Genomic DNA, 72,089 nt, shown 5'->3' with positions numbered 1-72,089 from the left:
AATTGTTCCAATACCTGGAAGTGCCAGCTGATTTGTTAGTGTATATCTGAATGGCAGATAGATAAGGAACATAGTATTGCATAACACTTTCACCGCCATTCAACAGTACTGGGGTGCCAGCACCATATGCACTCCATTCATCATAGCAGTCCCAGAGATCTCCTAATGTGAAATATTCAATTCTCTCTTTGCCAGGTGGTTGCCAGAGGCTATTTAGATCATTAAAGCAGCTCTGGAAAAAATATGACAAGACATAAAAATCAGTGAATACAATAACAACCAAGCCTTAGTTTCAAAATTTTGGGGTAGACTATAGATCCTCAACAGACTAATGATAGTTGATCACAGGTATTAGGAGATGCCCCATCATATATTTGCAATCGATTCATTCATAACTAAATTTTATTCTGGCAATCCTCTTCGTTTTACTGGGCTTAAGAAAATTTTATTCTGGCAATCCTCTTCGTTTTACTGGGCTTAAGAACGGCTATGAACAAAATACATAATAACACTAAACACAGAAACAATCAAGGAATACATTCAATATTCTTAAAATCATAAAATGGAATTGTATGGTAAATAAAAGTAAAATGTATAAACAGATCCATTCTTTTTTTTTTTTTGAAACTAGATCAATTCTTTACTAATACTAATTATAATCTTCAAATTGAATTCAAAAGCTATTAGCGGTTACTGTCTTTATTGTTTTTTGCACTAGGTAAGTAGGGGAAGGGAGGCTGGTCAGGTTTGAACTCCAGTGCCCACACCACAAGAGGTGTTGGAACCATCCCTCGATCCCCTGTTAGAGGTAGTTTACTCTTATGATGCATGTGCCACCAAAGGTATATCTTCCTCAATTTGACCTCGAAATTGGAATGAACATGTAACTTCTTCATTTTATTTTTTCCAAGAATATCAATAAGTTGCACAAGCACCCAATGGATCTTGAACTCAAAACCCATACTCCATCACACTTCAACAAGGAGATAATGTGCCATTCGAGCTAGAACTCATTACTCTTACCTTTTCTTTTTATAGGGTACATGAAATCTTGATCCATACCATCATTAAGATTTTTATCCTTTGGAACGTACAACTTTCAAACAGTCTCACCCTTATAATCTGATCACCAGGGAAATGAATTAAGATGATTGCAAAAATAACTCCTGAAACTCTCTACGCAGCAACAGTCTCACTCTTTAAAATTTTCTGTCTTTAAAAGCAAAAAGTTATGATAATTCTATAGTTACCATAGGGGAGGGGAGATTTGAACCCTATATATCTCTATTGGAAATATCAGGAAATGCTAGTTGAGATATATGACTCTTCTCAAAAAGTTATAAGATAGAAATCAATGTGAACTTGCACATTTTCATTTTGAGGATCACTCAGCTTTAAATACACAAAGAAGATCTTCAATAAGAGTTCAGCAGGCAACATTGATCAACACGATCAATGGATAATGAAGCCCGTCATTAATTTCTTAAATTGGAACCATAATTAGTCTCTTGTACAAATATTTGGTTGAATTATCAACCTTATAAATGTAAATACAGTTAGTGGACTGACAAGAGTTTATGCTTCTTACCTATTTGTTGAAAAAACTAACAGATCTTTATAAATATCTAATTAATTATAAACAATAAACAAATAAAGATTTGACATTTTTGCATCCCAAACCTACATGGTGGTGGCTATCTCCTTTCATTGCAGATGTTAAACAAGTGTGGACCATTTTTAGATATTGATATTATATGCTATTGACACATACCTTTAATAGAGCTCACATTAAAAATTGACCGCATATTTTAGAAAAGGTCAAAATACACTATTAGCCTTAAACTTTAGTCCATGATTTATTTTAGCCCCTAAAACTTAAGTGGTTACTTTTAATTCCTAACAAACTTAAAATGATTGTTTTTATATAATCCCTAATGTATTTAATGGAGTAATAACGTATTAGATTTTAGTCATTTAAGAGACTAAAAACAATGGACTTAATTATTCATTTATTTTTATATAAGAAAAACCATGGACTTTTAAGCTTGACTAAAACCCCTCATGGGTTAAAATTTGGGGACCAAATAATATATAATTTACGGAAAAACAAATGTAAGTGAGTAGTAATACTACAAGGAGCATGGTCCATTGTTCCATATGACTGATCCAATATTATTGATGCTATAAAAATAGAATGAGATTGAAAAACACCTAGAAGAATAGTCGAAGCAATAATACCAAAGAAAGGGGCTGCTGCCCTTTGTCTCTTGTCGCAAGACTATCAACAGACTCATCACCATAATTGGCACTTGGATTAGATATTTGAAGAGGAAAAACAAACAAAAGCACACACACTAACACACACCCAAAAAATAAAAAGATAATAATAATAATAATAAGAAGAAGAAATTACATTTTTTTTCTTTTTCTTATGAAAAACTAAAAACCTTAAAAAGTATTAATATAAAATTCGTAAATAAATGCATTTCATGTTTTTTTTTAGTATATATAAAAAATCACCTCTCTGAATTCCCTTTCGCGCCGAAATGATAAAATAATAATTCACGTATATCACATGTTTTTTTTTTTGGGTTTCCATTATATATTTTCAAAGCTTTCAATAAGAAATTAATCACTATTCACTTTACTAATCCTACATTTAAAAAAAAAAAAAATGATACGAAAGAAAAGAAACGAAAAGATTGTCAGTCAGAAAACAGAGCCAAAACTATTAATAAATTGCACTTCTCGTTAATAACCAATATATATACATATATATATATATATATATATATATATATATATATTATATGAAAGAACCAATATATACACACACACATAGAGAGATAAACAAAACAAATAAATAAAATAATAAAAGCCATTCTATATAGCCAATCATATTCACAGGGAAGAAAAGGAAAAATACTAAGAAAAAGAAAAAGAAAAGTACCTGAGGAAGGAGTCGAGAAGAAACAGTGGGAGTCACACATTGAAGAAAACGCTCCAGATTTGAAGACATTGATATCGATATGGGTTCTTTCAAATTTGAAAATACTCTCTCAAAAGGCAACAATAGATAATTAAAAAGAAGAAGAAGGGTGAATGAAATCAAATCCAAAACCTTGAATTATGGGAAATACCCTTTTAAGCTAGCTCTCTCTCAATCTTGTTTGTTGGCATTCCTTGTTTGCCACTTAACCCAAAAGTAGTAACCAAAATCTAAACATGGAACCCACGCATGAACAAGATATTCACTTTCCTTTTATGACTAAAACCACGTACACCACATTGTGCTCATCCAAAACCAGGCCTCGAAAAACAAACAGACTCTTTCCCTCTCAGCCTCTCTCTCTCTCTCTCTCTCTCTCTGTTTATTAATTGAAGAAGAAGTTGGGGAAGTGAAACGCTTGCTCTATTATATAATTCGTACTTTAAAAGTAACTCAAAGCAGTGTGAACTGTGAGACTTTAACACTATCATTTAAAAAAACCTTTCATTCATTAATTAAACCCATTATGAAACTGATAAGTGAGAGTGACTTTTTGAATGAGAGAGAGAGATAAGTGACAGTGACTTTTTGGATGAGAGAGAGAGAAGTAGAAGGTGTCGACGATGTGAACTTTCGCTTCGCCGCGTGTTTTCTGTCTCACTGTGATGCGTTTTTTCTTTGCTTTTTTGTTTCTCATTTTTCATGTCTTTGGCTTTTTCCCATATTTATTTTTTGGTTTGTGCCTGTCTGTGGATGTGGGTTTCAATTCAAATACACGTGTTCGTTTAAGTTTCACTTCCTTGCTAACAACTCATAAGTCTTGTGTCCTTTTTTGTGAAAAAAAAAAATTTTGGATTGATTTTCACTCACCTTTTTTTTTTTTTTTTTTCATTTTTAATTATTATCTTATATATGAGCTTTTCTTTTCTGTTTGAGAAAGCCTTTGGTCGCAAATTTTGGCCATATGATGATATTCAATTAATATTCTGAAGTTCTGACTTCCGGTCAAACATTTTAACAAGGCCAACTTGCCACACCTTAGCTAAGTTGGCAACTTATTCTCGTACACAATATTTACCCTTATCCATACATCAGCATACCAATAATAATTTATCTATTTTTGACGTAATATTTAACATTACACATTTACACTTTATATTTTATCTTTTATTTTTCCATACAATATATTAAAATAATATTAACTCAAAAAACAATCCTACAAAAAAAACGAAAAAAAAACAACACAGCGGCCCATCTGCAAGGTAAGATCAACCTTGCTGCCACTAACCCCTACCACCACATCCTCCATAACCCAAAACAAACCCCACAAATCCTGCCATATACCCATGAGGCCATAACAAGCCCACCAAACCACAGCCACCAACGAGATTAACTGCCAACAATCACAACCATAGGTCCACAATTGCTGATATACGCTAACAAATTACAAATAAATAAAATCCCAAATCTTCCAACCACCAACAATTTTCAACCCCACTGCCACAAACAGCACCGATCCCAACCACAAAATTTATAATTAAAAAAAAAAAAAAAAAAAAAACCACAACTTGGGAAGAGAAGAGATGGACCAGCAACGGTGGCGTTGTGGCTGTGAGGCAAACACTGTTGGAGTAATTACGTTGTGGCTGTGAGGCAAACACTGTTGGAGTAATTATTGAGTACTCCCGAAATACCATAAATATATACTCCTCTCTCTCACATAATTGTGAGTTCCACTAATTAAATCTATGGTGAAATCCACAATTCATGTAAGGGGGAGAGTACGCATTTATGGTAATCCCGGAATAACCATTGGGCAATAAATAATAAAATAGACATTAGACAATTATTAGAAAAATAGTTGTTGAGCAATAATGGGTAAACTAGCCGTTGGAGCTTTATGGGTTATTAGTAACCAATAACTATAGACCATTGGCACTATGATCATTCCATAAGTATAAGTGTTTGTGGTGGTGTAGGGGATAATGGTTGGGGTTCAAGTCTCCAGGAGGGAGTTTCACACATGTTAGGATATATGTGTTTCACATGTTAAGAACATATGTTATGATTTTATTTAATTGGCTTATTCTTTGACAAAACGCACTTTACTTGTAATTGGGTAGATTTAGAATGTGTTTAAATATTTCAAGAAACCATGTTTTAAGATCAAGTGTTGAAGCTTTCAAGTCTGTCCAAGAAAACAAGCTGAAAGTGCAGAGTTACTAAAACTCGACAGCTAGCATGTGTCGAAGTTTAAGGAAGCTATTTAGCCCGTGTGCTCGACACCTGCTCGATAGCTTCTCGATACCTCTTATCTGTCGAGATTTAAGAATTTCAGAATTCTGATTCGATTTTCTTGTGATCTGTGAATGTATCTTTGGACCTTCTTTTCTTCTAACCCTAGACATATAAAATGATTGTTTTAAGGGCCGTCAAACAGTTCACAAGTTGCATAAGTATTGAACAAACTCTATTCAAGCAAATTGTGACCGGAGACGAAATTCTTGCCCTAGTTCATCTCTTTCACTTGAAGAAGTTGTGTATGTGCACCGTAGGGTTTTGTAACCAAGTATCTTCTTGATCTTCATCATGTGAATGAATTGAAGAACTTTGCAGCCAATAACCTTCTTAGTTGGTGATCGAAATCGCGTACTGGGATCCGCACAATTGGTTAGTCGCGTACTTGGGAGTCGTGCATCGAAAGGGGAACTTGTAAGGTTGAATTTATTCAACCATCTAATTGGCTTTATTCCGTGCCAAATTTGCTTGTAATTCAGCATTTAGTAACCCTGTATTTAGGTGGGTTTGTTGTAAGGGTAGTGAGTGAGTTAGAGTGAAGTTTGCTCAAGAGTGTGCAAGAAAACAGAGACTCGCGGCTGGGACTCGCGGGTGGACTCGCGGCTGTAAGCCGCCAGAAGCTGCACACGTGCCAAGCATGCTGGAAGATGAACAGTCATGCTAGCTGGAGCACTACAGGACAAAACAGGAGAACTGGCCATACGGTTAACTCGCGACTGGATCTCGCGACTTGGTCAAGCCGCGAGCCACCCCTGTTTTGCCAAAACCTGACGTTTCACATTCCTCTCCCACTCCAGTATAAATACCCCTTTAACCCACGATTGAAAGAGAGCTTCCAGAGAGAATTTTGAGAGAGAAACCCTAAAGAAAAACCAGATTGCTTCACCCACAATCTATACCTTAGTGTCTCTTCAAATTCCCTTACTCTCTTCCTCTCCATTGTCAAATTCTTGAGAGGCATTATACCAAACCTGGTTCTCACCATTATCATCTCTGTGAGACAGTTGTTTGGAGTTCTGGGAAGCAGTTAGGAAGGAGCCAATCTTTATTGGTTGATGCTACGGTCTAGTAGCGGAATCCGGGAAGCTAGAAAAGAAAAAGGTTCGACGCAATCTCGTTGGAGCAAGAAGCTTGGAGGGCTTAGGTGCACTGGGTAGATTAGGCTTGGAGGGTCTATTGCTGTCCTTGTATCCCAACTGTATTTTCTAGTGGATTGATTACCGCTTGGAGGGCGGCGGAGAGGTTTTTCGCCGAGGACTTCGGTTTCCTCTTCGATAACACATCGCGTGTTGTCTTTGTGTTTGCATCTTCCTTCCTCTCTATCTTTGCCTTTATTTTATCTGCTGTGGTTTTATTTTGTTATGGCTTAGATAGTTGTTTAACCAATTTCATATTATAGCATGTGTTAAGTTTCCGCACACTAGTTGTTTGACATATTGCTTGAGTTGGTTAAGGTGTTTTTGGGGGTCTAAACGTTCAAAGGTGTTTTGTACACGTTTTTGAACTTTCAGAACTATCACTACAGAACAAGTCCAATTGAGTATTGGGGTAAGGGTTCAACTGTAGGTTGGTAAAGTACTTGGGATTCCTTTACTTGTAACCGCTTGTTGTGATAATAGTGAAGTTTTGGGAGTGGTGACCTGAAAATCACCCGGTGGGGTTTTTGCTGTAAGGTTTTCCCCATTCGTAAACAAATCACTGTGTTATTTATTTTCCGCTGCATACTTTAGTTATTGGTGATTTGTTTGTGCTACCACACGTTTGCATGTTAATTAACTTAATTAATTCACTTGGCTAAATTAATTGGTTAATTTATCACAAGGGTCAATTTGTTTTTGGCCTATCTAGTGGTATCAAAGCAGGCACACTCTGATTAGGGTTAATCTTTGCTGTGTTTGATCCGTTGACCCCTGTTTGTCATAGATAGAGGACAGTCATTAATTATACCTCATTTATTTGATGGCACTAACCATGCATACTGGAAAGTACGCATGAGAGCTTTCTTGCAGTCTTTAGATGAGAAGGTGTGGCAAGCTGTCGAGATTGGATGGACTAAGCCAAAGGAAGCGTCGACCGATTGTGATGAAGCCAAGATCAAAGCGGCAAATTTCAACAGCAGGGCATTGAATGCTTTATTCAGTGCGGTCACCAATGAGGAGTTTAAGAAGATATCTTCTACTGAAACTGCTAAGGAAGCATGGACCATCCTCTAGACAACCTATGAGTGTACAAAGGCTGTTAAGGATTCAAAACTTCAAAGGCTCACTATAAACTTTGAAGAGGTAAAGATGGAAGAGGATGAGTCATTCGATGAGTTCTATGCCAAGCTAAAGGACATAGTGAACTTAGCTTTCAATCTTAGGGAAACCATTCCTGAACCCAAGATTGTAAGGAAGGTGCTCAGATCTCTACCCGAGAGATTCCATGCTAAGATCACGGCAATAGAGGAATCAAAGGATATTAACAAGATTCCTTTGACTAAGCTGGTTGGAAACTTGCAAACCTACGAGCTAGGGTTAACAAGAATAGGCAAGTCGGGTAAAGGCAAGAGCATGGCTTTGAAGGCCAAGAGCATTGACACAGATGAGTCTTCTAACAATGAAGATTCCAAGATGAAGTCCTACATCACCAAGCAGTTCAAGAAGTTTATGAAGAATGCTAATGGAAAGGGCTTTGACAAGGACCGTAGGCAATCTAGTTCTTCTCAGTTTAAGAGTTAAGACAAAAGGAAGAAGGATGCTAGGGATGGTGGTCAGTACACTGTTCCCGTAGGACCTAAGTGCTTTGGGTGTCAAGGCTTCAATCACATGAAACATGAGTGTCCTACATATCTCAAAAGCATTGGAAAGAGTAAGGCACTTGCTGCTAGTTTGAGTGACACCGAGCCTGAGAATGATTCTGACAATGAGGATAACGGAATCTTGAATGCCTTCACTGCCACTGTTAATCCTATTGATGGGATTGTTGAAGAAGAGGAATTGGTGGAATCCAAGTTCGAAAAGATGGATGATCAAGATGACATCCATACAGCCTATGAGAAACTGTATAAGCTAACCACCAAGAAGCTCAGTGATGTGGAACTTGACCGTAAGGAACTTTCCACAAAGTTTGATGAGGCTAATCAGACTATTAGAGCATTGAGGTTCGAGAACAATTTCTTGGCTGAGAAGACCAAGAAGCTTGAAGTAGAGCTGTTTCAAGTCAGAGCTCAATTAGAAAGGACTTCAAGTGCAAAGCTTGATGAGATGCTCAGTCTTCAGAAATTTGCTTTTGATAGAACAAGTTTAGGGTATGGTTTCTCTTCCTCTAATACTGTTTCTACTAGTACTATTGTTTTTTGTTCCTCCTAGCAATAATGTTGAAATTAAGAACAATGATGTTAAAACTGATTTAGCTAGTGAGAACTTAGACAAAGGTAAATCTATCTTAGGAGCACCCCCTAAGCAAGATAAGAAGGAAGCTAAGAACCCTAGGGCCAAAAAGGCTAACTCTCTATGAGAGTGCTTTTTTCTTTAGCACAAAGGCCCAAGGATCCTGGGCCAAAATAGTTGTGTTTTGGTGGACTGGGCTTGGTTCACCGCAGCTAAATGGGGGCTGATTACGAGCCAAGTTGTGCGCAAGTCACATAAATCTCCTCAAGGCAAAAATGCAATTCCTCCCGGAGCGTACTGTCGTGGGATCCCGGGGCGTATTAGGCCTGTAAGAACCCAGAATCTCTGGTTCTCTGCACTATACAATCTTTCTCCATGCTTGTTATGCAATGGAGTTTTGTCATTTCCTTTTACCTCTATAGGTCCTACACAAGAATAACTATACAATGCACATATCTTCAAATAATTGTTAGTTTCTTAGATTAGGATATATATATATATATATGTTAATACGTATACATATATGTAAATGAATTTCATAAGGATGATTCAACCACGAGGATCCTGGCCCCAATTCTCACAAACTTATGCTTTTGCACAAGACTTGTGAGATTTGGAACTTAAGTCTGAGTGGCTTTGCTTGGGCAAGGACTCAGCTTTACAAGCAAGAATATATATATTGAGCAGCAAGAAGCAGTAAAGGAAGATAATATAATAAAGAAATATGCAAAGTAATTGTTAGAAATTCTCAAATCAATATGAGATATTTCATTATTTTTCTTGATTGTGGATTACAAGTGTGCTCACTAAGACGTGATACAAGGTTCAAATAAGCTCAAAAATTACAGACTTTGATGGCTATTCAAGCCTCTAAGACTTGCAAAGTTTGAATCCTTTTGAATCCAAGTATGTGCTATAGTGGCTGTTTCTGGGATACCGGGAGACATTCCTCTGTTTTTCTTAAATTTTACAGAGTTATAATGACTTTGTTTTGATATTCTTCCTACTGAAAATCCTCCCCCTTCAACATGGGTTTTCTCTTCCTTTTATAGCGTGTTTTCTAGGGCTCTGAGGTACTAGTGATTTCTCTTTTTTGCCCCTCAGAGCTCGTGCTGTGACATTTTCTTAGTGGCTCATCTCTTCCTTTTTTTCTCATGGTTTTCATCTTTTAATACTGTTTCTCTAAAAGTCACTTGCTGACTTTCCATTCCGGGGCGTCCTTGGAGAGCTAACCTTCACCCTTTCTTCTTTCAAGGCTTTTTACCTTTTAGACTAAGCTTTTTGGTTGTCCTTCTTGCTGTTATTTTTCCCAAGTGAGCAGAATCCATTTCTGCTGGGTTGAAAGTTTTCCCAGCCACTTCCCTTTATAGTTCTTCATTCTGGGTTTCTCAATGTACCAGCTTTTTATTCATGAATTGTCACACTCCAAGTTTCTGGTTCTTTGCTGTACCACTGGGTGCTTGAGAAGGACATATCTGTTCTTCATTTATTGTATTTCGTGGTAACCCTTTTGAGCTGTCTCAATCCCACGTTAGCTGTGCTGCACGTCCCGAGGATCCCGAGCCTCTGGCAGCCTCTGAGTATCCTGGCCCAGTTCTTTCACTGAATTTTGCTAGACTTTTTAATGACCTTTTTGCTGGAAATCTGAACATAAATAGGGCCTTAATGTTGATTCTTCTTGCTGCTTGAATTGGGCCTTCTTTACTTTTCATGGAATGTGAAATTTTAGCCTTCAACACTCTCAAAAGCCTAAACAGAAGAAGCAGCATCTCTGTCATCATTGTGGAGTTACCAATCATACTCGACCAAATTGCTATAAGTGGCTAGCCATTCAACAGAGCAACGACATGATAGCATCTGGGAACCAGAATTAGCTTTAATCATCTCTTGCCCCTCTTGGAGATATTCTCAAAGCCCTCATGTTCCTTTCGAACTTGAACGATTTTAATTCTTTTCCCTCATCGCCGGTTCAAGGGTTTGCTAGACGAAAAGGTTATTCCAAGGTGTGAAAGGAAAAGGGCTCCAAGTGATTCTATCAGTTATCTCTTTCTCTCTTCTTGTTTTTGTGTGTACATTACTTGTGTGTTTTGCTTTCAAGTTTTGAGTTAGTCTAGTTTTTATGCTTTGCTTTGTTTAACATGTTTTTGTTTGGTTATTTTTCAGTTTTGTTTTATTTTGTTTTTCATATAAAAATAAAATAAAATAATTGAAAAATCAGAAAAATACAAAAACAGTGTATGTTATGTGTACATTGGTACTTGTGTACCTTGGATGGCTATTGAAATAAAATTTTCTAAACTTTGTATCTTTTGTACCTTAGATGAGCATCTCTATACACAACTAAGTAAGTGAGCTTTGTGGCTTTTGTTTGTGATGAGTAAGATTAAGTTATCTTTTGTACTTAACACTCGTATCACTCTTTTTGACGGGAATGACTAGAAAATCCGAAGAGAAAGGTATAAATAACCATCTCACCACTGTTGTCTGCCAATCATAATATGACACTTGTATACTTTGGCATAGAAAAAGTGCAATGTCAGTGACATTTGTGTGCTTCGGCATAACAAAATTGGAATGTCAAATGCTTACCATCATTGAGTATTTTCTTTTCTCTCTCTTATATGCCTATGCATGATTTGCTTAAAGAAAAATATGCAAAGAAAATAAAAAGCAAAAAGATAAAAAATGCTTTAAATATGATTGCAAGCATGTATTCTAGGAGATGTGAGAGTTATAGGATGTACCTTGAAGGTGATAGTCCCCATCAAACAGTTATGATTGTGTGTGAGTTAAATTGATTTTCTCATATCTCAAATCGTCATAACATGTATACACTTATGCAATCTTGCGATGTTTTTCACACACAACATGCAATATTCTTTGCTACTCTTGATACATGTGTAAGTACAATGTGATTTGGCCATCACAAGGTTTTACATGTATTTTTGTATACTCACTAAATTGTCTTGACTTGTTTTTGAAATATAAAATTGGTTAGACTTGTTTAGTGTGTATGTGTGTGGTTTTGAGGATCCATTTGCTTAAAATTATTGTTGAGAGATGATTTTGAGAGCTTAATATGTTGATGGATCATTGGTTGAGTTACATGTTGGATTGCATTCATGTCTATGTTTTTCACTTCTCGAAAAACTGATTTTAAAAGCTAGCTTGACTCCTTCTCGACACCTCCTCGATACCTTGCTATCTATCAAGCTTCTTAAGCTTTTTCTTATCGCAATCTCGTCAGCTTCTTGACACTTGATGGATCGATCGAGATAGCTCCTACCTCCTTGATAGCTTCTTGACAGCTGGTGGATCGATCGAGCTTCTGTTCTTGTATCTGATGGTTGTTCCTCGACACCTCCTCGATACCTATATCTGTCGAATACCAATTTCTCGACACCTTCCTCGACAGATGGCTCAACACCTCTTGACACCTCATCTGTCGAGATTTACTGAGGGTTTATTTATACTTCCTCGTGCGATCCGACCCTCATTTCTTTCAATCTCTCTCTCAATAGCTCTTTCTTTTCTCTCCCAAACTACCTCATCTCACTCCAATCTTGATCCTTAAGGTTTCTTCAAACTTTTTCAAGATTTTCTTCACTTAGTAAGCTTATTATCTCTCATTCTTCATGCATTTCATGTTTTGAAACCTAGGTTTTGAGGTTTTTGAAAAATTTTGGGATTTTTCAAAATTGATGAGTTATTGTTCAAATTTTGGGATAGGTTTTCACTTAAATGAGTTTAAAATCTCATGCATTGCATCACATTAGCATTATAATAATATTGTCATGCATTTAGATGTGTGCAAACTGTTTGTGTGCTGATAGGTTTGGATTGGGCTGAGCCTATGATGCAATTTCTTTTGCATATCACATGTTCATGTATTTCTCATGCATACGTACTCTCTTTTCAATATACTTGTTATATTTGGATTGCTTGAAAATTTTTTGATTGTCTTTCTTTCTCTCCCTCTCTTTCTGTTTACGTTAGTCGTGTCTATGGCACCTATACGTAAATCTACTCCGACTCGGAACCCTCTTCATTCCGGAGCTTCTTCATCTTCTGATTTGACTCCTCTCTCTCTTCGGTTCCGTGATGATGATGCCCACAAGGCATTCTTGGAGAACTTTTCTAGACGAGGTGTTCATTTAAAACGTCAAGTCATTTTGGCGAACTTCACCGACACTGACCTTCCCACTGTCATTCACAGTCGGGAATGGGAGTCACTGTGTGACGTCCCGGTCACTTGTCCTCTCGTGCTTATCCAGGAGTTTTACTCCAACATGCACGGGATTGATCGTTCAATACCTCTTTTCTTCACTTGCGTTTGAGGTACGTGCATTCCTGTCACACCACAACTTGTTACGGATGTGCTTCGGGTTCCTAGGATAGAGTTTCTTGACTATCCCAGTTGTGAGCGTCTGCGGACTATGTCCAAGGATGAGCTCATGGCTGCTTTCTGCAACCGCCCTTCTGATTGGGGTAATCGCCAGTTCACACCATGTAGGGTTTTTGCTAAAGGTCCTAGATTCATAAACATGGTGATGACTTTTGTACTCCATCCACTTTCTCACTACAACTCCATTACAGAGCCTCGTGCTCGGTTTTTGTTGTCTCTTCTTGAGCATTTTACTATAGACTTCCCTTCTCATTTCATTCTTTCTTTTATAAATGTTCATCTAGATTCGGCGTCCTGTGATAAGCTCATCTTTTCTTCCGCTATCACGAGAATCTTACGCCATTTTTCTATTCCTTTTCTCTCTTCCGACCATTTTTCTATCATGTGTGCCATAGACTATGCTACCGTTAAACTTAGCGAGGCACAGTTTCAGTCGAGGCAGTTGGATTCAATAGCTCCTCCCTCCCGTTCAGCTCTATCCCGTTTAGCTCCATCCACATCAGCTCCCTCCTCTTCTTCGGGCAATGTGACTCTAGGAGACATCATAGTGCAGCTTCAGCGTATGGATGCTCGTCTAGATACACTCTCTACAGAGATGTATCAGATGAACGTCTGTGTTGGCCGTATTGCTCGACGGCAGGCGACCATGGGCGGATTTGCTCCCGAGGCTACTTTTTCACCACCTTCTGTTGATTCTGATTCTGATGATGATGATGGTGATGATGATGATGCTTCTGAGGTTGATGATGATGGAGATGCTAGCTCTACCGATGAAATGTCTACTTGACACTCTTACTCTTTATCACTCGTGACAAAAAAGGGGGAGTAGTTTTGAATATGAGAGCAGTCATTCTTAGGGGGAGAGTTAGTATAGGACCATTTTGTTAGGGAGAGTGTTGATATGTTTTGAGGGATGTAGTAAGGATATTATGTATCTTTTCTTTTCTTTTTTTTATAGATACATTGTTCTTGTACATTAGGTCTTGTGACCATTTTTACACATACATTGTACTTATTCTCTTTATATGTGGATGTATGTTTCTTTCATCTACCCCTTACATGTGTTGTTTCTTTTCTCTTTTTATGCACATGTTTCTTATACGTGTATGCAATCTATTATTTCAGTTTCACACAAAGATGCCTTGATGAGTTTTGTTTAAAGTGTTTCAGAAATACAGGTTGTCAAAGTCTACTTGCCATAAACTCTCCTCTTGCAAAATTTTTCAAGAGTTTGTGTTAGGATAGATTTTATTGTATTCAACAAGTGAATATGAGTTGAGTGATTTATGACTTCTCTCATATGTTAATTTGTTTGTTGTGATTTTGTCACGGATTGCCAAAGAGGGAGATTGTTAGGACATATGTGTTTCACATATTAAGAACATATGTCATGATTTTATGTAATTGACTTATCCTTTGACAAAACGCACTTTACTTATAATTGGGTAGATTTAGGATGTGTTTAAATACTTCAAGAAATCATGTTTCGAGATCAAGTGTTGAAGCCTTCAAGTCTGTCCAAGAAAACAAGCTGAAAGTGCAGAGTTACTAAAGCTCAACAGCTAGCATATGTCGAGGTTTAAGGAAGCTGTTTAGCCCGTGTGCTCGACACCTGCTCGACAGCTTCTCGACACCTCCTATCTGTCGAGATTTAAAAATTTTAGAATTTTGATATGATTTTTTGGGATCCGTGAATGTGTCTTTGGACCTTCTTTTCTCCTAACCCTAGACATATAAAAGGATTGTTTTAAGTGCCGTCAAACGGTTCACAAGTTGCATAAGCATTGAGCAAACTCTGTTCAAGCAAATGGTGACTGGAGACGAAGTTCTTGCCCTAGTTCATCTCTTTCACTCAAAGAAGTTGCTGTGTATGTGCACCGTAGGGTTTTGTAACCAAACATCTTCTTGATCTTCATTGTGTGGATGAACTGAAGAATTTTGCAGCCAACAACCTTCTTAGTTAGTGATTGAAGTCACGTATTGGGATCCGCGCAATTGGTTAGTCACGTACTTAGGAGCCATGTATCGAAAGGGGAACTGTCACTATAGAACAAGTCCAATTGGGTATTGGGGAAAGGGTTCAACTGTAGGTTGGTAAGGTACTTGGGATTCCTTTACTTGTAACCACTTGTTATGATAATAGTAGAATTTCGGGAGTGGTGACCTTAAAATCACCCGGTGGGGTTTTTGCTGTTAGGTTTTTCCCATTTGTAAACAAATCACCGTATTATTTATTTTCCGCTGCATACTTTAGTTATTGGTGATTAGTTTGTGTTACCACGTGTTTACATGTTAATTAACTTAATTAATTCACTTGGCTAAATTAATTGGTTAATTTATCACAAGGGGTTAATTCGTTTTTGGCCTATCAACACACATATACACTTAGATTAAGCTAGAGTAGATTTTCTATCTTATATATAAAATAATAATAATAATAATAAGACTATTATTATCATGAATAGTCTATATATTATCATCACAACACCCTTTCCTATAACTTGTATTTTTACTCTATATAGTTTTATTTGTTTCAAGGAAATGCAATATTAGAAGGTTGTTCTTAAACCTCCATAAGTGGAAGTGCACTTATTACGAAGGTTGACACTGTAGTCTAATCCTAGGGGATTGTTTGGCCAAGAGAATCAATCACACTGATTTTTACTCCAAGTGGCACGAACAATCTTGAAGGACAACGCTTTCTCATCGTGATTCTATAGCATTGTGAGATCATTCTAAACTTCTTTTTATTTTATGTTTTTCCAAATTATTCAAATTATTATTTGTTGTATCAAAACTTGTTTATTCACTAAAATATTTCCAAAAATGAAAAGATAGAATGATGGGAGGCAGAGAGAAGAGAGAGTGCGAGGGGTAGATACGAAGATAGAAGGGAGAGAGTGATTTTTTTTTTTTAATTATTCAAAGAGGAGAGAGAGTTTAATTAAAAGTGACTAATCCTCAAAGGCCAAGAGGACAAGGAAATGGGAAAGGTAACCACAAAGCAATCAAAAGGTTGAGAAGTCGATCTCGGTATTGGTGATGTGATGAAGATGATAGACACCATCACTTCTTGTTTGGAAAACTTCACCCTAAGGTTTGAGAATTGCAACTCAGGTACCTAATCCTATAAGGATATCACCCCAAACGCACGTATCATGTGGGTGAAGAAGGGTACTCATGCATAAGCATTAGAATATGTCCATGCATCAATTCTTTCAATATGTTGAGACTTTGTTTGGTTGTTTGCTTTATGTTTTTACAGTTTTTGTTTATTTTTTCACAAGTTTTGAATGTTTGTTCTTTTTGATCAATCTTTACTTATTTTGTGTCAAAAATCAAAAAACACATAAAAAGTAGAAAATCCAAAAAGTTTGATTGACATTATTGTATTTTGTCACACGCATGTTTGGCCTTGTACCTCCATACAAATGGCTTTGTGTATTTACAAGCTTAGCTTGTTCTCTATGCACTTGTATCATTGTGGGAAAAATCTTGACATCTATTTGATTGTTGTAAATAGATTTTCAAACTTTTCATGAATGATTAGCCAATAGTTTTGTTGATCTTAAGACATGCATAAACTTATGCCTATATATCTTCCCACTCCTTTATGTTTTTGCTTATAGCTCAACAAATGTCAAATCTCAAAAAGAGATGAGCTGCAAAAATTGCCACACATACTAGTATTTGACTAGGAAAAAGGGAAAGCGATTTGTAATGAAAATGCATGGTTCCCAAAAAGCCAAAGGCTTACTCTCAAAATTGAAATATCAAAAATTCAGGCATTGATCTCAAAATGAGATTTTTTGTTCTTAAATGATCAAATGTTATGTAAGAAGCCAAAAGATATGCTTCAATGTTATGTAATCAAGTTTTGTGGGAGGTCATATATATGCATATTTCTATAATTGAGATTGGTCACTCTACTTAGTACTAATTGTGTATGTCATGGTTGAATTGATCATTGAAACTTCATATTAGACTAAGGATTATCTCACATTTGGTACCCACACATGTCTATGTTCAATGAATGCCTTATTCATTTGTGTGATTGTACTTGATTAAATGTGTTGTATATAATCATATGTTGATCAAACACAAAAAGATTTTTGAGTATTTTTAGTTGTTTTTGGAAAGTGTTTTATTTTGAAAAATTCCAAAAAATCCAAAATTTTTACAACTCTGTTTTTGGCAACTCAGTCGCGGGTCATGCCAGTCGCAAGCTTACTCAAAAGCTCTCATGACTCCCTAGCGAATGAGTCCCCCAATCGCGAAAAACACTTGGTCACAAGTGGTCATTTTCACAACTTGGTCACGGGTGGAAGCTTTAGTCGCAAGCTTACACAGAAGGTTTCGCGACTCTCTCGCAAGTGGATCTACTAGTCGCGAAAAAGACTTAGACAAAATTTTGAAAATTTTGTTCACGAGATTTTGGCGACTCATTTTGGCGACTTGTTCACGTGTCAGTTAAGTCGCAAAAATCGAGTGTTTTGCATAAATAGGGTTAAATCTCAGATAGATTTTAAATACTTTTTAGTTTTCCCTCGCATCACGTGCACACACCTTGTCTTGTTCGCCTTTCCCTCTCCCAAAACCTCCATTGTCACTCACAAAAACTCCATTTTCTTCATCAATCTTTTGTCAATCTTCAAGAAAAGGTATGGATTTTCTCTTATTTTCAATGTATTTCAAGTTTCTATCCCTAGTTTTCTTGGATTTTGTGTAAATGTTGAGATATGGAAATATGGTTTTGTTGATGTTTTGATGAGTATGATATATGGGTTTAGTTGGTTTTGTTGGTATAATGCTTATTCTACATGTTTAACATGTATTTCTTCGTTCTTATGCATTGTTCTATGCTTTGTGTTGTGTGTGCATACCATATTCATGATAAAATGTCTCTTAGATGTTTTTGTGTGTCTTTTTGGATTCCATTGAGTACAAAGATTGTAGGGATAATCATGTTTCCTTGATTTTGATACATCAAATGATTATATATATATATATATATATATATATATTTTTTTTTTTTACACTTTGCCCTAGTTTGCACACTTTTGCATATGATGCACACACACACATTCTTTGACATGTTGAGTGAATAATGCCATGATTTTATCATGTTTTGATGATTTATATCTTCACATGTCATTTCTTTTTGAATTACTCTTTAAATTCCAGTTTTTAGGGTTTTAATTCAAAGTTTATGTTTTGGGTACTAACTTGTTACTAATCAAGTTTATTAGCAGATTTTGTGCTCTATTTTGTAGTATTTGCTACTCTGTTTTGTAGATGGCTAGAGGAAAAACCACTGCTTAACATGGTGACAAGAGGAAACACGTGGATGAGACTCAGTTTTGCTCCACCCAACACTTTGAGCGATACATCCAGCACTTTGAGAAGGCTCCAATTATTCATGAGCGATTTGTGGATCTTGTCAAACTCAAGGACTACTTCATCCCAAGCTGTTTTGAAGAAAGAGGTTGTGAACCACTGATTAGGAAATTCTATGCCAATGCCATACTCAGAAACGATTACATCGATTGTTGGGTTAGAGGCAATGAATTCACTCTTGAAGTGGGGGGGACATTGATAGTGTTCTTGGACATGGAGACTTAGATCATGAAGACTTCACTCCCTTTAAGGACTGGATGCTCTCTATAGAGACGGTTCAATCCCGTATTGGTGGTGCTAGGGAAGGGAAATGCCTTAACACAACCACTTTCACTCCAGATTTGAGATGCCTTACATACATCATGTTGATCAACCTCTATCCGGTAAGGAAGATGACCACAATCAACAATGCTAGAGCCATCTTCCTCATGGAGCTTCGAGAGAAAACCTACATTGACATCAGTGCTCATGTATTCTCCATCATTGCTAAAGAAACAAGGACAACCTCAAGGCCAAAGCTTGTTCTCCCTAGTCTAATCACGAGGATCCTCCATGAAAAAGGTGTGAAGACTCCACAGGACATAAGCCTCATGAATGTACCTTCTACCATCAACTCTTAAACAATCATAAGGAGTAAAGATCGTCTTTCGGGTGATGAGGAAGTGGATGATCCTGAGCAGGAACATCCTGTGGACATCGAGACTGAAGCGAAAGGACAACCACCTTCTTCAAGAAGAGGTGGTGGTCATGGAAGGAGCGGAGTTTCATCGTTTTCATCAGTACCTCCAGATGCTTTTCAAATCATTCTTGAGAGGATTGATGGCTTAAAGGATGTCCAAATTGAGCACTCCAACAGACTTACAACCATTTAGGACCAAATCAACTTGCTCACAGTTAAGTTTGATGGCTTCACGAACCAGCATTAGCCTTTTAGCCATTGCAGTAAAAAAGAGGGAGTAGTATGGAGTAACTCTTGAGGGGACCCTATCTTGAGGGGGAGAACAGTTTAAAGTTTAAAGTTTTTATAGCCATCTTATAGTGTTTCTTTATAGCTTTTATGAGTTTTCATAGCACTTATTTTAGTACTTTGGTTTTTAAGTACTCTATGACTTTTATACTTTCGTTTTAAAATACTTGGATATTATGTGTTATGGATGCTTGGATGTTTTAGCTATTTAAACTATTCCTTATGTACCTTTGCTTTGTAGCTTTTTAGTACTTTTAGATTATGTTTGCATTATCTTTAGTACTCTTATGCCCTTGTTGGATCTTGTATCCTTGATGCAATAACTTTAGTGTTCTTGCATCAGTTGAGTGTTGGACATGCAAATGATACTTTGCATTGATCTTATTAGCTTGCATGTTCGGATGTTCATTCATTATGTGAATGATCATTATGGTCACTATTTATAGTGATTGTTCTTGTTTGGTCAAGCCATGCTTTATTGTTATAAACATTATTACTTCATCTCATTGTGCTTGCTCCATATGCATTTCAAGATTTCTACTTACAATGAACTTCTTGTGTTATTGTTCTTAGGAAAACTTGTTCGTATGGTTCAAGAGCTTCACAGAATCTAGAGTCAGGTGTGAGTGAGTTTTGGTAACTGTTCCCAACTCACATTTTAAGTCTAGAGTTTGTTTTAGGGTTTTGTCACGGAATAGCCAAAGGGGGAGATTGTAAGGTTGAATTTATTCAACCTTGTGTTGGCTTTATTCCAAGCCATATTTGCTTGTATTTCAGCAATTAGATACCATGTATTTAGGTGGGAATCAAGTAAGGATTGTGTGTGAGAGAGTGTAAGGAATTCAAGTGTGTGTGCATTTCAGAGGATTCTGGCAACTGGATCTCGCGAGTGACTCACGACTATTGACTCACCAAAATGCCACACGTGTGAAGCATGTAGGAAACTTAAGGGTCACGACAACTGAAGCACTACAGGACAAAAAGGCCAGTCTGGCTAATTAGAACACCCTGTTTTGCAAAAAAATGTCTTTTCACATTCTTCACGTACCCTATTATAAATACCCTTATACCCATGAAATGTAGAGGTTTTCCAGAGAGAATTTTGAGAGAGAAACCCTAGAGAACAACAAGATTGACTCATCCACAATCTTATATCTTTGATTCTCAAATTCCTCTACTCTTACCCTTTTTATTGACATATCCTTGAGAGGTTCATTAGCCAAATCCTTATCTTACCATACCTATATCCTTGAGAGGTTATTTAGTGCTTGGGAAGTAGTTTAGAGATGACCAATTCATTTGGTTGATGCAATGAGCTTATTGCGGGATCTAGAAAGTTAAAGAAGACAGGGTTAGGCTTAATCTTGTGTGAGAGTGCCTTTTTCGTGACACTCAGGCCCAAGGATCCCGGGCCTAAATGAAAAGGAGGATTTGGTGAACCGGGCCTTGACTCACCGCAGCTAACGAGCTGTTTAAGAATCAAGTGGGATGCAAAGGATGCTCCTGACAATATAAAAAAAATGACAAGCGAGGATATCGAAGAGTGCCAAAGATTAACAAGGTAAATTCAAAAGGAAAGAAACAGGATTAGCAAAGCGATAAGAAATTAATGCTGAGGGGATCCTGGGAAATATGAAGCATGTTTCATTAATATATTATCTATTGGATTACAGAAAGCTCACTAGGACGTGATACAAGGTTCAATCAAGCTCAAAAATTACAGTCTTGAATGGCTATTTTAGCCTTCAAAACTTGCAAAGTTTGATTCTCGTTGAATCCGAGTATGTGCAATAGTGGCTTTTACAGGATACTGGGAAGCAATATTTGTTTTTCCCTTAGTATTTTCTCTTCTCCACAGACTTTCTGATAGTTCTTTCTAAAGAATTTTTTCTTTCTGGTGTCTCTCTTTTTTCGCTGCTCTTTCTTCACAACCCATCTCCTCCTTTTATAATGGAGTTTTTTGGTCTTCCCGGGGAACCGTTGGTTCCCCTGTTTTGCTCTTTTGCAAATAGAGCATGTCCTGTTCCCATCGTCTCGATAAGTCCCTTTTCCGTTTTTTCTCATTCTTTCCTTCTTTCAGCTCTGATTCTTTTGAAAGTTCCTGGTTGGCCATCTTCTTTGGGACGTGCTGAGGTATGCCCTTCTCAGCATCCCCATTTCTGGCGTCTTCCACTTTTCCCTTTTCTTTCCTATCTGGGCGGAATCCTGTTCTGCTATTTTGAAAGTCGTTTGTTATCATTCTTCTTCCCTGCCTTAGTTCCCCGAGGCCTTTTCTGTCTGTGCCATGAGAGGTCGCTCGCGTTCTTTTTGCTTTTGTTTCTTGTTTTCTTCTTCTTTCTTTTTCTATCGATCTGTCCCAGTCTTCCTTTTTCTTTGTGCCTGAAGGGATCCGCGTCTATTGATGGTTTCTGAGGATCCTTGCTTCTTATCCTTTGCCGTGGTCCTCTTTTTTTTGGATGCTTCTTTTTCTGGGCTTCAGGATCCTCTGGGCCTTTCTTTTATTCCCTCATGGGTCTCTTGTATCTACTATTTTGGGCTTAGCTTGAATTTTCCTTTTGGGCTTGACTTATTCTTTTTGGGCTTATTTCACTATGATCCTTTTCAGACCTTAACACCTTGTTGGAGCAAAAAACTTGGAGGGATTAAGTACATTGGGTAGATTAGGCTTGGAGGGTTTATTGCTATTCATGTATTCTAACTTTATTCTTTAGTAGATCATTTTACCGCTTGGAGAGCGGCGAAGAGGTTTTTCAATAAGTTCTTCGGTTTCCTCTTCGATAACACGTGCTGTTGTTATCTTTGTGTTTACATCTCTCTAACCCTTACTTTTTACCTTTAATTGTTGCTGTATTGTGATTAATTATGGTTTAGAGTAGTTTGTTTATTTGGATATTGCTTGTACTTATCATTCCGCACATATATTGTTTGAATATAAGCTTGTGTTGGTTATTTTGAAATTGGAGGTCTAAACATTCACTAGTGTTTTATACACTAAGTGAACTTTCAGAATCTAATTGGATTAGGACTCTTTGATTTTTACACTCAATAATTCACTTGGCTCAAAATTAAAAATTAAAAATTAAATGAGACACATGACGTAAAGTTGAGAATCTGATTAAAATCTAATTAAAATTTCTCTGAGCTTTTGCTATTAATATATATATAAATTGAAATTTGATTAAAAATTTCTCTGAGCTTTAATTATTCATTTTTTTTAAATTTTTTTATACCAATTTTTTTAGTAACATTTAAAAAATATATATATTTATAGTTATAAGATATTGTTGTGTGTTTTTTTTTTTAAATAAAAAATATTTTTAAATTACTCGGGTTAAACAAACAATGTCTTAGGCAATCCATGCATAATCCTACTAATATTTCGTCTTTCTAGATAAAATTTTATAAATTTAGTTATCGTTATGTTTATATTTGTAGGGACACGATTTTTGTTAACTCGGTCCTGGACGATCAGACCCCGGCCTAAGAAGTCCCACACAATGAAGTTTGTAGAGTATGGGCTGAAGAACTTGGTTCCAGTTGGCTCAAACGGTTCGTTGCATGTTTTAAGTGGATGTAGAAACGTAAATCAAGAAAATGTATCTGAAAGTGGAAGTTCTATTCATGGATATGCTCTCATACAATGATTTCTTCCTTTTCTCTCCTCTCTCCTCCCTTTCGTTTTCGTCCCCCTTTCTGGGGGACTCTTACATATGATATAGGCCCTTTCTTATCATCTGGGCCCTACACTTGTTGATCATCCAAACCCACACTTGTTGATCATCCAAACCCCCACTTGAGCACCTGTCCCATTAGACGCCCTTACCAGTTCTCTGTGAGTTGCAGTGACCAAGGTAACACTGTTCAGGGGTCTTTTCCTCATTAATGCGGCCAGGAGAGTAGTTGTGGTGCATTTAATGTGGTGGTGATAGCCTTTGCTGGGATATTTTGAGGCTTCTTTCTTTTTATGCGTTTGGAGTGAGGGCTACAGTAACTGGGATGCATCATTGATTATGGACTTCGGGGTGTCCGAGGAGGAATTACTCCTCGGACGTGTTTTCTTTGCCCAGTTGGCTTGGGTAGGGATTACGGGCCGCGACGTCTCCTCGGAAAGGATTGTCCTCGGACAGGCCCAGGGCCCAGCCAACTTGTTATTCTGGGCCGGTCCCCACAATAGCCCCTTAAAACTCTGGTTTTGATCTCCTTCCGAGAGGAAAAGCGGGGTTTTGACATTTATGAAGGATGGAACAGATGAAACCTTGATCTGCGCGTGTGGGCGGTTACTTTTGACATGCCATAATTTACGAGGCGCGGCCATTTACTCCAAACAGCTTTATGTCTCCTTCATCCAACGGCGAGATGTGGATCTGACAGCCAACATTGCTCCTTGAATTCGTGAGCGGGAGGGATTTTTCTCTCTCCCTCCTGCTATATAAAGCGCCTGAGAGGACCCTTTCTTCTTTTTTATTCGCACATCAGAATAGAGAGCTCCAGAGAACTCTAGCGTCCTGAAATCCTTGAGCACCTCCGTTCTTCAAATCTTCATAACCGTTTCTATGAAGCGCCCTTCCTGGAAGAGATCTTCAACCACCTCACCGGCCATTTGTGAAGATATCAGTAAGTTCCGTTCGCTTCGTCGCTTCGATTTTCTCCTCGGATTTTATTTTTCTCCTCGATCTTTATTTCCATTCCTCCAGTTCAGATTAGATGGGTAGATTCAAAAAACTAGTAGACACTCCGGCCGCTATGGAGGCTTTTAGGGCAAAATACCATATCCTGCCGGGGGTGGTTCTGCGGTACTGTCCCCCAGAAGGAGTACTGTTAGATAGAGGCGTGGGTGAAGTGGTCATTCCCATGATTGCCTTTATCCAAGGGGGAATGACGCTCCCCATGCGTAGGATTACTCGGGACTACTTGTTCCACCATAGGTTGACGCCACACCAGTGCGCTTCAAACATGTTCAAGGTATTAGGCTGCATAGATGTCTTGAACGAGCGAATGGGTCTGGGTCTAACCTGGCATGACGTGGTACGCATGTATGAGTGCCACTACGTCGAGAATGGAGGGTATTACCTTAAATCTCGATCCGAGGTGGTTAGGGTAATCTCCTGTCTCCCCATATCCAATAAGACTATGAAGGATGACTTCCTCATTGCCTCAGGAGAATGGAGCGATGTTCTTCATTGTCCAACTCAGGCAGGAACCCCAGGTGCGGCGCCTTTAGGCCCAATCCTTTAGGGAAGGGGCTTGGCTCCTCGGACTTGCTCTCTTTTCCATTTGTCATAAATCTATCAGTTTAATTCTGATTTTCTTCTTGGCTGTATTGCAGATAAAGCTTTGGTTGCTCCCAGGCTGAGCCACGTGAACGTTCCGGCCCTGAATTATCTTTTAAGGTCAGAAATCTATGTCCACACGGACGGGCAGCTGCGTGCGTGTCATTTGGTTTTGGGCTATCAACCACTAACCTGTGCTTTCCAACCCATTGGCCACGCCATTAGAGCTGGTAGCCCCCGGTTAGCTAGGATTGACGTGTCCCAGCCTGGGTGTTTGGCCCAAGTAGATCTTAAGCCAGTCGTGCTACCTGGGGTTCGGGATCCTCCACCGGTCGCACAACTGCCTCTAGAAGACCTTGAAGTCGTCGTGCCAGTTGAGGAAGAGGCCGAATCATCTCGTCTTTCTCTTGAGGAGGAAATAGACGAGTTCTATTTTGAGGAGGAGGTTGACAAAGCCCCCGTAGTTGAGCTCTCGGACCCTGAAGGAGAGCAGGATCGCAACTCCGTGGCTGGCGGTCCAATCATTATAACTTGCTCGGAAAATTCTTCAGACGAGGAAGTAGGCGGTATGGCTGGCAAGGGAAAATCTTTGAGAGAACTGATGTCCAGCCGAGGAAAGGGTCAATCCTCAAAGGCGCTTGCTAAGGTGCAAACCTAAGGACCCTCCTCCCATCGCCCCTCAGGTTCCTTCTGACCCTGGCCTCAAGGTTAACCTTGACCTAAAAAAGAAGAGGTCGGTTGACGTTCCTGAGGAGGGTGAAGTCGCCCCCCGCCCGGCCAAGCAGCAGAAAGCCACTCGGGGATAGAGGAGTAAAAGGGCTAACTCTACGGAGAGCCGGGATGAGGAGAACCGGGCTGAGGTGCGCGTTACTCCCCGCGCATGGAGTCCGAAGATGGAGCTGGACGGGGTCGCTATTCCCTACACTGCCTCAGTTCGAGGGTACAACAGGGGCAGAGCAGGTTATATAGCTGAGGCCCTGGAGCAACCAGTGCTTCTTCCTCGGGATATGGAGGCCTACAGGCGGTTCTCCCAGCCCGAGCTTTTTCTGTCCCTTAAGAGGGACCTTGTGATGGTAAGCCCTTCTTGCATCCTTTTATTAAGCCATCAACATTGTTTCATTCTATTCTAATTCTGGTTTTGTTTTGTTGGCAGATCACCGAGCAGGTGTTTGTGGCCGAGGAGTTTTGCCGTAGCAACCGTAGCTTGGCTGAAGCTGAGGTTCAATCTCGGGCTGAGGTGGAGAGGACAGTGGGGTCCCTCAAGAAAGAAATCTTTGAACTGACGGAGAAGTTCAAAGAGTCGGTGAAACAGTGCAAGAGTGCGAAGGCCGGCCTGAAGAGTGCTGAAACCCAAGCAGAGGATCAGCGCCAGAAACTGTTCGTAACTGAAACCAGTCTTGCTTCTAAGAAGCAGCATGTACTGGAACTTAAGGCCGCTCTGCAGAAAGCTGAGGATGAGACGAGGCGGGTTAAAGAAGAGGCCCAGCTGATCCGAGAGGCTGCAGAGGCTGAAAAGAAAGTTTCTCGCCAGCTCGGGGTCCAAGAAACGGAGGCCAGGCTATCCGAGGAGATCCCTGAGATGTGCAGGGATTACTGCAGCATCTCATGGGCTCACGCTCTTGATGCTGCAGGAATTCCTGCAGATTCGGCGCTGAGACTGCCCGAGAACGTCTTCTATCCTCAGGAGATCCGAGAGAATCCTGATGGCGTCCAAGCGGCTTCTGAGCAGGATTTGGTGGTGTCTGATGCCGTCCCTGTGCTTGATCAAGCGAAGGATCCTGCCATGGACTCTATCTCCGAGGCTCCTCCTCCTTAGCCAGAGCAGAAGAAAGATCCTCCTGCTAAGGCTTAACTTTTAGGCTTTTAATTTTTGTACTTCCCTTTTTTTTTGAATGAGAGTCGTCCTATTTTTGTGTTATTTTGTAAGGACCTCTCTTTGTATTGACCTCGAAATATTAATATAGAATGTTCTCTTTGTTTTCTATGGATGTATGCTAGTACCATCCCTTTATTTAACGTTTGCAATGACATAAATAAATATAAACGATCGAGATAAAGAGGATGTCGTGCAGCGAATTTGAATGAGGGTGGCGATGATGCTAAACTGTGCGCATATCTTGAAATAATTTCTCAAATTATCATAAGCAATAATTTCTCCTAAGCCTGTGGTCCGAGGAGCCATACAGGACTTAGGGTCTGTTTAAAACTATGAATAGTTGCCATAAGTAATAATTTCCCCTAAGCCTGTGGTTCGAGGAGCCGTGCAGGACTTAGATTCTGTTTAAAACTTGGATAAATTGCCATAAGTAATAATTTCCCCTAAGTCTGTGGTCCGAGGAGCCATGCAGGACTTAGGTTCTGTTTAAAACTTAGATAAATTGCCATAAGCAATAATTTCCCCTAAGTCTGTGGTCCGATGAGCCATGCAGGACTTAGGTTCTGTTTAAAACTTAGATAAATTGCCATAAGTAATAATTTCCCCTAAGTCTGTGGTCCGAGGAGCCATGCAGGACTTAGGTTCTGTTTAAAACTTGGATAAATTGCCATAAGTAATAATTTCCCTTAAGTCTGTGGTCCGAGGAGCCATGCAGGACTTAGGTTCTGTTTAAAACTTGGATAAATTGCCATAAGTAATAATTTCCCCTAAGTCTGTGGTCCGAGGAGCCATGCAGGACTTAGGTTCTGTTTAAAACTTGGATAAATTGCCATAAGCAATAATTTCCCCTAAGTCTGTGGTCCGATGAGCCATGTAGGACTTAGGTTCTGTTTAAAACTTGGATAAATTGTCATAAGTAATAATTTCCCCTAAGTCTGTGGTCCGAGGAGCCATGTAGGACTTAGGTTCTGTTTAAAACTTGGATAAATTGCCATAAGTAATAATTTCCCCTAAGTTTGTGGTCCGAGGAGCCATGCAGGACTTAGGTTCTGTTCCCCTAAGTCTGTGGTCCGAAAAGCCATGCAAGACTTAGGTTCTGTTTAAAACTTGGATAAATTGTCATAAGTAATAATTTCCCCTAAGTCTGTGGTCCGAGGAGCCATGCAGGACTTAGGTTCTGTTTAAAACTTGGATAAATTGTCCTAAGTAATAATTTCCCCTAAGTCTATGGTCCGAGGAACCATGCAGGACTTAGGTTCTATTTAAAACTGTGAATAGTTGTAAATAGACCAGTGGGCACAGGATAATCACGAAACAAAACATGGGCAAAGCCATTTTCATTAATAATAGTATTTTCTTAGGTTATTTACATTCCATGGTCGAGGTACAGTTTTTTCATCCAAATCTTCCAGATAATAAGCGCCTATCTCGGCCACGGATGTGATGCGATACGGTCCTTCCCAATTGGGCCCCAGCTTGCCCCAAGAGGGGTTTTTTGCACTGTTGAGAATCTTTCTCATTACGAGATCACCCGGACCTAAAGGCCGCAGTTTAACATGGGCATCATATCCTTGTCTTAGCTTCTGATGATAATAGGCCATATGGATCGTTGCTTTTTCCCTTCTTTCCTCGGCTAGGTCTAGATTCCTTCCCAATAGCTTGTCGTTACGGTTGACAGTCACGACGTTGTCCGATAGGTCCATAAGACGTGTGGGAGCTCTTCTACCCATCTCCCCTTTGCCTCATCCAGTCTTTTCTTCAGTCCGTTCACTATGACCTTGTTCACGGCCTCGACCTGCCCATTTCCTTGGGGGTAGGCGGGAGTGGAGTATCAGTTAATGATTCCAAACTCACGGCAATACTCCCTAAAGTTCTTATTGTCGAATTGGAGACCGTTGTCCGAAATGAGTGTGTGTGGAGTTCCGAAGCGGGTGATAATGTTCTTCCAGATAAATTTCTGGGCATCCACGTCTCTAATGTTGGCCAAAGGTTTAGCCTCCACCCATTTGGTGAAGTAATCGGTTCCGACTATTATGTATCGCTTGTTCCCCGCAGCTTTGAGGAAGGGACCGACAATATTAAGTCCCCATTGTGCGAACGGTAGGGGCCAGAGAGGGGGTTGAGGATCCCTCTGGGTTGGTGGATATTTGGGGCGAATCTCTGGCATTGATCACATTTCTTAACGTATTCTTGGGCCTCTCTTTGCATGTTCGGCCACCAGTATCCTTGGGTGAGCGCCTTATGTGCCAGCGACCTTCCTCCGGTGTGACTTCCACAAATCCCCTCGTGTAACTCTTCAAGTAGAGACTCAGATTCTTCTGGATGTATGCAGAGTCGGTATGGCCCAGAGTAGAAGCGCCGATATAGTTTATGGTCTTCCGATAGCTAGAACTGAGGAGCATTCCTCCGTATCTTCTCGGCCTCCAATTTTCCCTCTGGTAGGATGTCGTTTTGGAGGAAGTTTTTTATGGGGTCCATCCAGCTGGGACTCTTTCTGATCTGATGGACCTGAACCTGGTTTCTTCTAATGGGACTTGTTTGGACTAGATATTCAATAAGGATCATTCGCGGCAGAATATGCGCCGAGGACGTGGCGAGAGTGGCCAGCGAGTCTGCATGGGTGTTTACACTCCTGGAGATGTGCGTCAGATTGAAGGATTTAAAGCTCGTCTGTAGGCGTTTGACTTGTCCTAGATACTCTTACATCCTAGCATCTCTAGCTTCCAGCTCACCCATCACTTGGCCGACGACCAATCTGGAGTCCGAGAATGCTTCTATTGCCCTTCCACCCAATCTTTGAACCATCGTCATCCCTTGAAGTAAGGCTTCGTACTCGGCTTCATTATTCGTGGCCGAGAACCCGAGTCTCAGTGATTTTTTAATGGTAGCACCGTCCGGCGATATTAAAACTATCCCAACTCCAGATCCTCTCTGGTTGGCCGCGCCATCCACGTAGACCTTCCAATGCAAGGTTCCCCCTGCTGAAATTGTACCAACCGATTTTCCATCCATGTCTTTCTTCTCGGTTATTGTTTCAATAGAGGGTTCAGCAAACTCCACGACCAAGTCTGCGAGGATCTGACCTTTGATGGAGGATCTGGGCATATATTTAATATCAAAGGCCCCCAAAAGCGCACTCCACATGGCGATCCTTCTTGTGTAGTCGACGCTTTGAAGCACCGCTCGAAGGGGAAGCTGAGTTAGAACGATGACCGTATGCGCCTAAAAGTAATGAGGGAGCTTCCGGGTGGCATGTACTATCGCCAGAATTGCCTTTTCCAAAGGTAGGTATCGCACCTCGGCCTTATGTAATGATTTGCTCACATAGTAAACCGGTCGCTGCACCCCATTATCATCCCGTATCAGTACCAGGCTTACAGCATGGGGAGCTACAGCGACGTATGCAAACAGTACCTCGTCTGCCTCAGGGCTGGACATGATGGGTGGTCGTGATAGGTATTCCTTAAGTTGCTGGAAGGCCCGAACACAATCCTCCGACCATTCAAACCTTTTCCACTTATTTATCAGGAGGTAGAAAGGTCGACATCGATCCGCTAATCGTGATATGAACCTGTTTAATGCTGTGATCATGCCTGTGAGCTTTTGCACTTCTTTCGGATTCCGAGGAGCATGTAGGCTGTTAATTGCTTTGATTTGATCGGGACTTACTTCTATTCCCCTGTGGGTTACCATATACCCCAAGAATTTCCCAAACCCGACCCCGAATGAACATTTGGAAGCATTGAGCTGCAACTTGTGCTCCCTTAAGGCAACAAAGATTATTTCAAGGTCTTTCACGTGCTCGGATACTACTTTACTCTTTACGACCATATCGTCTATGTAAACCTCAATGATTTTGCCCAACTGTGGCTCGAACATCTTGGTCATCATCCTTTGGTAGGTTGACCCTGCGTTCTTTAGTCCAAACGGCATCACCTTATAGTGATAGTTTCCGATGGGCGTCATGAAAGCCGTCTTCTCCTGATCTTTTAATGTAAGGGGTATCTGATGATAGCCCTGGAAGGCGTCCAGGAAACTCATTCGAGGGTGACCCACGGTTGCATCCACCAATCGGTCTATTCGTGGTAAGGGAAATGGGTCTTTTGGGCACGCCTTGTTTAGGTTCGTGAAGTCCACGCAGACTCTTCACTTCCCCGTTTTCTTCCTTGCCACCACTGTGTTTGCCAACCATTCGGGGTAAAAGACCTCTTTAATAGTCCCTGTTTTTTTCAGTTTTGCCACTTCGTCTCTTACGGCACTAGCATGTTCCTTTGAGGGGCGTCGGGATGGCTGCTTCTTCGGAGTGGAAGAGGGGTTAACGTTCAGGTGGTGACAAATAAGGCTAGGATCAACTCCCGGGGCGTTGTAGGCGTCCCATGCAAACACATTGACATTTCCTCTGAGAAATCTAACCAGTTCCTCTTTTTCTTGAGGGGGTAGCTCAGAGCCGACCTGGAAAAACTTCTCCGGATCGTCATTGACAGTGAATTTATCTAAACTTTCACACCTTATCTCCTCGGTTAGCCCATCGCCTTGCCCTGCCGAGGCAGCTGGCTGCTATAAGTTCTCAGGGGCCGAGAACTCGGCACGGGACCGATGTAAGATGGCGGCCACCATACACTGTCTGGCCGTGGCCTGATCTCCACGAATCTCTTCTACTTGTCCTCTGGATGGGTATTTTACTTTTTGGTGGAGTGTGGAGGATACGGCTTCTAGGGCGTGGATCCATGGCCTGGCAACTATCGCGGTGTAGGGTGAGTAAGCGTCGACCACGATAAAATTTACCTCCACCACCTCCAATCCAGTCTGTATGGGTAGTCTGATCTGCCCCTTTGGCATAATAGTCTTCCCTTCGAAGCTGATAAGGGGGGAGTCATAAGCTGTCAAATCCTCCGGCTTCAAGTTCAGCCCCTTGTATAGATCAGGGTACATTATCTCTACCGCACTTCCTGGGTCTACTAACACCCTTTTCACATCGAAGCCTCCAATTCTTAACGTAACCACTAAGGCGTCGTCATGAGGTTGAATAGTTCCTTTCTTATCCTCATCTGAGAATCCCAATATCAAAGAGCTTTCCTTTTTCGACCTTTTGGGTTCCCTTTGCCTGTCCTCGGAGGGGAGCCGATCAACAGCCAGTACCCTTGGGAGGGGTGGCCCAGTTCTTCCTGGTGCGGCAAGGATGACATGTATCGTTCCGGTGGGGGGTCTTAATGACACATCCTTTCGAGGCTCTTGCATTGCTTGACCGGGATGGCCGCTCGAGGGGTGCAAAAGATGACGTAACTTCCCTTCTCGGACCAATTGATCTAGGTGATTCCACAGATTCTTGCAATCCTTAGTGGTATGCCCATGGTCCTGATGATAGTGGCAGTACAGGTTCTGGTTACGTTTGGAAGGGTCTCCAGCCATCTTTCCCGGCCATCTGAAATAGGGCTCGTTCCTTACTTTCTCCAGCACCTGTTTTACTGGCTCCCTGAACATGACATTCACCGTTTGCGTGCTACTCTGTCCGGCCTGTTGCGAGAAATCTCTCCTCGGCTGGTTATGGTTATATCGTTCCGACCTAAAATCATTTGCTTTGGGGGGAATGACCTTCTCCTTTCCCCTTCCTTGCAGCTGATCTTCCTCCACCCCTTTTGTACTTGTCGATCCTATCCATCAACTGATGAACGTTGGCAACTGGTTTACCAGTAAGGGATTTCCTCAAGCCATGCTCGGTAGGGAGACTGCTTTTGAATGTGCTGATAGCAACGTCATCATGGTTGTCATCTAACTCGTTATACACCTCCCAATATCTATCCGAATATGCTTTCAGGGTCTCTCCCTCGTGCATGGATAAGGACAATAGCGAACTGAGGGGTCGAGGGACTCTGGTGTTTGTAATAAAGCGGGAGCAGAAAGCCTGAATAAGCTGCTTGTATGAGCCTATGAAATTTGTCTTCAGGCTGTTGAACCACCTCATTGCCATTGATCCCAAGCTGGATGGGAAGACTTTGCACATCAGGGCTTCATTTTGCGAGTAGATAGCCATTTTTTGGTTAAATTGGCTCACGTGCTCTACCGGGTCTGCTCGGCCGTTATAGATGGCGAACGCTGGTTGGTTGAAGCGTCGAGGCAGCTTAGCCCCTTCGATTCTATACGTGAAGGGTGACCTTGAAACCTGGTCTAGCGCCCTCTTCATAGCATCGTCTCCCGAACCCTTGCTGGATGGGCTCTCATATTTCCGTACAGGGCGTGATTCCCTTTCGTAGGAAAAGGTTTCACTTAGGGGGGTCTTTGACCTTCGTTGGTAACTAGCGTCCTCCCCATTAGAGGACTCATCTGAGTTAGAGGGGGATCATTTTCGCTACACACGTCGTAACTTCCTTTTCAGGTCGTCTATCTCTTGCTGCATGGCCTGATGACTTTTTCGCCTCTGGGATATGTGACTACCTATCCGAGTGTGACTCTGGCTCGTTTGGATAGTATGCACACTTCCCTCACGAGTCCCTCTGCCGCTTGGGTTGGCAAGGTTATTTTGCCTCTGGGGCTCAATGGGTTGTTTCTGTTGGGAGTTAGCCTAGTGAGGATTCTCCTGGTGTGGACCTGGTTCTGCCATGCTCGACCATTGTGCTAGCTGATACCCTAGCTCTTCCCACAGACGACGCCAATTGTAGGGACACGATTTTTGTTAACCCGGTCCTGGACGATTAGGCCCTGGCCCAAGAAGTCCCACACAATGAAGTTTGTAGAGTATGGGCTGAAGAACTTGGTTCCAGTTGGCTCAAATGGTTCGTTGCATGTTCTAAGTGGATGTAGAAACGTAAATCAAGAAAATGTATCTGAAAGTGGAAGTTCTATTCATGGATATGCTCTCATACAATGATTTCTTCCTTTTCTCTCCTCTCTCCTCCCTTTCTTTTTCGTCCCCCTTTCTGGGGGACTCTTACATATGATATAGGCCCTCTCTTATCATCTGGGCCCTACACTTGTTGATCATCCAAACCCCCACTTGAGCACATGTCCCATCAGACGCCCTTACCAGTTCTCTGTGAGTTGCAGTGACCAAGGTAACACTGTTCAGGGGTCTTCTCCTCATTAATGTGGCCAAGAGAGTAGTTGTGGTGCATTTAATGTGGTGGTGACAGCCTTTGCTGGGATATTTTGAGCCTTCTATCTTTTTATGCGTTTGGAGTGAGGGCTACAGTAACTGGAATGCATCATTGATTATGGACTTCGGGGTGTCCGAGGAGGAATTACTCCTCGGACGTGTTTTCTTTGCCCAGTTGGCTTGGGCAGGGATTACGGGCTGCGACGTCTCCTCGGAAAGGATTGTCCTCGGATGGGCCCAAGGCCCAGCTAACTTGTTATTCTGGGCCGGTCCCCACAATATTATTTCGCATTTTATATACTACAATATGTGCACACAAGGTTAATATAAAAAAAATAAAATAAAGATGTTTATCCCACATTGATTATGTGTGTTTAGTGTCTGCTGTTTATAACCCCAGTCTATGACTACAAAGGTTAGGCCCTTTGTAGTTGTACTCTGATTATGTAATGTATTATAAATTTAGTTTAAAACATTAATATTACTATTTTCATGTATGTTCTAATAAGTATTATTGTTTACTAAAAAAAAAAAGAAAAGAAAAGAAGAAGGTTAATATATATCTCACAACAATCAGTTTGTCTTTCATTCTTTGATCAAAGTATTAGACTAGCGAAAAATTGATTGTAAAATTCAAGAATTTATACATTATTTTATTTTATTTTTGAGTATTTTTATTTGTTTGTTCTATTATTTTGAAGAGTAATGCTATGAAGTATGAACGCGGCAAAAATTCATAATAACTTCATAATATTTTCAAATAAGCATACCAAAAAATTTAAAATGGAGATTGTAATAGACTAATGGATGAGTTGGCATGCTAATTTAGAAATGTTATGAAATTATTGTGACATATTATTGTATCCTTGACGTTATTCTATTTTGAAAGGACAAAGAGTTAATGTTCTAGTTTTTTTTTTTTTTTTTTTTTTTTTTTTATTAATTTTTTTATATACGACAAAAACATGGGTCAAGTCCCTTCCTTAAAAGTTACGATGACTTCTTAGTAGAATTTGTGGTATAACTTTATGTTAGAACCTCATTCTGACTCTTTTGTGTGAGTTTGTTTGTTTGTTTTTTTTTTTTTTTTTAAGAGCATTAGCATCATATGTACTAAATGCTAAATTTTTAGCATTTAGTACACCAAACACACCAAAAAAAAAAAAAAAAAAAACCTTCTACATTAGATTTGCCAAATATCAAAAAATTTAGCATGGATCTATAGTACCATTCTACTAAGAGCACTAGCATTAGCTGTGCTATGCTAAATGCTATTTTGACATGCTAAAACCTACTTTTTATTTATTTATTTATTTTGCCATACAATACGCTTTACATCACATGTTCTATTTTAAAATTTTAAACACATTAAAATCATCTTAAAAACACTCCTCTAAATAAAAACGGAAAAAAGTACAAATAAGCTTTTTTTGAAAGAGAACAGTGGTGTGAGGAAGAGAAGAAAGATGTCTCATAAAGGAGATGTGACACAAGGAGAGAGAAAAAACCATTAAAAAATTTATAGCATTTTGACCAAACCATGCCATTTATAAAATATCACTGTACCTCCATGCCATTTCTTTTGGCATTTGGCACATCTCATAAAGTAAGGATTTTGGTGTTTGGTGTGCCAAATGCTAAAAATTTAGCATTTGGCACACTTGATGGCTAATGCCAATGCTCTTAGGAAAGGTATGGTATAAATGCTAAAAATATTTCCTCTTATTTTATTTTACTTTTTACTCTCTCTCTCTCTCTCTCTCTCTCTCTCTCTCTCTCTCTCTCTCTCTCTCTCTCTCTCTCTGAGCCATATTGCCAACCTTGCCGCGTTGTCTACCATGCCATACTGTTGACCTCCTACGTAATCCAGATCTCTATAATTTAGACCTTCAAATCTCTCTCTCAATCAGGCATTTGTGGGTGTATATGGGTTTCTAAGCTTGTTTGATTTTGGGATGGGTTTTGAGAGTTATGAATGTGGTGGGTTGTGGGGGTAGTGTGTGAATTGGTGGGTTTCGATGTGAATGTGGTGGTTTGGGTTAGTTTTAAGCAACAATGGTTTTTACAATAGTTGTGGTGATGGGTTTTTTTATTTTGGATTATTGATGTGAGTTGTTTTGTTTTGTTTTTTGTTTTTGTTTTTTTGTTTTTGGTTTTTTCTTTTGGTGGTTGTGGGTTGAATTTAATGAGTTGTGGTGGGTTGCAGAATTGTGGGCTAATTTTGGTGGATATGATTATGGCTACTAGTGGTAGGTGGGTTGATTTTGGGTTTTGGATATGATAGTCGGTGGTCGTTGGTTGGTTGATTTTGGGTGGTGGTGGGATGGGTGGTGGTGGTGGTGGTGGGTGGTATTGTGAGTTATGTATTTTTTTATTTGATATTGTAGTTAAATTATTTTAATATGTTACATGAAAAATAAAATATGTGATGTAGAATATATTATGTTAAAATAGATAAAATAATTTTTTCATTGTATTAAATTAAGTTTTTTTTATATTTTTTTATTTTAGAATAATTGATGTTGCCGCTTAAAAAAAAAAAAAAACAAAAAACAAAAAAGAAAAGAAAAGAAAAGGCTATATCTTGTGGCTAAGAGAAAAAAAAAAATCGTGGTTTTTGAGTATGATTAATTTGATCTGATCCTATTTCATCTGTAGACTATACTCATCTGATATGACCCAAAGGTCTAGCAAGTAGCTGTGTGACTGGCATGGTGTGGCCACCCTGTCCAGGGACGGAGCCAGGATTTAGAGTTAAGGGGGGCGGCTTTGCTTCTAACCATGGTGGCTTCGGCCTTTGGCTCTGCGATTGCTTAGTCATTGAAGTTTTTTGTTTTTTGTTTTTTTTTTAATAATAATTTTTGGTGTCTTTAATACATTTAGAGTAAGGACAAAATTATTTTGTTTAAAATTTTATAAAGGGTCAGGTTGTTTGTTTTATGTAAAATTGGTTGATTGGGTTTAATGTCTTTTAAATTTGCTACTTGTAATTTTTGTTGGGTTGTTTGTTTTATAAAGTACTAATGTAATGAGTAGTTATTGGTAAGTAAAAAAAATGATGTAACTGATGGGCTTAGATGCAAACCAGTAAGAATTTACTAACTCAATAGTTTGTAAAACTGTTATTGTGGGGCCCAATAGTTTATGGGCCCGGCTCGCTCGCTTATATGGAGTCCACAGGCCCCAAACTAAAGGAGGGCAGGGCCCAAGCCCAAAAATAGTGAGCCCGATGTGGCTCAAAGATACGTCCGAGGACCGCTCAGTCCTCGGAAGACCCAGAATCCCATTAACGAAAGTGGAATACAAGCAAACCTAAAAGATCAGAAAATATCTCAGGGAAATAGTCCTTAATACCCTTCATTGACATGACACCGCACCTAACAGAGCCGGATTCTTAGGCTTTATGAACCATCTCCCACGATTTCGGTATGAGACTGATGGGACAAATCTCTGTCCTGGAAGAGTCGACCCTACACGTGGACGGGAGATAATGAACGTAGGCTAGTATAAAAGAAAACGCAAGGTAACAAAGAGGGGGGATCCATCTCACTTCCTAAAGAAAAACTCCAGGAACGAGAATGCCCGGAAAGTATATACGCTCCACCAAGGATAACCCATCGACGGGTAACCGGAGAATACATTAGTGCTCCTCTGACATTATCCGAGGAGTCCAATCCCTCAATTCATAAAGTTAATGGGCTTAGATAACCGGACTAAAGCCTTTTTCAGTCTAGGTTTATCTAATGTCCGGCCTGTACCAACGCCCCGTGACCCAACGCCAGCCTTTCACACCCATTCTCTACAAATTTTATTGTGAGAGATCCATCACGCGCGAGCCCAACGTCATCGTTGGGCCGCTTGAGAATCGTGTCCCTACAATTATAAAAAAGTTTATTAATGTAGCATTACTCTTAAAAGAATCAATAATATTTTTAAGAGGACAAAATGTAATTTTATTAAACAAAATTATTAAAATTAGTATCTATATATATACTAATATTTTTTATTAAAAAAATAAGGAGGCATTGCCCCCCAAAGTCCAATAATACCTCCGTCCATGACCCGTCCATTTTATTCATCTACTAACTATTAACTACTTGTATTGATTGAGCAGATAGCTTACAGTTGGACTCTATCTAGGACACGCTAGTATTATCTCTCTCTCTCTCTCTCTCTCTCTCTTCATAAAAAGTAGTTCCTATATTCTGTTCCATTTTATCTTTTCCATGTAGATGTGGCGATATGCTCTGTACAATATACAAAAAAACCAAACGACTCTATTTTTAGTTAATTAGTATTATTATCTCATACTATTTTACAAATTATTTTTTATAATTTGATATAATAGATTTAAGTGGTTGTCTATCATTTATATATGTATTACTATTTTTTTCTCAATTATTTATATTTTGTTACATCACAGTTCTTGAACAATTATAATAAAAAGCTATGAAATAATTTATAGTTCTAAATTTTTTAATGCATTATTATTGTTCTTTTTAAAATGTTATATCTCTAACAATCTCACACTATTTTATATCATACGTAAAGTGTCAATATTTTTGAAAAATGTAGAGCCCTCAATTTAAAAGTTATGAATATTGAATGGTATGAAGTGGTGTATATCATTGATAATGAAACGATAATTTAAAAAAATGAAAAAACAGAAAGATGTCTGATTTGCTTTTTATATTATTATTATTATATAAAAGTATGTCAAATCAATGCCAATGGAAGGGAGGGAACCAAATTGGCGAATGTTAATACGGGTCGGTTCTGGTATTAAATGCCTCTACCAACATCCACCAATGTTCATTAATTGTGACAATAAAAATATGACAAATCATTTTCCCACTATTCCATAAAAAAAAAAAAAAAAAAAAAAAAAAATTCATCTTCCAACTAAATCTATCTCTATCTGCCTTTCTTTCAAATTAATTTGCTTCTGTCACTGCTTTGAGGATCTAAAGGGCTAAGGCAATGAGGAATGGGGATTATAAATTTATAATTTTCTACTCATTCTGAGGAAAAAAAAGAAAATATTAGCTAGAGCTTCCTCTCGTCAGTTTGTCACACAAAAAAGCAAGCTTTTCTTATGGCCGTTTTTGCATGGGTTACCTCTCTTGTCTCTTCCTGATTGGTTTTTTTTCTTCCTTCAGTCAAATTCACAAATTACAACCCTCCCTCATTCAATTCCCATTTCTTCCTCCTTTACAACTTCACAACTTTTTGCTCAATAGCACTTCTCTCTCCATATTTCTTTCTTTCTTTCTTTCTTATATAGTCTTTCTTTATAGATAACCAGCTGTGCTTTGCCATAAGTACTTGACATCCATTTAGAGCTTTCTATATTGTGTTGTAAAAACCTTTCTGGCGGGCAACTTTTGGTTTTGAAGAGATATATATATACACAACTGATCGAGTGATATAGAGAGAAGATGAGCAACTATGGAGCAAATTATGAGATGAGGGAGATAGAGGCAAACAAACCATCAGTGAATAATGGCATGGTAGCAGGGTTAAGCCCTCTGAGTGAGACTCTTTGGAGGGACAAAGCTAACACAGAGTTTGTAGGAGACGTGTCAGCGAGGCTCACTTGGAATGATCTGACTGTGATGGTCAGTCTCAGTAATGGAGACACTCAAAAGGTTTTGGAAGGACTCACTGGTTATGCTGAACCTGGAACCCTCACTGCCCTCATGGGTCCTTCTGGTTCTGGCAAATCTACTTTGCTTGATGCTCTTTCTAGTCGTCTTGCTGCCAACGCCTTCCTTTCTGGTACCATACTCCTCAATGGTCGCAAAACAAAGCTCTCTTTCGGGACTGCAGTGAGTTTTTCTTTAGTTTCCAAGAGGAAAAAGTGTGTGTTTTCATTGTTACCTTATTGTGGTTAAAACTTAAAACCTATAGATTTGTCTTGGTTTGGCTGCTTTGTGTGGGTGTGTGTGTGTGTTTATCTCATGCTTGGTATGGTTATTGATAAATTGTGGATTGATTGTTCCAAAAGTTTAAAGCTATACATTATTGATTGTTCTAAAAGATTAAGCCATTAGAGAAGGGCGAATTTAATCTAACGCCTACCAAGCAGGCTATTAATGGTGATGTTATTATGTGATGTAAACTCAGGCCTATGTGACTCAAGATGACAACTTGATTGGCACTCTAACAGTACGGGAGACGATTTCATATTCAGCTCGTCTGCGTCTCCCTGATAAGATGCCTTGGTCAGAGAAGCGTGCACTGGTTGAGAGTACCATCATAGAGATGGGTCTCCAAGATTGTGCTGACACAGTTGTAGGAAACTGGCATTTGCGTGGAATCAGTGGAGGAGAGAAACGAAGAGTCAGTATTGCTCTTGAGATCCTGACGAGACCCAGATTGCTCTTCCTGGACGAGCCAACTAGTGGACTTGATAGGTTAAACTCTAAAAACTTTACTCTCCATGTTATTGCCCATTTTTTTTTGGGAAGTGCAGAGTGCCTCTGTTTTTAGTTTTATATATTTATATATTTTTAGAAGAGAATTAGACAATGTCAGTGTTGTCTTGTCGTCTTCTGCTTCTCTTATATATTTATATATTTTTAATTCATGTGTACTACGAATTCATTACTATTGCAAATACCACATTGTAGAATTACAATTCTGTTTTATCAATTGTTTTACCTTCTACCTTTTAGAAGTAGATAGAACCCATGTGTTTGGTATTTTCCCAAATTAATTCTTTGTTAATATTACACTTTTGTCCCTTGAAATTTGGCATAGGTTTGAGTTTAGTCCCTGAAATTTAAGAAGTTCAGATTTTATCCCTCCATCTATTTTCTGCTTGTGTGACAAACAGATATTGAGACATCCCAATTTTGAGAGACCAAATTTAAACCAAAGCTCATATTTAAAGGATAAAATCTAACCAAACCCATAGACAGTGGGATGAGTTGTTCTTTTATTATTTTTTAATTCTAGGGACCAAATCTTAACTTTGTAAATTTGAAAGACCAAAAATTGAACTAATCACAAATTTAAGGGACCAAAATTATTGTTCACCCATAAATTTTTTATATATAGCTAGTGTTAGATTTTATGTTGGGATTGACAATGAGAGGGAAAAGAGAGAAAAATAGAGTGGAAGCAAAATTAGAGTAGTTCGGTCTGCAGCAGAAGATCATAAATGGTTACAACTAAACTATGTTTACTTGTTCTGTTATAATGAGCCCATTGAGAGTATATATGGAGAAAATAAACCTAGGCTAACGATAGACTAACCTTAGGATGTAGTAAAAGTTAGGCTTTCTAACCTTAGGATGTAGTAAAAGTTAGGCTTCCAATACAAGTATTGTTGTACTAGTAATACTACCTAGCTAAATATCTGTAAAATCCTCCTCAAAGGATACCATGAGTTTGGAAAGAAAGTGTGATCGTGTAGAAGAGTGTGATCATGCAGAATCAGATCAAATGTAGAATGGATTAAGAATGATGTGAGGTGGAATGCATGGGATAGCTATTAATAGCAGTGAACATCGACGGTTACAATAGATGGAAGCTAGAAGATGACTACTATTGGCTAGAGCTAGGATGGGATGGTTGCACTAGTGACCTATGGATGGCTACTATGGTTGGAGAAGAATTACTTGGCTTGACTTGAGTGACAATGGCTTAAGGATGGCAAACACGAGACAAATACTAGGTGTAGTGGTGGTTAGTGACAAATGGTTGTTGGAGGATTCAGAATCTGACAATCAAAGGAGAGTGACGCCATTTTCCGGAAAGACATCATTTGAGGATAGTTTCGTGGGTGTTAAAATAAAATAGGCCAAGGACAGATTTGTGATGTGGTGAGTGAGCATGTTGGCAGCCATTGGGGAACTAAAAAGGGGTTGAGCTCAGTTATCATGTTAGAATTTATTTTGTGGGATAGAGAGTGAAACTAGAATTGACATGGTTAGATTTGATGACCTACGTCCGCAATAGAAAGCATTAAGTGGCTAAATCTTTACTATGTTGAATTGCTCTATTATAACATGCTCACTGGGGGTCTATATAGAAAGATTAACCCTAGGCTAACTGTTGATTGGTGGCTTGAATAAATGCACGTGAGCGCGTCACTTGGGGTTATAGCCTTTCCTTATATGGCTAAGCTTTGGATTTCAAATTGTATTCTTTATTACTTTTTGGTGTAAGACAAGCTTTCCAAAATCGATCAAAGTACTATATATATATATATATATATATATATATATATTAGGCCATACTTAGTTTTACGAAACACAGACAACTTTGGTCTTTTGCATACCAGATTTAGAGAATTAGAAATTCTTGTGATGAGAAAGAGCTCCTTGGGTGCATTTGGTGTATGGGTGGTATGAGAGCCTTTGTGACATTTTTGTAATCAATCTATTTTCATAGTGAAACTTTCTCCTCAATGTCGTGGCCTAAGGCCGAACCATGTAGATCTTTGTGTTCCTAATGTGATCGTTTCTTATATTTTTCTTTTTTCTTTTATTTGCATAAATCTACTATTATTGGCTACACTCACAACAACATCATATGAAATCTTCAGCTATTTCAAAACTAACAGTAGACTAAACCTATATTATAGTAGTACAAATTAGGCTTACAGTACAATTATTGTAGTGCTAGTAGTAAAATGAACCTTGATAGATATCCATGACAGTCAATATTGTCATCTTCTTGGCCGTTGGCTGGTATCTTTTTTATGTTCTTTACATATGATGGTCTAAAATTATATTAATGTATGTAGTTTGACTTCATTTTTATAGAAAATATTATAATATCTTATATACTATCTGTCCTGTCAATTTTCTTTTTCTTTTTAAGAATTTATTACCATTGTCTACAAAACTCTTGCTGTATGTTTCTAAATTACTTTGGTTTTACCGCAGTGCTTCAGCTTTCTTTGTTACACAAACATTACGTAGTCTGTCAAGAGATGGGAGAACCGTCATAGCCTCAATTCACCAGCCAAGCAGTGAAGTCTTTGAACTATTTGATCAATTGTACTTGCTTTCTGGGGGCAAAACTGTTTATTTTGGCCAGGCTTCAGAAGCATACGAGGTGGGAACTCTCTCCCTTTGCATTCCACATTTGATTTTTTGTAGGAATGGAGCTCTTATATAGGCAGGTGTTTGCAGTTCTTTGCACAAGCTGGGTTCCCCTGCCCCACTTTGAGGAACCCATCTGATCACTTCCTTAGATGCATCAATTCTGACTTTGATAAAGTTAAGGCCACTCTAAAAGGATCCATGAAACTGCGGGTATGACATTTTTCTTCTTTTGCTTTGAATTATATACATATTAGTAGCTATAAATGTTATTGTAATTCAGTCATTAGAAGTTATTACTACTCTTAGCTTGCAGTGCACACAATGCGTTAATGTGTTCAACCATGCAATACTGGTGGTGGTAGTGTAAAAGAGTAAAGATAGTGACAGCAAACAGTATAATCATGGAGGAAAAATGATTAGGTGGTACTGGTGATGGTTGCCGGTGTGGAATTGGGCATTAAGGGGGCTGGGTGGTAGAGTTTAGTATAGTGTGGAGATGGGCATAGGTTGGTTGTCATCAGTGGTTATGGTGAGAATTGGAAATGCATCATAATATCTGAGCCCCCCCCTCTTGGTAAGGGGGAGGGGGTCGGTAAGGCTGCACTTTGCTTTCTACTTTTGTTCCTTTACTAACTGTGGCTTTAAATTTGGTTTCTGCTCAGTTTGAGGCAACTGATGATCCTCTAGAGAAGATTACCACAGCTGAAGCTATCCGAACACTTATTGAATATTACCATACCTCTCAGTACTACTATGCAGTGAGAGAAAAAGTTCAGGAGATATCCAAAGTTGTAAGTTGATCATTGGCAACATGATTTTTTATGGGCATTTGTGGTAAACATTGTAATGATATTGGAATGCTATATTGAGAGCTGCAATTTTTTGCACATGATACAGAGAGGAACTGTTCTGGATTCAGGAGGTAGTCAGGCAAGTTTCTTGATGCAAGCCTTTACCTTAACCAAGCGTTCATTCGTCAACATGTCAAGGGACTTTGGATATTACTGGCTTAGGCTTGCAATTTACATTGTAGTCACTATCTGCATTGGGACCATCTATTTGAATATCGGGACAAGCTACACTTCAATTCTGGTACTTTTGTTTGTTCTTTTCTTTCCCTTTCACTATTTAATCTGAGTGACAGCTGCAATTCCTTGTATCTAAAAGCAGTGAATGGAGAAGTTGAGACAAGGATACATGAAGAAAAAGCTTGAGCTTTTTATAGAAAATTTGAGGGCGATAATCCCTCTCACATGCCACTTCTATTTGACAAGAAGTCCATGAAATGATGTGTTGAAACCAACTAATAAATAATCATAAGCATGAGGAAGCTCAAATTCAATCCTTTACTAAGATTTCTTTCTTTTTTTACTTGATATGGTGCAGGCAAGGGGTTCATGTGCATCTTTTGTGTTTGGTTTTGTAACATTCATGTCGATTGGGGGCTTTCCTTCATTTGTAGAAGATATGAAGGTTAGTTTCATAATCTTGTGGACCTATTCACATAATCCATTCACTTAGATGAAGATGGTAATGTTCTGATTTCTCTGCTGATATTCATAGGTTCTCCAAAGAGAGAGGCTGAATGGCCACTATGGTGTAACTGCATTTGTTGTCAGCAACACACTCTCTGCAATGCCATTCCTGATATTGATCACCTTTCTCGCTGGAACTGTTTGTTACTTCATGGTCCAACTCCACCCAGGATTTGAACATTATGTGTTCTTTGTACTATGCCTTTATGCAAGTGTCACTGTAGTTGAAAGCTTGATGATGGCCATAGCCAGTATTGTCCCTAACTTCCTTATGGGCATCATCATAGGGGCAGGAATTCAGGTTTGTCTATTCCTGCTACATTGATAGATTGCATACATAGTAAATCTGCATTATGGGAAATGCAAAAATGTGAACTACTTAAAAATGTTGAAACATAATCCACCCTTTTGTATATTACTTGGTGTCTAAGTTCATATTCATGCTATTCCAACAAGATCTCTTGTGAGAATTTCAAGTGTTCATTATAAATGTTTGTTTCAACTTTTTAGTTATAAATGATGAGTTATTTGTTGTATTCCTCACATGTCAGGGCATATTCATGCTAGTCTCTGGGTACTTTAGGCTCCCAAATGACATACCAAAGCCCGTGTGGCGCTATCCCATGTCATACATCAGCTTTCATTTCTGGGCTCTGCAGGTAAAATGCTACTACAATTTACTGGTTGATGATTTGCTGCCAAGATGGTTCAATGACAAACAATGAAAACTTTTCAGGGACAATACCAGAATGATCTCGAGGGCTTGTTGTTTGACAACCAATCACCGGAACTTCCCAAGATACCTGGAGAGTACATCTTGGAGAATGTATTCCAGATTAATGTGCACCGATCAAAATGGGTGGATCTCAGTGTCATCTTCAGCATGATAATCATCTACCGCATCATCTTTTTCATCATGATCAAAATTAATGAGGATGTCACCCCCTGGCTCAGAGGTTACATAGCTAGGAGAAGGATGCAACAGAAGAATGGCAATCAAAATACCACAGTTGCTCCGGACGGTCTCACCCAATCCCCTTCATTGAGGACCTATGTTGCCAATCGGACAACTGGAACTCATAAAAGGTAGACAAGAGACACAGTACTATTGCATAGAATAAAAGAAGTTAAAAAGTCTTCACTTTTATGTTAGAACATTGAATGTAGCAAATGCTTGGAGACATAATTTGGTCCAGCTTTTAACATTTTTTACTTCCATTTTAAACCATAACTATTTCTAGTTATATCAAGTTACAAGTTACAACTTTGTGCTGATGATAATGTTTAACAGAAAATTTCCTATAAACTCAACTATTGGAATCAGTTTCATGAATCTTCTACTTTGTTGTATCTATGGTAATTAAGACCAGACTTCTCTGCATTTGTAACAAACAGTTTACAGAAGGCACCACACTAGAAATTACTTGAGCTGATGAAATTTAAAATGGCATGTCTGCTCAGCACATATCAGATCTCATGCATCAGATGTGTAAGGCATTTCAGTAAGAAAAAAAAAAAGTAACTCGGCAGCAAAAAATATGGACCTTGAAGTGCCCAACATAATCAACGCAAAATTAAAATTACGTTACTTAGTTTTATATTTATTTTATTTTTATTTTTTTGGTGTGAGAAACAAATTTAATTTAACTAGTGAGGTCCCCGGACAATGTGGAGTTACACTATGATGTGTGTAGACATCGTGTAGAATATTGTAGCTTAACAAAAACCTCCTAGTGTTTCTAATAATGATGTCAAGTGTTCAAATTCCACTCTCCCAACTATTGAATTACCAAAAAAAAAAAAAAAAAGTGCAGTTATCAGAGTTTTATACTCGATCAAAGACCATAAAATTATTATGAAACCATCCCATGAGATAATAATACATCATTAGATACCGTAAAGATAATGTTGTATAAAAAAAACAAATTATGAGAAAGTATGTATAGAACTAAACCATTAGGTGGAAAAAAGAACAAAAAATAAAATAAAATAAAATAAACTGTTTAGAGATGCAAGCAAGCTGATGTGTAGTAAGATAGTTTTTGAGGATAAACGGCAGAGATGTGTAGTAAGATAGTTAACTTATGATTTACTGAGAATTAAATACCTCCTTTCTTCCTTCTTCGAATCTCTAAAAGAACAAATTACCTCATTTCTTTCTTCCTCGAATCTTTAAAAGAACGAAATTCTAGCTTACATGGCCTTCCAAATATTGCAATAGCTAATTTTGTACCATTATAATTAATTGCAAATTCGGTTAAGAAAATATTTAGAAATTGTACAATTGTTTTTATCAACGAAGTATAGAACTCTAAAAAAAAAAAAAACGAAGTATAGAAAGTTATAATGTGGGCACAAATTCTCTCTCTCTCTCTCTCTCTCTCTCTCTCTCTCTCTCTCTCTCTCTCTCTCTCTCTCTCTCTCTCTCTCTCTCTCTCTCTCTCTCTCTCTCTCTCTCTCTCTCTCTCTCTCGGAGAAGAAGTGAGCATATGTATATATGTGTGTGTGTGTGTGGTGATTCGTTCCCAATAACTTTGGGTTGTTGGGCCTAGAACTCCAATTTATTTATACTTTGGATTGGGCTTATCCTACAATGGAAGGTCCAAAGAAGTGATTGGTGGTGTCACGGATGGTATTATGGTTTTTCCTTAGTGCTAAACGACCTTGGTTTTAGCTCGGCTGTGAAGGCTACTGAGCAGTTGAGCTCCCTCCCTTAAATCCGAATAGGACATCCTTCTCCCTAGAATGTGTTTTCCTCACTTATCTCTAAGCATGGCAATTGCTACCCGACCCGCGAAACAGTAGGGTCAAGTATGAGTTTTTTAAATAAAACCCAAAGCGAGTTCGGGTTGGGTTTTGGTTTTAGTGATACCTGCCCCGAACTCAGACCCAGACTTGAACCGTTAAACTAAAATTACCAAAAAACCTAATATATATATATATATATATATATATATATATATATATAAACTTATTCAGAAAACCCTAATCTTATCTCATTCTCTCAATCTTATCTGAGTTGCCACCCACCCTCTCTCAATCTCCAGTCACTTTCACCTACATAGCCACACAGCCACACGGTCACAGCCTCACTACCATCTCCCTCAACTCCTCAAGTCGTCACTCTTACCGACCCATACAGCCATACTCACGGCCTTACCACCGCCCCCCTCAATTGCTCCCACTCTCCCTCCTTCTTGCACTTTCACCTCACCGTCGACGCCGACTCCCCCTTTATCATTGACTCATCAACTCACCGTAACTCACTCTCAATGATTTGGATTTGTTCTCCACTAGTTTTTTTAGGTTCGTTGCCATTCTTGTTTCTCAATGATATGTTCTTCTCTCTCTTTTTTTTTTTGGTGTGATTTTTATGTTTGTGTTTGTGTCAGAATTTCTGTGTTTGTGTTTGTGATTTTGAAAGGGAAAATCTTAAATTTGAAATTTTGTTTTTGTGATTTCTGTGTTAGGATTTGTGTTTGTGTTTGTGATTTTGAAAGGGAAAATCATAATCATAAATCTAAAATTTGTGTTTTTGATTTTTGTGTTTGTGTTTGTGTGTTGTGATTTTGGATCGAGCATGATGGGACGGGGCCCACAGGATCCCGACGGGGCAGGTTTGGGGGCCTAAAAAAAAACTGTTTATTAAAGGGGTGGGTTCAGGTAACAGGGGTGGGCTCACAAGGCGGGTTCAGGCATAAAGAAACTCGCCCCGAACCCAACTCGTTGCCATTCCTACTTCTCTCGTGTCTCTCTCCCTAATTTTGTTCCAACCTCTTATTTCCCTTACCTTCCCTTTAATTATACCCTTCTTTGAGTGGGGGCATCATAATGAGCAAATATTTTGAGCTAGTGATCCCCACCGTTTAGTTGGTATGAGTGGCTTCTTCAGTGAGGGTCACTGTTGCCCAGGGTCAAATCCTGTGTTAGTGAAATGACCTATTTTCTGAGGTGGAGGTGACTTCCTAGTAACTTGTGCCGAACACCGGGTTCATGCTCAGCGAGTGCAATTCCTTAAAGCACTATCCAAGGTCCTCAGTTATAGGGATTTGTAGAGGCGTAAGTTGATAAGTCCTCATCCTAGGCTCCCTTCTAATACGTATTTTGGCTGTGTAGGCCATGACAGGGTCGAAATTGTTAGGACATATTTGATTCAATGTTACGAACATATGTCAATATTTTATGTAATTGGCTAATCTTTTGACAAAATGTACTTTACTTGTAATTGGGTAGATCTAGGATGTGTTTAATACTTCAAGGAACAAGGTTTCAAGTTTAAGTGTTAAAACCATGCAAGTCTATCTAAGAAACAAGTGAAAAAGTGCTGGATTTTAAAGCTTGACAGCTAGCATCTATTGAGGTTTAAAAGTTGTTTCAGCCCGTGACTCGACAGCTAGCTCGATAGATGGCTATCTATTGAGGTTTATGAAATTCAATTTTTCAAAGTTGATTTCACCCCAATCCGTGAGTATGTGTTTAGGCCTTCTTTTCTCACAACTCTAAACATATATAAGGATTATTTTAAGATCCATCAAATGTTGCATAGTTACATGAGTGTGAAGCAAAGTTTTGTTCATGCAAATTGTGACCGGAGACAGAATTTGCCCTAATTCATCTTTTTATTAAAGAAGTTGTTGTGTTTGTACACCTTAGGGTTTTGTGACCAAGGAGCTTCGTGATCTTCATCGTGTGATGAACTGAAAAACTTTGCAGCCAACATCTTTCTCAAGTTGGTGATCAAGTCGTGTACTGGGATCCATGCATCTATTGGTTAGTCACTTACTGGGAGCCATGCATTGAAAATGAAAGATTGTCACTATAGAATAAGTCCAATTGGGTATTGGGGTAAGGGTTCAACTATATGTTGGTATAAGGTACTAGGATTCTTTTACTTGTAACCGCTTGTTGTGATAATGGTGGAATTTCGGGAGTGGTGACCTTAAAATCACCCGGTGGGGTTTTTGCTGTGTTGGTTTTTCCCATTCGTAAACAAATCACCGTGTCAAATTTATTTTCCGCTGCATACTTAGGTCAATTGGTGATTTGTTTGTGCTACCACGTGTTTGCATGTTAATTAACTTAATTAATTCACTTGGCTAAATTAATTGGTTAATTAATCACAAGGGGTCAATTCGTTTTTGGCCTATCAAATGGTATCAGAGTAGGCACACTCTGATTAGAGTTAATCTTTACTGTGTGAACCATTGACACCTATTTTTCATGAATAGAGTACGCATAAGAGTTTTCTTGTAGTCATTAGATGAAAAGGTGTGGCAAGTTGTGGAGATAGGTTGGACCAAGCTTACGGAAGCGCCGGTCGACTGGGATGATACTAAAATCAAGGCGATAAACTTGAACAGCAGGGCATTGAATGCTTTATTCAGTGCAGTCATTAATGAGAAATTCAAAAAGATATCTGTAAGGTTGAATTTATTCAACCATCTAATTGGCTTTATTCCGTGCCAAATTTGCTTGTATTTCAGCATTTAGTAACCCTGTATTTAGGTGGGATTGTTGTAAGGGTAGTGAGTGAGATAGTGTGAAGATTGCTCAAGAGTGTGCAAGAAAACAGAGTGTCGCGGCTGGGACTCGCGGCTGGACTCGCGGCTTCAACCCGCCAGAAGATGCACACGTGCCAAGCATGCTGGAAGATGAACAGTCATGCTAGCTGGAGCACTACAGGACAAAACAGGACAACTGGCCATACGGTTAACTCGCGACTGGAACTCGCGACTTAGTCAAGCCGCGAGGTCAAGCCGCGAGCCACCCCTGTTTTGGAAAAACCTGACGTTTCGCATTCCACTCCTCTTCAGTATAAATACCCTTTTAACCCACGATTGAAAGAGAGCTTCCAGAGAGAATTTTGAGAGAGAAACCCTAAAGAAAAACCAGATTGTTTCACCCACAATCTCTACCTTAGAGTCTCATCAAAATCCCTCACTCTCTTCCTCTCCATTGTCAAATCCTTGAGAGGCCATTATACCAAACCTGGTTCTCACCATTATCATCTCTGTGAGACAGACGTTTGGAGTTCTGGGAAGCAGTTAGGAAGGAGCCAATCTTTATTGGTTGATGCTACGGTGTAGTAGCGGAATTCGGAAAGCTAGAAAAGAAAAAGGTTCGGCGCAACCTCGTTGGAGCAAGAAGCTTGGAGGGCTTAGGTGCACTGGGTAGATTAGGCTTGGAGGGTCTATTGCTGTCCTTGTATCCCAACTGTATTTTCTAGTGGATTGATTACCGCTTGGAGGGCGGCGGAGAGGTTTTTCGCCGAGGTCTTCGGTTTCCTCTTCGATAACATATCTGGTGTTATCGCTGTGTTTGCATCTTCCTTCCTCTCTATCTCTGCCTTTACATTATCTGCTGTGGTTTATTTTGTTGTGGCTTAGATAGTTGTTTAATCAATTCCATGTTATAGCATATGTTAAGTTTCCGCACACTAGTTGTTTAACATATTGCTGTGTTGATTAAATTGGTTTTTGGGGGTCTAAACGTTCAAAAGTGTTTTTGTACACGTTTTTGAACTTTCAATTGGTATCAGAGCGGGTACACATCTGTTTGGTTTCATTACCATTGTGTGATCCTTGACTCCCTTTCTTTTTGAGATGGATAGGTCTCAATCCCTTAATGCACCTCCATATTTTGATGGAAGTAATTATGCATTTTGGAAGGTTCGTATGAGAGCCTTTTTATGCTCTATTGATGAATCCGTGTGGGATGCTGTTGAGATGGGTTGGACCAAACCTGAAGCAGCCAAATCCACATGGGATAAGGCAGCACTTACTGCATCTAATGCTAACAGTAAAGCACTAAATGCTATTTTCTGTGGTGTGTCTCCAGATGAATTTCACAGGATTTCTCACATTATTATTGCCAAAGATGCATGGGAGATTCTGGAAACAACTTATGAAGGCACGAAGAAGGTGAAAGATACCAAGTTACAAATGCTGACCACTCGGTTTGAGGAGCTCAAGATGAGTGAGGATGAGTCTTTCGACTCGTTCTATGGGAAGTTAAATGAAGTGGTTGTCAGCAAGTTTAACTTGGGGGAGAAGATGGAGGACTCTAAGATTGTAAGGAAGATCCTTCGATCATTGCCGGAAAGCTTCCGTGCTAAAGTGACAGCCATTGAAGAGAGCAAGGATCTTGACGACATCAAGGTGCAGGAGCTGGTTGGTTCTCTACAGACCTATGAAATGTCGCTGCCAAATCAACGGAAGGGTAAATCCATTGCTCTAAAGACCGTTAATGAGAAGGTGGAAGATCAAGGCTCGTCAGGAGAAGATATGGTTGACAAGGATGTAGCCTATCTTGTTAAAAATTTCAAGAAGTTTTTGAAATTCAAAAACAATGGAAAATTTGATGATAAGAGAAATTTCCAAAATTCTGGAAGGGAGAAGAGGGATTTCAAGAGGAATGATGGAAAAGAATCCCAATCCACACAAAGTGTTACTTGTTTTGAATGCAACGGGCATGGACACTTCAAGAGGGAATGTCCTAACTATTTGAAATCAAAAGGCAAGGTGTATGCCACGACCTTGAGTGATTCAGACTCGTCCGACTCAGAATTTGAAGAGAGCTGTGATGGAGAAGGGAACTACTCAGCTTTCATGACTATTGCTCATGTTGAGTCTTCGGATGAATTGAATTTGCTTGTTCAAGACCTTGGAGAACATAGTGAGGATGACTCACTAGGAATTGCTGAAGAATCTGAAGCTGAAGAAGAAGAAAGATGAAGAAGGCTGAGGAGGACTACAAAAGTCTCCTAATCCGGTATAGGGAGGCCAAATGCGAGATTGAAACTTTGAATGGTGAGCTCTCCGAAGCTTACACTAAAGTTAGATTTCTTGAAAGTGAGGTTGTTCAAGCAAATGCAAAAATAGAGAGGGTCACCACCAAGAAGCTTGATGATGTTATATCATCTCAAAAGAGCTTCTCAGACAAATCCGGACTGGGATATACCGGAGGAAGTAGCTCAACTGGAAATGTCACTAAAGAAGTGAAGTTTGTGAAGTCCAAAGATCCAGTTGTAGCTGACTCTACGAGTGTGAACCTCGAGGTGGAGAAAAAGAAGAATGTGGTGGACCAACGGATGCTGAATCATCGGAATCAGTCTATGGGCAGGTCCGAGTCTCGTGCCAAGTCACGTCCACGACCACAAAGAGGTCCTAGAGGAATGTATGTGTGCCATTATTGCGGACTTCAAGGGCACACTCGACCGAATTGCCAAAAGCTGAGAGCAAAGAACAGTGCTACTCCTCAAAGGTCAGGAGGACCAAGAACTGATAGGAGAACTTGGGCAGGGGATCAACCTAGAGAGCAAAATGGAGATCCCGGAATGATGGACGTGATGAAGATGATTGGTGCATTCACCAACTGCTTGGAAAGCTTCTCACGAAGGTTTGAAAGCCCTAACTCCCGTACCCAATCCTTTAAGGAAATCACCCCAAACGCAAGTGCCGTGTGGGTGAAAAGGGGTACTCATGCATAAGCATTACAACATGTCCATGCATTAATACTTCCTGTGCTTTGTGACTATGTTTGTTTGGTATGCTTGTTGGTTTTGATTTCGTTTGTTTGTTTGTCTTCTTGTGAATATCTCTTAATTGTGTTTTATCAATCTTTTTGTTTCTTGAGTCAAAAATCCAAAAATTACATAAAAATTTGAAAATCAAAAAGCTTGATTGACTTTGTTGAGTTTTGTCTTAAAACTCGTTTTGCCGTGTACCTTTGTGCTAATGGCTTTGTGCATTTTCGAACATTACTTGTTTTCATGCACTCATATCACTATGGGAAAAATCTTGAAATCTATGTGATTGTTGTAAATAGATCTTCAAACTTGTCATGAATGATTAGTGAATGGTTATGTTGATCTTGAAACATGCATAGACTTGTGTCTATATCTCTTCCCATTTTTTATTTTTTTTGCTAAAAAGAGCTCACTAAATGTAAATCTCCAAATGAAAAGAGATATTGAGCTGCAAAAGCCTGTCGCACATTCTAGTATTTGACTAGGAAAAAGGGTAAGCGACCTTATATCAAAAGTGAAATTTCTTTCAAAAAGGCCAAAGGCCTGTTCTTCAAAGAAAAATGTTGTCTATACCTCTCACAATGAGAGATGATTGCCTCAAAAGATCAAAGGTTATGGCTGAAAGTGGAGTCAAATGAAAGGCTCCAAGTTATGTTATCAAGTTGTGTGGGAAGTCATATATTCATATTTCTATAATTGAGATTGGTCACATGATCTAGTGCTAATTGTGTATGCCTTGGTTGAATTGATCATTGAAGCTTCTCATTAGACAAATGACTATTTCATTGTTGATATCCACACACAACACACAAGTTTATGTTTGATAAATGCCATATTCATTTGTGTGATTGTACTTGATAAAATGTGTTTTCACATGCTCAATCTTTGTTAATTCAAGCACAAAAAGATTTTTGAGTGTTTTAGGTGTTTTTGGAAAGTGTTTTGCTGGAAAAATCTGAAAATTTCAAAAATACAGTTTTGCCCTGTTTTGGCGGCTCAGTCGCGGGTATGTCAAGTCGCGAGCTTCAGTTGCATCTTCGCTGGTCTGTTTTGGCGACTTGTTCGCGAGTGGAAGGTCCAGTCGCGAGATTCACTCAGAGATTTTCGCGGCTCAGCTCGCGACTCACTCGCGGGTAGACCTTCCAGTCGCGAAAAACACTTAGAAAATTTTTTTAAAATTTTCCTCTTGTGTGCTTTGGCGGCTTGAGCTGGCGACTGTGTGGCGACTTGAACCAGTCGCGAAAATCGCGTGTTTTGCAGAAACAGGAGCAGTTTTTAAACCTCTTTCAGTTTTCCCTCGAACTTTTGTAACTGTTCACCTTCTCTTAAAACTGCTGTTTTCTCCCAAACCTCTTCGTGAATCCATTTTTCAAACCCTTTTGGTGCTTCATTTCTTCTCCAAATCATCAAGAAAAGGTATGGGTTTTGATTTTTCAATCTCAGTTTCTTTTTCCCTGCATATTTCTGTTACTGTTTGGACTGGTATTGTGTTCGTTATTCTTATCTCTATGTGTAATGGGTATGGAGTATCCTGTTTTTGATATTGTTCTCACCCGTTTTCATGCTGAGCAGTCAATGTGTTTTTCATTGTTCTGAATTTTTGCTGATTATTGAATCTGAGAATCTTTTCTGAAATGGGTTTGGTGTTTATGTGACTTACTCATTACTCTTGCCTGAATATTGATGTGTGGATGTTAGGTTTCTTCATGATTGAAATATTTTCCCCATGTTCATGTCTCTGTTGGAGTGATGTTTGTTATCTGTTCTAAATGTTCATATGCTGTTTGTTATTGCATATCATGGTCATGTTAACCTGTCTCAATGACAGTTGTGGCGTCTCTCTTTGTCTTGGTGCACTTTCACCAAGTTTGATGCACGTATTAGTTTGTGCTTTTGTGTTTTTGTTGGAAGGATTGGTTGGGTCTGCACTATATTCAGTCTGGGTTTTTATATTGAAATATTGTTTATACTGAATCTTGTTGACAATTTTTAGTGGGGTATTGTTGCTTGGTTCTTTTTCTGTTGGCCTGTTCTCGTGCAGATGTCTCGTCGATCTTCCAGGGGTAAAGACATTGTTTCTGACGAACCAGCAACCCCAGTTGCTAAAAGGACTCGTCTTTCATCTCAAGCATCTCAAGATCCCAATGAGGATAGATTCAGAGTTCCCCTGAACTCACACGCCTACTCAAATGTGTTTGACAAATCAACAACTATAGTGGAGCGGGTAGTAGAGTTCAACACCTTAGGGACTACTTTCATCCCTCGAATCTTTGAGAAACGAGACTGGGCAAACTTGTTCGGAAACTTTGATGATCCAATGGATGAGCTGGTCAAGGAATGCTTCTCCAATGCATCTGATCTTGGACCTATTCTCATTTTCTGGGTCAGAGGAACTGAGTTTAGTGTTACCCCAGACTCCATCGCAGATCTTCTCGGCATCACCAGACCTCAGAATGTGAATTTAACTCCCTATGATGAACGAAATCCAGAGGTTGGGGAAATTCTACAAATTCTAGGACACGATCATGAGGTGTCTAGTGCAGGAACTTCCATCAGCACCGCAAAGTTTGCACTTGAGTTGACCACACTGAAGTTGATCATGTTCACCAATCTCTACCCACTGTCCAACACTACATTCATCAATCTTGGGAGAGCTATATTTCTGTGTGATCTCATTACCGGAGCCCCCATTGATATATGTGCTCACATCTACTACAACCTGAGGAAGACCGCTTGTCGATCTACAGCTCGAGGAATCATTCCATTTTGCAGTCTCGTCATGAAGCTCATCCTTAATGCAGGCATTACTCCTCCTGCAGATGGTAAAATGTTGACTCGTCAACGTCCCATTTCTTTGTTCACTCTTCAAGCGAGCAGAAGTCACTCCTCCAAATCACCAAGACATGCTCACATCTCTCCGGGTCCTTCATTTGCCCCTGACTCAGAGACACCTGCACATACCACATCTGCATCTCGTGATGTTCCTGAAGCTTCACCGACTGGTATTCCGCAAGCACAAACTGCTTCTCATACTGACAGAGTTGGCAGTGTTCTTGAGCATATTCAGAAACGAGTTGATGAGCTTGTGGCACTTCTCTACTCCACAAACAACCATGTCCAAATGCGCCTCGAGACTATGGAGAATCAGCTAGATGAGATTCAACGGAAGTTGGACGAGAGTCTTTAGCTATTCGTGACAAAAAGGGGGAGAGCATTCAGTAAGGGGGAGAAAAGTTCAAAGGGAAGTGTGCATAGTGATAGGGGGAGTACACACACACACATATTTTTGTTTTCGTCTTATCTTCTAAACTAATGGTTATTTTGGTTTTGATACACTGTGTTTTGGTGTATAACTGTTTCTAACTCTTTTCATATACTCTTGGTTTAATCTTTAATATATTTGGATGATGTTATTCAGGTATTTGTTGGTCTGTACCCATATGCTTTTGTAAGCTTTTAGGGTTATGGCTTTATGCATAGTTTGTAGGCCTTGTGGTTTGTACCATGCTTAAGTGCAGCCTTTATGCTATGTGATATCAGTATTTTAAATCTAAATGTTCTGCATTGTGGTTTATGTACTGTCACTCTTGTGCCCTTGTAGGATTGTTCCTAGATGCATATGCCTTGTGTGCTATGCATTGGTTGAGTGTTGTACATACAAGTGTCTTGCCTTGTGCTTGTTAACTTGTATGTCCTTGTGATTCATTCCAAGTGTGAATGAACACTGTGATCACTACCTTGTGGTGTTCACTTGGTTGATCAAGCCATGGTTTGTTTATTAACTCCATCTTTGCTTGATCTCATATTGCCTGTTTCATATGCATTTATAATTTTCTGCTTACAATGATCATGGTGTATTGTTGTGTTTCAGGAGTTTATGTTCATATGATTCAAGTGCTTCACAGCTTCTAGAATTAGGTGTGAGTGAGTTTTGATCAACTGTTCCCAACTCACATGTTAAGTCTAGAGTCTGTTTTAGGGTTTTGTCACGGAATAGCCAAAGGGGGAGATTGTAAGGTTGAATTTATTCAACCATCTAATTGGCTTTATTCCGTGCCAAATTTGCTTGTATTTCAGCATTTAGTAACCCTGTATTTAGGTGGGATTGTTGTAAGGGTAGTGAGTGAGATAGTGTGAAGATTGCTCAAGAGTGTGCAAGAAAACAGAGTGTCGCGGCTGGGACTCGCGGCTGGACTCGCGGCTTCAACCCGCCAGAAGATGCACACGTGCCAAGCATGCTGGAAGATGAACAGTCATGCTAGCTGGAGCACTACAGGACAAAACAGGACAACTGGCCATACGGTTAACTCGCGACTGGAACTCGCGACTTAGTCAAGCCGCGAGGTCAAGCCGCGAGCCACCCCTGTTTTGGAAAAACCTGACGTTTCGCATTCCACTCCTCTTCAGTATAAATACCCTTTTAACCCACGATTGAAAGAGAGCTTCCAGAGAGAATTTTGAGAGAGAAACCCTAAAGAAAAACCAGATTGTTTCACCCACAATCTCTACCTTAGAGTCTCATCAAAATCCCTCACTCTCTTCCTCTCCATTGTCAAATCCTTGAGAGGCCATTATACCAAACCTGGTTCTCACCATTATCATCTCTGTGAGACAGACGTTTGGAGTTCTGGGAAGCAGTTAGGAAGGAGCCAATCTTTATTGGTTGATGCTACGGTGTAGTAGCGGAATTCGGAAAGCTAGAAAAGAAAAAGGTTCGGCGCAACCTCGTTGGAGCAAGAAGCTTGGAGGGCTTAGGTGCACTGGGTAGATTAGGCTTGGAGGGTCTATTGCTGTCCTTGTATCCCAACTGTATTTTCTAGTGGATTGATTACCGCTTGGAGGGCGGCGGAGAGGTTTTTCGCCGAGGTCTTCGGTTTCCTCTTCGATAACATATCTGGTGTTATCGCTGTGTTTGCATCTTCCTTCCTCTCTATCTCTGCCTTTACATTATCTGCTGTGGTTTATTTTGTTGTGGCTTAGATAGTTGTTTAATCAATTCCATGTTATAGCATATGTTAAGTTTCCGCACACTAGTTGTTTAACATATTGCTGTGTTGATTAAATTGGTTTTTGGGGGTCTAAACGTTCAAAAGTGTTTTTGTACACGTTTTTGAACTTTCAATATCCTCTACTGAAACTACTAAGGAAGCATGGACCATTCTCCAGACAACTTATGAAGGAACCAAGGTTGTCAAGGATTCAAAGCTTCAAAGGCTTACCACGAGCTTTGAAGAGATTAAGATGGAGGAGGATTAGTCATTCGATGAGTTCTATGCCAAGCTAAAGGACATAGTAAACCCAGCCTTTAATTTTGGGGAAACCATTCCCGAGCCCAAAATTGTTAGAAAGGTGCTCAGATTTCTACTTGAGAGATTTCATGCCAAGATCACCGTGATTGAGGAATCAAAGGATATTGACAAAATTCCTTTGACAGAGTTGGTTGGCAATTTGCAGACCTATGAGTTGGGTTTGACAAGGATTGGAAAATCAAGCAAGAGCAAGAGCATGGCATTGAAGGGCAAGAGCAATGATACTGATGAGTCTTCAGACGATGAAGATTCTAAAATGAAGTCCTACATTACAAGGCAATTCAAGAAGTTCATTAAGAATGCCAATGGGAAAGGCTTCGACAAGGACCATAGGTAATCCAGTTCCTCACAATTCAAGAGTCAAGACAAAGGGAAGAAGGATGCTAGGGATGGCGGTCAGAACACTTTTCCCACAAGACCAAAATGCTTTGGGTGTCAGGGTTTCGGTCACATGGAACAAGAGTGTCCTACGTATCTCAAGACTATTGGGAAGAGCAAGGCACTTGCTGCTACGTTGAATGACACTAAGCCTGAGGATGATTCTGATAATGAGGATGATGGAATCCTAAATGCCTTCACTGCTACTGTAAATCCTACTGAAGGGATTGTTGAAGATGTTGATGAAAAAGAGGAATTGGTGGAGTCTAAATTTGAAAAGATGGATGAGCAAGATGACATCCACACAGCCTATGCAATGTTATACAAGATCTTAGAAAAGCATGAGAAGTTGTATAGGTTGGCCACCAAGAAGCTTAGTGAAGTGGAGCTTGAAAGAGAAGAAATCTCCACAAAGTTTGATGAAGCAAATCAAACCATTGGAACACTGAGATTCGAGAATAATTTCTTGGGTGAGAAGACCAAGAAGCTTGAGGTGGAATTGTTCCATGTTAGAGCCCAGTTGGAAAGGACTTCAATTGCAAAGCTCGATGAGATGCTCAGTCTTTAGAAATCTGCTTCCAATTGGTATGATTTCTTTTCTCCTAGTATTGCTTTTGCTATTATTACTGTTTTTGTTCTTCCTGCTAATAATATTGAAACTGAGAACAATGATGTTAAAAATAAATTAGCTAGTGAGAATATAGACAAGGTTAAATCTATCTTAGGAGCACCCCCTAAATTTGATAAAAAAGAGATTAAAAACCCTAGGACTAAGAAAGGAAATACTTAAAAGCCCAGACAGAAAAAGTAGCATTTTTGTCATCACTGTAGAGCAGCTAAACATACTTGACCTAATTGCTATAAGTGGTTAGCCACTCAACAGAGCAACAACATGATCTTGTCAGGAAACTAGAATCAGCTTCCATCCTCCTTTGCTCCTCTTGGAGATCTTCTCAAAACCCTCATGTTCCTTTCGAACTTGAATGGTTTCCATTCTTCCCCCTCACCGCCGAATCAAGGGTTTGCTAAACGGAAATGTTCTTCCAACGTGTGGAAGGAAAAAGAATCCAGGTGATTCTGTCACTTTCTCTCTCTCTCTCTCTCTCTCTCTCTCTCTCTCCCTTTTTTTTGTTTTTTTTTTTTGTTTTTGCATTTCTTCTGTGTTTTGCTTTCGTGTTTTGAGTTAGTTTAGTTTTATGCATTTTTTTTTGTTTAACATGTTTTTGTTTTTTTTTTATTTTTTTTTATTTTTAGTTTTGCTTTATTTTGTTTTCATAAAAAAAAATGAAAAAAAAAAAACACAAAAAATAGTGTGTATATGTGTATATTGGTACTTGTGTACCTTGGATGGCTATTGAAACAAAGTTTTCTAAACTTTATATCTTTTGTACCTTAGATGAGCATTTCTATGCACAACTAAGCAAGTGAGCTTTGTGGCTCATATTTGTGATGAGTAAGATTAAGTAATCTCTTGTACTTAACACTCGTATAACTCTTTTTGACGGGAAGGACTAGAAAATCCTAAGAGAAAGACATAAATAACTATCTCACCACTGTTACCCACCAATCATGAAATGACATTTGTATGCTTCGGCATGGCAAAAATGGAATGTCAAATGCTTAACATCATTGGGTATTTATTTTCTCTCTCCTATATGCCCATGCATGATATGCTTATTAAAAGAAAAATATGCAAAGAAAAATAAAAGCAAAAAGATCAAAATGCTTTATATATGATTGCAAGCACATCTTTTACGAGATATGGGAGTTATAGGATGTACCTCGAACGTGATAGTCCTCATCAAACAGTTATGATTGTGTGTGAGTTAAAGTGATTTTCTCATATCTCAAATTGTCATAGCATATAGACACTTATGTAATCTTACGATATTTTTCACACACAACACGTAAAATTCTTTGCTACTTTTGATACATGTGCATGTATAATGGGATTTGGCCATTACAGGAAATACATATGTCAATGTATGTTCACTAAACTGTCTTGACTTGTTTTTGAAATATAAAATTGGTTAGAATTTTTTAGTGTTTGTGTGTTTTGGATCTATGTGCTTAGCATTTTTCTTGATTGAGAGATGATTCTGAGAGCTTAAAATGTTGTTTGGATCTTTGGTTGAGTAGCATGCTTGATTGTATTCATATCTGTGTTTTCCTCTTCTTTGAAGAACTTTTTTTTAAGCAATCTCGGTAGCTTCTCGATACCTCTTGACAACTAGGCTATCTATTGAGACCCTTCAGCTTCTTTTTATCACATTCTCGATAGCTACTTTGATCCATCGAGAAACTTTCTAACCTCTCGATAGCTGCTCAACTGCTTCCTCGATCTATCGAGCTTCATTGTTGAGGAAACCTCTAGATAGCTCCTCGAAAGCTAAAAGGCGAGTTTGAAACCTTGATAGCTCTTGATCCATTGAGGTTTATGAAGTTTTTATATAAGTGATCCTCGCAATTTCTCACTCACTTTTCTCGATCACTCTCAATCCATTGAGCCTCTTCACCTCCCAAATCACCCTTAAATCACTCCAAATCTTTTCCTCACTCCTTTGGTTTTGATCTTGCATTTTTCACTGGTATGATCCTCTTTTCATCATCTTATCATACATTTCATGCATTTTTGAACTAACTTTTGGTGTTTTTGGAAAATTTTGAGGTTTTTCAAAATCAATGAAGTTTTTGTGAAAATTTTGAGATGGGTGTTGCTTCAATGAGTTTAAAACTTCATGCATTACATCACACTTGCATTATAACTATATTTTCATGCATTTTAGATGTGTGCTATATATGTTGAACTATTTGTGTGCTGTTAGGATTGGATTGGGCTGAGCCCATGATGTAATTAAGTTTGCATGTCACATGTTCATGCATTTTCATGCATATGTACCTTCAATTCTTTATATTTTGATATATTGTCTTGTTGGTGTTTTTTTGATTGTCTCTCTCTCTCTTTCTTGCGTTAGTCTGCTCTATGGCACCTAAATGCAAATCCACTCCGTTTCGGAACCCTCTTCGTTCCAAGGCATCTTCTTTTTCTTTTCCTTCGGCTATCATACGGATCCTTCTCCATTTTTCTGTCTCTTTTCCTGCGTCCCCTTATTTCTCGATCATGGGTGACATAGATAGGGCTACCGTTGGACAGAGTAAGGATTAGCTTCGACCGAGGCGGCCATAGACAGAGACAGTTGCTCCTCCAGCTTCTACTACTCCTTCATCTTTTGCAGGTGGAGTGACACTTGAGGCCATCATGGCATAGCTTGTGCACATGGGTGCTCGCCTTGACACTTTCAGTGATGAGTTGTGTTAGGTGAACACCCGTGTTGGTTGTATCGTACGGCGACATGCTATCATGGGTGGTTTCACTGTCGCTTCTTCTCCATCTCCACCGGTGTCCAAGGATGAGAGTAACGATGGCTCTAGCAATGAGGATGCTGATGAGGATGATGGTGCTAGTTCGCCTAGTGATAATGAGATGTTTACTTGATGTACTTGCCCTTTGTCACTCGTGACAAAAAAAAGGGAATAGTTTTGAGATGAGAGTAGTCATACTCATAGCGGGAAGGTTAGTATAGGAGATTTTGTGATAGGGAGTGTGTATATGAGGGATGTAGTGAGGATTCTTGTATCTTTTCTTTTATTTCTATTTTAGATACATTATTTCTTTGTATATTGGTCTTGCGACCACTTGACATACATTGTACTTATATTTGGTTTATATATATATATATATATATATTGATGTATGTTATTCACTTTTCTTTCCATGTGCTGTTTCTTTTCTTTCTTTATACACATGTTTCTTATATAATGTATACAATCTTATATTTCTGTTTCACACTAAGATGCCTTGATGAGTTTTGTTTAAAGTGTTTCAGAAATATAGGTTGTCAAAGTCTACTTGCCATAAACTCTCTTCTTGTGAAGTTTTTCAGGAGTTTGTGTTAGGATAGATTTTATTGTATTCAACAAGTAAATATGAGTTGAGTGATTTATGACTTCTCTCATATGTTCATTTGTTTGCTGTGGTTTTGTCACGGATTGCCAAAGGGGTAGATTTTTAGGACATATGTGATTTAATGTTAGGAATATATGTTAATATTTTATGTAATTGGCTAGTCCTTTGACAAAACACATTTTACTTGTAATTGGATAGATCTAGGATGTGTTTAATACTTCAAGGAACAAGGTTTCAAGTTCAAGTGTTAAAGCCATGTAAGTCTGTCCAAGAAATAAGTGAGAAAGTGTTGGATTTTAAAACTCAATAGCTAGCATTTATCGAGGTTTAAAAGTTGTTTTAGCCTGTGGCTCGACAACTAGCTTGATAGATGGCTATCTATTGAGGTTTATGAAATTCAGTTTTTCAAAACTGATTTCACTCCAATCTGTGAGTATGTGTTTAGGCCTTTTTTTCTTATAACCCTAAACATATATAAAGATTATTTTAAGGGCCGTTAAAGGTTGCACAGTTGCACGAGTGTGAAGCAAAGTTTTGTTTATGCAAATTGTGACCAGAGACAGAATTTGCCATAGTTCATCTTTCTATTGAAGAAGCTGTTGTGTTTGTACACCTTAGGGTTTTATGACCAAGGAGTTTCATGACCAAGGAGTTTCGTGATTTTCATCGTGTGATGAACTGAAGAACTTTGCAGCTAACATACTGGGATCCGCGCATCTATTGGTTAGTCACATACTAGGAACCGTGCATTGAAAATGAGAGATTGTCACTACAGAACAAGTCCAATTAGGTATTGGGGTAAGGGTTCAACTGTAGGTTGGTATAACGTACTGGATTCCTTTACTTGTAACCGCTTGTTTTCATAATAGTGGATTCTTGGGAGTGATGACTTTAAAATCACCTGGTGGGGTTTTTGCCGTGTAGGTTTTCCTTATTCGTAAACAAATCACGGTGCTAATTTAATTTCCACTGCACTTTAGTTAATTGGTGATTTGTTTATGCTACCACACATTTTGCATGTTAATTTAATTAGTTAATAAACTTGACTAATTAATCAATTAATTCATCATAAGGGGTTAATACATTCTTGGCCTATCAGAAATCATAATGAACAGGGCCCAATTACTTTGGGGAGTGGCCTACAGTTCTTGGTAAACCACAATGGCCCCCCATGATTTCATCTTCATGTCTTGAAGGTGGGATGTGGTCATGTTAGTCTATATCCTCGGCATGTGGGAGTACGTGCTTAAGTTACCATCGTGTCTTGAGAATGTTAAGGGTCAAGCTATAGATGCGCCAGATGTGACAACTCCTTTCTTTGGCACGCACTTGGCTAGCTGTCAATATCTAATGGCTGTGATTGCTTGCCCATTGGTCTCTCGAGGCATGCAGAGATCGAGGGTGACATGGGCTATGATTTTCCCCACCCAATGCATCTAATTCCGCTCCTCTATAAATATTTGCTTTCTCACTTAGACTGAATTTCTTCAATTTCTCAACTCCAAGTCTTAGAGCTCTCCTTTCCCAAGCCTATTTATCAGACTTTCCTCTTCTTGAGAATGCTCATCTTCCTAATAAGTATCCTATCCTTATCTCTTTAGGCTATTTCTTTCCATCTTTTGATTTCTTAGCAATGGGGTTTGCTGGGTTACTTAGTTCTCAGGCCACCGTAGGGGCTTTTAAGGCTAGGTTCCATATCCCTAAGGATGTACTAATCAAGTACTGTCCTCAGGGAGACAAAATCTAAAAGAGAGCCTAGGGTGACATTTATTACCCTAATGGCTTTGTTAGAAGGGGGGTTTGGTTCCCTTTAGATCCTTTTCTACTTAGCACTCTTAGGTTTTATGATCTAAGCCTCGACCATTTTCACCCAATTTTTTACCTAGTTGTCAGCTGCGTTGGTAGGCTAAATAGATTGTTCGACCTACAGCTGTTCTGGTAGCCTTGGCAAAGGCCACTACTTCAAAGTTAGGTGAAAGTTCAAAAACGTGTACAAAACACCTTTGAACGTTTAGACCCCCAAATTACAACTTAACCAATACAAGCAATATGTCAAACAACTAGTGTGCGGAAACTTAACACATGCTATAATACGAAATTGGTTAAAGACTATCTAAGCCATAACAAAATAAAACCACAGCAGATAATAAAAAGGCAAAGATAGAGAGGAAGGAAGATGCAAACACAAAGACAACACGCGATGTGTTATCGAAGAGGAAACCGAAGTCCTCGGCGAAAAACCTCTCCGTCGCCCTCCAAGCGGTAAACAATCCACTAGAAAATACAGTTGGGATACAAGGATAGCAATAGACCCTCCAAGCCTAATCTACCCAGTGCACCTAAGCCCTCCAAGCTTCTTGCTCCAACGAGGTTGCGCCGAACCTTTTTCTTTTCTAGCTTCCCGGATTCCGCTACTAGATTGTAGCATCAACCAATGAAGATTGGTTCCTTCCTAACTGCTTCCCAGAAGTCCAAACAACTGTCTCACAGTGATGATGATGGTGAGAACCAGGTTTGGTATAATACCTCTCAAGGATTTGACAATGGAGAGGAAGAGAGTAGAGGAATTTGAAGAGACTCTAAGGTATAGATTGTGGGTGAAACAATCTTGTTTTTCTTTAGGGTTTCTCTCTCAAAATTCTCTCTGGAAGCTCTCTTTCAATCGTGGGTAAAATGGGTATTTATACTGGAGTGAGAGAGGAATGTGAAACGTCAGGTTTTACAAAACAGGGGTGGCTCGCGGCTTGACCTCGCGGCTTGACTAAGTCGCGAGATCCAGTCGCGAGTTAACCGTATGGCCAGTTGTCATGTTTTGTCCTGTAGTGCTCCAGCTAGCATGACTGTTCATCTTCCAGCATGCTTGGCATGTGTGCTGCTTCTGGCGGCTTGCAGCCGCGAGTCACCCGCGAGTCCCAGCCGCAAGTCTTTGTTTTTTTGCACACTCTTGAGCAATCTTCACTCTATCTCACTCACTACCCTTACAACAAACCCACCTAAATACAGGGTTACTAAATGCTGAATTACAAGCAAATTTGGCACGGAATAAAGCCAATTAGATGGTTGAATAAATTCAACCTTACATTAGGAATAGTTGAGTAAAGCTCATTTCATGTCTCCCCGATTCCAACAAGAATTCCCAAAGGGAATTCATAAAATTGGGTGGGAATTGGCTCGGCAATGAACTCAATTGTCCGACCTCTCCAAAGAAGGCAAGTTGGTAATTTTATGAGGAATCTCTCCCTTCCCTTTTTTATTCCATTACCGTTGTTTATCGATTCCATTTTTATACTTCCCAGTATTGTTCACTAACTCCCTTTTTTTTTTGTTGGGCATTTCTGTTTTTCGGTATTCAAAATCGAACATCAGCTTTGTGGAAGTCGCTAATCTGAGTCGAATTCTTAGGTCGGAGGTTTTCATTCATTCTGACGAATAACTCCACATTGCCCACCTAGTTCTAGGTTATTCTCCCTTGTACTCCGACTTCTAGAATCCAGGGGACTGGCTCTGAGCTAAAGAACCCCTTGCTAATATATATCAACGTTCGGTTACTGCGGTTTTTACTGAAGCAAGCAAAAAATAAAGATTGGCAGAAGGGGCCAAGAAGAAGAAGAAGTACTTCCCATAACCCTTTTCTGACAGTTCAGCCAAGATGGTATTTTGTGGCGAGTTCCCATGATTGGTTCCAAAGAGGAGGAAGAATAAGAAGAGGAAATGGAAGGAGAAAGAGGAGAATGAAGAGAAGAAGAAGAAGAAGAAATAGAAGAAGAAGAGGAAGAGGAAGAAGAAGAAGAGGAATAGGAAGGAGAGGGAGCAGATAAATCACCTTATTGCATGCAAATGCATGTGTACATAGCTAGGGTTCTAGAAACTATGTAAGGAAAGATTTTTTGCAATAAATCTGATTTGGAATGAATTCCACATCATTCGGGAGCCACCCTAAACCTCTATTTTTTGATTATATAATGCCATAAATGACACTTTTTCAGGGAGGGCAAAAAACGGTGGTAAAAATACAAAAGATTCGCTAGAAAATAGTGAATCGAAGAGGGAATTTTTCACAAAACATCTTTAAGTCAATTTTTATTTAATTGGAACCTTTTCTGGTTTTGATCTACAAATTCTAAAATTTACTTACTCATTTTGAATTGGTTGTGAATTGACTAAGGAGAATGATCAAAATCAAGTTCGAAAGCGTTTTAGTGTTGAGGTAAAGTTTCTAACTTTGACTCTTCGTTTTTTCTTTGTTTTTCTTTGTATATTTGTGTGTGTGTGTGTGTGTGTGTGTGTTTATAACATGCTTGTGTAGTCTAGGTTTACTTTGTGTTCGTGTTACAAGCATGCTAGGTTGCTACATTTTGTGTTTTCTGGTTTTCTGTTCTGTGTTTTTGGGTTTTTGTTTTCTAGGTATGTATGCATGCGCATGCGTACGTATACTCGTGATGTGCGTACCCATACAATTGGGCTGAGCACGCATGCCCTATGTATGCACACGAATATCCCTGCCTAAAAACCCTAAATCCTCTCCTGCTTGTTTTTCCTTTGTTTTCTTCATGGTTTTAGTCTTTGTTTAACCTATTTTATATACCTATAAGCCTCTGTTTCTCTACTTTTTTTTTTTTTTTTTTTTTTTTTTTTGTTTATTATCTCTTTGATGCTTGTTAGGGTTTTAGATTGTTTAAATACTATGAACATGCATATCAATATGAACATGTATTGATGCATAGGTGCTGTGATGTAGTGAGGTAAGTCATGCATAATCACATGAACATGCATTGGTTTTTAAATGGTGAGTATGATGTGATTGATGAACATAATGTGCTTGGTTGAATATCATGAGTTTGTTGGCTTAGATGTTTACATGCATTTATCCAGCTTTGTTTGGTGATCTCTCAGACCTTATTAATGTATGTTTAAATGCCATGATAGATGAATGTTAGGTTTTGGGATGATTATGCTATTTTTTATGTTTTAGATACATGCTAGCGTGTGTGTGTGAGTTAGGATACATGTTAACTTTGCCTTTAATGCGATTAAGACTTGGAACACAATAAGTGGAAGCCAACCCATGGGTTGGGCGGGATTGGGTGCTAACACCTTCCCATCCCCATACCTAAACTTCAAACACGTGCTCTGGTAAAGATTAATCCTTCCACGAAGGGTGCTATATTTATAGTTCTGTGACCTAAACTTGGTGGCGACTCCATTTACAACCTCTGCCATGGTCTACCCTAGGCCAAGGCATATTTCACGAAGAGGATGATCAGTCGCAAGTGCTTGCACCCTCAGTGGCGACTCTGTTGGGGATAGAGAGTTTGATTTCAATGTGTTCCATTTCTTAATCTTGATAAAGACTTGTTTAATATTGTTTGCATACACTTTCACTTGGTCCTTTTGTCCCTTTGCCATGGTTGGTGATGAGTAGGAAAGTGGAGTTCATCCCACCAACTCACAATCTATGCCATTGCCTATGATGGGCTTTGAGTACATTAATGGTTTGCCACCAATCCATTACAGTTCATTAGGCCTAAGGTTGGAATCATGGCCCACCTAGTTGTGAGTGACCTATTGATCTATCCCTTTTGCTTTAAGGAGCTCACCCACACATAGAGAGATCTTAGATCGTATCAAAAGAGGGTACCCTTTATATCTCTTGTTTGTTCAACCATATATCTTGTGTTCACTTAATTCTAAAGGAAAAATAAAAGATGTAAAAATGGAAAGGATGACCCAAAATTTATGGCATACCCTAAGACATTGGGATGAAAAGAAAAGAAGTTCTCACATATAAAAGGCTTATACCAAAATCCAAAGGTATATCTTAACTTGAAAAGTTCATGAGATCATAGTCTAGTTGCTACTGTAAGTTCAAAATCAAAAGGCCTCTTTAAAAAGAAAGTCTTGGCCTTAAGTAACAAATATGCTATGGTCCTAGAATCCACAATCCTACAAAGTCAATATGAATTTCCCTAATCTTAGGTCTCCTTATTGCATGTAAAGGCCTAAAATGATGAGAGATTCATGGGCCTTGACAGGAAGGCCACAATATATTCTAGCTAGAAGGCTACTTCAAAAAAAGTGATAATGAATATAAGAAAAGAAGAGTCCAAAGGTGATGAATACATTATGGCCCGTATTTGAGACAAAAGGTTGAAAATCTCTAAGCACATCCTAATGAAAGCCCATAAGTGTAAGATGAGAACTTTATTGTAAATGGATTAAGCCCTATTGAAACAAGGGGCGGCGCTCATGAGAGGAAAGAGAGTGACTTTGTAATTGGACTTTCATTAAGATGGACTTAAAGAATTTCTAAGAACATCTAAATAAAAGAAGCTTTTAATTGGGACATGGGCTTAATAAAAGTGGGACTTCTTTTTAGGCATCGATTGCACCATCAAAATCAAGTAAGCATGTCCCTACCTCAACTTGGGTTCGAGAGAGCAACGAAGGACACTTGCTCAAGGTTGATAGCACACCTCAAGAAGAAATACTCCAAGAAGAGATATCTCAAGAAGAGATACCTCAAGAAATAGCTGTTCCAATTGATGACACACTTGCACAAAAGATACACAAAGCCTTGTAATATCAAGGTGAGGCTCTTAAAAAGATGGGAAGTTGTCTCTCCAAGCTAGATGAGAGCAAGATTAAGAATCCCATACATGTGGAGATAAACAAGGAAGAAGAAATGGAAGAATGGGATGAGAAGGATAAGGCTGATTATGAAAGGAACACACAATTTAAGAAGCTCGCCGAGGATACCGTGGCTATGAAGGAAAAGATGGAGAAGATGCAACTAGCCTTTCGCAAGGCTTAAGGGATGGATGATTGTCTCTACAACATGGTTGGTCTAAACTCCAAGGATTTTATTGCATTACCTTCCAAGTTCAAAATTTCTGATGTGGAAAAAGTTTGATGGGACTAGAGTGTTGGAAAATCTGGTTTTGCATCTCATACAAAACACACAGCGGAAGAAACAATCACAGATCTACTTCATTCATAAGAGATAACATGTAACCTTGAATTTTAGAACAAAGAATAGAAAGCGTACCTTGATGCTGTGAAATTCAAAACAAGGACTTGAGAATACCTTTAATCTTTATCTCAATTCCACATGATGCCCAAGAAGTGTGGTCTCCCAATCAGTCTTTATGTACGTTGAATCTCGAAGAAAGTTCTTCTTCTTCTCTTTGTAGAGAAAAACTGTTTTCTTTTCTTCTTATCATACGTACATACTAACTACCTTAGTAGTTACTTTATTTAATAACTCTTATTAAATAAAAACTGATTATCTAATTGGGTTAGACTTTTGGGCCTACCCAATTGGGCTTAGTTTGTGGCTTGAGATGGGACCAAAGGGAACAAATAAGACTCTAGCTCCAATGGGCCTTGGGCTTTTCTATCAACTTTTGACAAGTCCAAGTTACCATTAATTATATTTAATACTACTATATAGGGGAGGAGCACCCATTTCTAAAGCACCTAACCCCGTGAATGTGAGTGCCATCATACCCCAACAACCTCTAGCCTATCAAAGCTTCACAAAGAAATCCTACCGAGATTTTTTTGACCTAGGAATGAACCTTGTCCAAGCATATGAGAACCTAACTTCCAAAGGATTCCTCAAGCCTTTAGATTCCACACCAATGCCTAATACTGTACCTCCTTGTCAACACCTCATTTTGTACCTGTTAATATATTTTAGTCCCTAGCCCCAATATGAGCTTTAAATATGTCAACCAAGGATATTTAAAGAGTTCACAATAATCACAACTCAAAAGTGCTCAAATAGCGTTGAAAACGATTATAAAAAATTACCTTTTTTCACTGTTTTGACCATAACTTTTGATCTACAAAGACTTTTTTAGTAAAGTTTGTTTCATTAGAAAGTAGACATTCTGGGCTTTAGTTTAAACATAAATTTTGCCTAATTGGATGTATATTGAGCAAGTTATGGCCATTTGAAGTTAGGCTATTAGAGCTGTTAGATTAAGGTTTCTAGGGAGCATGCGTACTCATGGTTGGGACTTCCGTATGCAGGTCGATTTTCTGGATTCCAAAACTTCATTTTTAAGGGCCTAAAACATCATGCTTTGATGTGGGTCAGCCCGTAGACCCATGAGAACGTCCAAAGATCATTAAAAAGACCCAAAAAACCCTAATTTCAACTTATAAATACTCATCTTATGTCTCCAATCAAAACCCTAGCTAGAGAGAATGACTTTTTGGCCTCTGTATTCTCTAAAAGCATTTTTTCTCTTTTCAAAACCCTAGGGCAACACCTTAGAGCGTTTTTTACTCATCATGTTATATTATATTAGTTCTATTAAAGCTCCTCACAGATCTCACAAGAGATTTACACAAACAGCAATATGAGCAACGCTTAAAATGTGGCTAGGGTTTGCCTTATATACCTAGGGCAAAAACATAAAACCCTAAACATTTTAATGACCTAGGGCTGAATTGGAATTCTGCAAAAAAACGCATTTTGCCCGAATTTCGATTGATCGAGCCTAAGCTTCGATCGATCGAACCAGGCCGAATTGCACTATTCATTCTACATCAGCTTGAATCCAACTTTACATAAAAGACACAACTTTGAGCAAGTCTAAACAAGACTAAACACTTGTTTTGATCATGGTTTGCCAACAATACACATTAGAGTTCTAAATACATTAGTTCCTAAGTCTTTAGAACCTAACGAACTGAATTCAAAAGATGTATTGCTGTATTTAAGGCATAACCCCAAAAAGAAATTGGTAAAGTTGAGTAACTCATCATGGACCTAACCATTTCTAAAAGAGTCCTATTCCTTCTTTCTGCTACACCATTATGTTGGGGAATTCCAGGTGCAGCTAATTGGGATACAATCCCATTTTGAGTTAAGTAATCCTTGAAATCCCTAAGAAGGTATTCACCACCACGATCACATCGAATGGCTTTTATGCGTTTACTTAATTGATTCTCAACTTCAGCTCTAAACTCTTTGAACTTTTCAAAGGCTTTGGACTTCCATCTCATTAGGTACACATAACCATATCTTGAGTAATCATCGGTAAAAGTGATGAAATACTCATAACCTCCTTTTGCTTGGGTTGACATAGGACTACATACATCATAATGCACTAGTTCTAGCAAATCTTGGGCTCTTCTACCTTTTGCATTAAAAGGTCGTTTGGTCATTTTGCCTTCCAAACAAGATTCACAAATTGGAAATTCATCCTAGTCCATGGGCTCTAAAAGTCCATCTTTGATCAGTCTTTGAATCCTATTTGAATTAATATGACCCAAAAGCAAGTGCCAAAGATATGCATCACTAGTAGAAGGAAACTTTCTCTTTAATGATTTCACATGAGAGTTATTATCTAATTTAGAATTATATAATTCATGCTTTTCAGGAGTTAAAATATAAAGACCATCCACAATATTGCCAGAACAGATAAACACTTTATCCTTCTTTATTATAACATTGTCTTTTAGGATAACACAATATCCATGTTTACCTAAGAAAGTAGCAGAAATTAAATTCCTACGAACATTAGGTACATACAAACAGTCTTCCAATATTAGAACTCTAGATTCAAAACATAAATTATAAACACCAACAGCTATAACCGGAATCCTGCTCCCATCAGCCAAAGTAAGAAACAACTCCCT

General features: G+C 39.1%; 2 protein-coding genes across 2 annotated transcripts in view; one reads left to right on the top strand and one right to left on the bottom strand.

Annotated features, from left to right (window-relative positions):
- LOC126702823 (uncharacterized) overlaps window positions 1-3,424 on the bottom strand; it is a 6,677-nt gene extending 3,253 nt beyond the window's left edge. The window contains exons 1-2 of the mRNA XM_050401683.1: window positions 2,951-3,424; window positions 15-232 (exon numbers count right to left, since the gene is read on the bottom strand). Of these exons, the coding sequence (XP_050257640.1) occupies window positions 15-232; window positions 2,951-3,019 (287 nt within the window). The 5' untranslated portion in view covers window positions 3,020-3,424. The remainder of the gene's footprint in view (window positions 1-14; window positions 233-2,950) is intronic.
- Window positions 3,425-38,606: 35,182 nt separating this feature from the next.
- Window positions 38,607-45,607, top strand: LOC126701717 (ABC transporter G family member 11). The gene is made up of 10 exons (XM_050400049.1): window positions 38,607-39,491; window positions 39,790-40,079; window positions 42,561-42,732; window positions 42,810-42,932; window positions 43,385-43,513; window positions 43,620-43,814; window positions 44,109-44,195; window positions 44,286-44,558; window positions 44,809-44,916; window positions 44,994-45,607. The coding sequence occupies exons 1-10, from the start codon at window positions 39,102-39,104 to the stop codon at window positions 45,345-45,347; spliced, it is 2,121 nt and encodes a 706-aa protein (XP_050256006.1). The 5' UTR covers window positions 38,607-39,101; the 3' UTR covers window positions 45,348-45,607.
- Window positions 45,608-72,089: the final 26,482 nt, after the last annotated feature.

The sequence above is a fragment of the Quercus robur genome, chromosome 10, assembly GCF_932294415.1.
Source record: "Quercus robur chromosome 10, dhQueRobu3.1, whole genome shotgun sequence".
Lineage (NCBI taxonomy): Eukaryota > Viridiplantae > Streptophyta > Magnoliopsida > Fagales > Fagaceae > Quercus > Quercus robur.
This window is presented reverse-complemented; position numbering and strand designations above follow the sequence as displayed.

Bases quoted from the DNA above. Each gene is read 5' to 3' on its own strand.
- LOC126701717 (XM_050400049.1), top strand. From the start codon at position 39,102: ATGAGCAACTATGGAGCAAATTATGAGATGAGGGAGATAGAGGCAAAC. The intron at 39,492-39,789 runs GTGAGTTTTTCT...ATGTAAACTCAG, and splicing joins AGCTCTCTTTCGGGACTGCA to GCCTATGTGACTCAAGATGA. The intron at 42,733-42,809 runs GTGGGAACTCTC...AGGTGTTTGCAG, and splicing joins AGGCTTCAGAAGCATACGAG to TTCTTTGCACAAGCTGGGTT.